This window comes from Tiliqua scincoides, chromosome 5 (genome assembly GCF_035046505.1).
Source record: "Tiliqua scincoides isolate rTilSci1 chromosome 5, rTilSci1.hap2, whole genome shotgun sequence".
NCBI lineage: Eukaryota > Metazoa > Chordata > Lepidosauria > Squamata > Scincidae > Tiliqua > Tiliqua scincoides.
The window spans coordinates 118092172-118162086 of record NC_089825.1 but is presented as its reverse complement, the minus strand read 5'-3'; the positions used below and the strand labels follow the sequence as shown (position 1 = coordinate 118162086).

Sequence of the window (69915 nt, the reverse complement as noted above, 5' to 3'; positions counted from 1 at the left end):
GTGTGATTAAAGCCCCTGTTGCCTCAGTCCCTATCTTAATCTCCTCCCATCCTTACACCTGACATGCTATTTATAGGAGTAAAAAAAAAAAAAAAAAGGAATTATGTCTATATTGGCCCTCACTCATAAGATTGATTGACTTGGTGTTTTTTTACACTGATTAATGCACTCTAGGGATTCAGAGAAGGATCTTTGTTAGCCCCACCTGGAGATGCCTATTGAACCTATGACTTTTTGCATGCAAAGCATGTACCCTATCACTGAATTATGACCCTTCCTTGGAAGGGGAAATGTTCAAAGGTTTCATTGGGAGATGAACTCAAGATGCCTTGATTTCCCTCCCATTTAGGAGTGCCGGAGTACCTGAGCACTGAGATCTGCACCTCCAAACAGAAGCAGTTCCCTCTGGTCACCTTCCTTGACACACCAGGCTTGGTGGACGGTGACATGAAGTACCCTTTTGATGTGGAAGGGGCACTTATCTGGTTTGGTGAGTGTACAGCATGGTTTATAGGGTTCCTGTTGGTTCCTGTAAAGGATTCTGCTAAAATGATATCATGGGGACACAGAAAGCCCAACAAAAAACCAAGCTTTTGTTCTAGAACAGGGGTCTATAAACTTTTCGACCAAAGGGCCTCATCAAATATCTGGCACAGTGTCAAGGACCGGAAAAAAAATTTAAATATAAAATTTAAATAAATACATTAGAGCTGGAACTTGAATGAATGAATGGGCTCAACTTTGGTACACTCCCACCTCATCCTCTTTCCCCACTATCCTGCTGCAGGCCAACTCTGTGACCTCATCCTAGTCTTCTTTGATCCCATGGGGCAGGCCCTTTGCAAACGCACCCTCAACATTGTGGAGAAGCTGAATGAGGGGCATGGAGACAAGCTGCGTTTCTACCTCAGCAAGGCTGATGAGGCAGGCGCTGAGGGTGACAGACAGGTACCTGCAAGGCACAAGGTCCCTTGGAAGGACAATTGGCTACAACTAGGAGGTGGAGCACTTGCTTCAGTGGGAAGGAAGCAATTGATGGCTGGGTTTTCCTTGACACTGGTCTCTGCTTCCCTTTGGCAGAGGGTCCTGATGCAGATTGTCCAGGAGCTCTGCAAGCGCCCAGGACTCAACAAGTGTGGGTTTGACATGCCCACAATCTATATCCCCAACTCTAATAAGGTGAGTAGCAGCTTTTACAATTTAGAGGCAGTGTGATCCAGGCAGGCTTCTGGATGCAGAGTTAGTAAAAGGGAGAGGAGGAGAAATGAAAACAGCCCAATGTGGTGGTGTAATGGTTGGAGTACTGGCTCAAATTTCTATTAAGCCATAAAAGCTCACTTGAGTCAGTCACTATCTCCCAACCTGACCTAATTCACAGGGCAATTGTGAAGATGAAATGAGGAGGGGGGTTCTTTGAAAATAAATACATGCCAAGCACTGCCGCATTTTGGTTTGTGAAAAAGTTGAGTGTCGAACATCTGGAGGTGATGGGTAACCAGTCTTTCTCCTTCAGCCAAGTCGCTGTGTTAATCAGATTGAGGAGGTCTGCCGAAGCATCGAGAAGACAATCAGTCAGACGGTACAGCACACTCTCAATGCCCTAGAGCGGGACTGCCACCTCATTAATGAGGCCACACAGCGACTGCTAGAGGAGGATAGGTAACAGCATGGCATTCTGGGAGGTGGTGGTGGGGGTTCATTGTCTGAGGCAAATGGTAGTGTTCGTTGAACCAGAGGTTCATTTTCTGGGAAGTGGATAGAAGCTGGAGAAGACTGTGAGGAACAATTGGCAGGAAGGTGGCAGTTCATATCATGCAGAAAAACAGAATTTTTTGTGGTATGGCAAAGCATGGAAGGATTGAGTGGTGCTGACCATTCTGAGGTGAAGTATGATCTAAGAAAAAATGTGAAAAAAGTTGACTAAAGGAAAATCAAGCTACAAATCAAACATTGGAAGGAAGATTGATATTTGTGAGCAAATTACTACCTCTTGGCCTTGTCTACTTCACAGTACAGGTACAGCCTATTTATCCGCGTTAGTTCCATGTGACTCGGCGTGATTAACAAAAAATGTGTTGTGCTGAATCCCATAGAGCTACGCAAATACAGCCTGCAGCCTGACACTTCCGAATGGAAGGAAACTAAGAGCTGTTCTCAATCCCCTCCCCCCCTCCTTCCCCTTTCACAGGTGGGATCCTGAGCTTGCTTGGGAGTCCTCTGCCCCAGGCAGCCTCCCGACAGCACTGCAGGTTCTCCTCCTCCTCTTCACTGCTGCCGCTCCTGCAGCCCTCCCTGGCCGCAGCCATCATGGAAACTCCTCTGCCCCAGAGCATTCTGGGACTTGTAGTCCGGCTCTCTGCTCACCCTCACCTGTCTCTCCAAGGCTTGGCAAACACTCCAAGCTTTTTTAAAACACTCTGGGGTTTTTTAAAGCAATCCCCCCTGTTGCTACTGCACCTGCCCGTGTGTGCGTGTGTGTGTGAGAGAGAGCGCGCTCCACCTTGCTGTACGTGTTCTGGCTACAGAGGTTTTTGGTCCCCTCTTCCCCTCTTCAGCCTTGGCTGGCTCAGGGGCTCCAGGAATGTTACTGTTCCTTTGCAAGGGGAGCCTCTTCCATGACTCCAGGGCTATTTCCCTGCCTGGGCGAGGCGGAGCCTTTTTGCAGTGTTTTGGGCTGCCTGGAAACGGATGGAGATGCCATCTCAGAGCAAAGGAAGCAAAGGTGTGACTTTAAGTACCCCCACCCCATTTGCGTTGAGACAAATCCGCAGATTCCATGGATAAATAGGCTGCACCTGTATTGTTGTGTAACTAAAATTAACTCTGAGTTTTTGGAAGACTCTGAGGTGGGATACAAGTGTAGTAACGAACTGTACTGTTTGAGGGCAGAATTGCTTTGGGGTGTTTATCTTCCTTACAAATGGTGAAAGAAACTGAGATCAGAAAGGAACTGAATACAAATGTTAGGAAATAGCCATTTCTGGAGGCTGGGAGTAATGGGATGTGTGTGCCCTGGGGCATTGTGGGACATAATTGTGGTCAGTAGAACTTCCCTCTCATTCCCATGTGTTTGTGTTCTTTACTCTTTTCCACATGCAGTGAGACCAGAAGCAGGAACTTCCGGGCTCGCTTTCGGGGGACATTGTTGGGGCTGGCTGGCTGCCTGCTGCCCATCTTTCTCCTACTGACCTTACTTTTTGGTACCTCATTTGCTCGACAGCTATGGACTCTGGTGCTTGGAGAGGAGCAGAGCCAGGCATTAGAGCTATATGTGGTGAGTCCTTTTTTCCAGGCCTTCAGCTCACTACTCTGCCAAGCCCCCAAAGCATCCTTTCCCAACTTTCTCACTGCTCCTGTCAATTCTCATTCCATTACATGCCTTATGGTTAGAGCTGGGGTTGTGTGTGTGTGTGGTTTTTTTTCTGCCATTCCACAGTTCTGTGCCAGCCCAGAAAAAATGCCTAGTTAATAAAGTAGTAATAAAATATGATGATCTTTGTTCTAATTAAAGTATTTATCTATTTATGTATGTTTGTTTTGCATATTTTATATAAATGCATATTTTTTACAAACCGTATGTATGTATATCTTATGCATACACGTAATTCAACTTTTGTTGACTTGTTTCAGCATGAAATGCTGTTTTTATTTATTTTTAAAACACGGCTTTCATTTTAATGCCAACTATTTCTCCTTACCTACAACCCTATTTTTTAGCGCCCAGTTGCCTCAATCTGGAGTCTTGTACCTGAAGAGCAGACCATTACAGTATTCTTTGGCCTTCTCTGCCTCTCTGTCCTTCTCCTCGTCTTGGCCAGCTATACTTTCAGGTAAGAAGCTTTCCTGGCTTACCACTAAGGACACGCTGTGCAGAGAGAACACCTGCCATGCTTCTAGTAGCACTCTTCCTTCCTTGATTTTGTTCTTTTCTGACCCCCCAGGACAAAGCCCACTCTTTCAAAAAAACAGAAGCGGCAGTTGGAAGACCGGCGAGATTATGTGTTGGATGTTGTGCTGGAAAAAAAGGTTGATGGCTATAGGGAATTGTGGGAAAATTGGATATGGTGGTATGGGATTAAAGCACAAAGTTTGGCATTCGTACCAAAGGATCACAGGTAGCAAGAACATAGTGCTTGTCAGTATTCCTCAGGGATTGTGGATAATGGGTTGGTCACTGCCAAGCATTACAAATAATTCTGTTTTTCTACAGAGGCAGCTATACGAGGAATACTTACGTCAAAGCATCGGTGAGCAGGACCTGAGCTGAAGTTCCGTCCCAGTGTTTGCTAAGAGACTGCCAGTCCCCCTATCAACATACCACATTACAATTCCCCTGTCCCTCTTCCTTGCCCCAGAAAGGGATTGTTGTGTAACTGTGAACTACCTAAGGGGCCAGTTCTTCACCCAGCTTCAGTGCCGTCTCAGTTGGCAACTTTTTTCAAATTGTTCAACTCTTTTTGCAGTTGAGTGGATTGCAGTGGCAACCTGTGATCTCTTCTATAATGTGATTAACCATTCCTGTGGTGCCATGCACCTGACAAGACAGTAATGTATCTGTTGTATATCCTGCTAGTTTGCTATACTCCTGACTGGATGGTGCTTCTGGCTATTTGTTACCTTGTGAAGGGACAACAGCAACACTACCTTGTACTTGCAATCTGATTGGGTTGCCACTCTCTCTATCCTATGTTATTGTACTGCCATGCACAGAAGTGGGTTGCCACTCTCTCTATCCTATGTTATTGTACTGCCATGCACAGAAGTAACACTCCAGGCTAAAAATGTTCTTTCATGGCAACTGCCATGAGGACTTTGGCCACCTTCAATAAGATGGTGGCCCGTGTTGTCAAGACTATGACTGGTATGTACACCTTACGTTGGGTGATGTATCACCTCTGCAAGCACTGCCAAACCCCATATAGCCTGAAGCTGGCCTGTTCACACTCTGATGAAAGCCCTGAGTGTCCAGGCCTTGGCCCACCCAATAGGACAAGCTCTTGTCAATTTTGATGCCTTAGCTCTTTCAACTGTAAGGTTTGGTATCTTCATCTACCATTTAGAAAGCAGTATTTCATATTCCAAACCTCTCTGGATCCTGTACTATGGCATCCTTCATCTCCCACTAGCAAGTGCCTTTCATAACTGATACCAACTCCTAGGTGGAAGATAGGACCCTTTTGCTGAAGCCACTGCCTCTTCCACCATTCCACTTACAGCCCTACCCATGCTGTTACTTAACACTGTGAAATCTTCCTGTACTCATGAGTTCTATAAGCTGTAATTTACTCAGCATCTTGTGCTGGATGCTGTGAGTCTGCTCCTACCCCTGCTGCAGGAGTGGGAAGTGGTTACTGTAGCAAGAAACTGCCTTGGAAATTCTCACTCCATTGGTTCCTTTTCATTGCATTTTTAATTACTGGAGTACCTCCATTATATTTTCTGTATTTGTGGCATGGTGATGGGGAATGTCTAACGATGATGATATGAAGTGTCATCTTTGCACTTGTTTGATATATCCCTTATAATGGGCTAAGGGCCATAAGCAGTAGTTACTGATCATGCTTTGAGGAACAAAAACTGTTCTACAGTCAAGTGAACCATTCTCTCCAAACCATAACCCTGAAGACTTTGACAACCATTTGACTTGGGTGGAACTCCGAAGAGTGACCTGAGAGCAGCTTAATGTGTCTAAGTAATGGTTGCAGCTCCCTAAAGTGAAATTATTTGGATTATAGTTCCTCAGGGCCCATCCCCAACGAGCAAGCAACTGTGTCACCCCATTCCCTACCTCACATAAATTGGATATAGCCAACACTGGTGGCTGGAAATGATATAGACACTAGGTACTCTGTTTCAGGAGGTGAAAAGAGCCAGAAATGATGGGGAGGGGGTGTCATTACTAGTCAGCTTACTTCCCCCCTTCCTCAAATAAAGCACGTGTCAGAGGCATTTGTTAGCTGGCATGAACTACTGATACGTTAGGGGATGGAATGCAACCTGAAATAAGTCTTAACTTGCATTTTTAAACCTCAGTGGTAAGCCTCATCCTCCTCAGTTACCATGACTGACTAGTGAATCATCTCCGTCTGCAGCTTCAGTAAAAACAGACCTGAAAGGACCCTCTTTCTCCGATGTCCCAGAAATGGGGGAGGGGGAGAATGTTGGAGCATTTAATAAAGCTCACTATAGACTCTGCATTGGTGCTCCTTTCTGTCCAGAAGCTATTTTTCAGTCCTGAGATATAGCTCCTTCCTTACCTACTGCCTGGCTGTACTGTTTACAGGGGCTCACAGCCCAGGTCTGGTCAAAATGAAGGTTACAAGGAAACTGTTAAGCATCTTTATTCAGCAGTGAAAATACATTGACATTGGGGTGTTGACCATATTGCCTTTGTATCAGAAGGTGCTCTCCCTCGACCCCCCCCCTTGCCTGCCTGACCTACACAGCTGAAATCTTGCTATTGATCCATCCTACCCATAATCTAGTTCTACCCTATGAGGACTGGGCAAAGGCTTTATCGGCATAAAAAGTGAAAATTTTCCCACAAGGGCCAGATACTAAAAATGGTAGGCTTAAGAAGGATATTTTCATTCCTAGCCAATGAATGCAGCACCGTCCCACTGGCCTGTGCAAGACCTGAGCAGTGACCACTGCAATACTCTTCCCCTTATTGTGGGGTGAGCTGCAGCCATCTCGACAGTCTTCAACTTCGCTCAGTTGACTGGAGTGGTAGACGTCATTCCTCCCTCCTTAACAGACGAAACCACCATGTTGCATGGTGTCCATCTTTCTCCGTATATCCGCATAGACATTGCCGTGGTGTCCAGAACCTGAGTAACATGAGGAGACTCAGAGCTGAAGGGGAAAGGAAATAAACAAAAGGACTGTGAGCAGTGTGCCTTGGCCATGACTTCCTGGCAGCGGTTCCCAAACTGTGGGTCCCAACCCAATTTTTGGTGGGTCACAAAATGAACAATTAGACTAGACCAGGGGTGTCCAAACCCCAGTCCTGGGGCCACTTGCGGCCCTCGAGGCCTCTCAATGTGGCCCTCAGGGAACCCCCAGTCTCCAATGAGCCTCTGACCCTCCAGAGATTTGTTGGAGTCCACACTGGCCCAATGCAACTGCTCCCAGCGTGAGGGTGACTGTTTGACCTCGTGTGAGGTATGGGATGAGGGCTCCCTCCACTGCTTGTTTCATGTCTCTGATGCAGTAGCAGCAGCAAAGGAAAGGCCAGCCTTGCTTTTTGCAAGGCCTTGAGCTATTGCAAGACCTGTATTCATTCATACAAGTTCATCTTTAATGTATTCATTTATGTAAACTTATGTAAATTTATTCAAATTTTAAATGTAAATTAATTCTTCCCCCCCCCCCGGCCCCCGACACAATGTCAGAGAGACGATGTGGCCCTCCTGCCAAAAACTTTGGACATCCCCAGACTAGACTATGGCAAGACAATTAGATTGTATTCATCACGGTTAAATAATCTGTTACTTGGGGTTGGGAGCACTATGGCCAAAGAACCTTTATAGCTGCTGAGCAGTTGGCAACGCTTTGTTTTTTAGGTGGGTCCTGATGCTAAGACGTTTGGGAACCTCAGTTTGTAGCAGCCATTTTGTGTGAAGGCTGAACTGAACCAAATGGTTAATTTGAGGATTTAAGCCATTTCTGCCCAACGGTGCATATACACAACGGGAACCAAATGTGTATACCTGGGGGCCAGGCAAAAATGGGTTAAAGAACAAAACCAAACATGTACATGCGCCAGGGTCGTCCAGTGGGTGGGCAGGCAGGTGCATGTGGGTTGTGGGTGCTTGGGTGCCTCACATGGCAGCAGTGCTTTTTGAAGGACTCCAGTGGGGAGGCTCTGCCTCACTTGCTCCCCCCCACGCACTGCATGTCCCTGATATGCACACATCTCTTGCTCTCTGCTTTTACAATTTTGATTATTTCCTTTCCCTTCCATGAGGACGCCCCCCACACAAGGATGGGTGGTGGCCATCTTTCAGGAGTGTTCACATAAGCAGCAGCTGTTTGGGATGCTGCCTTTCCACTGCTGTGCCTGGCAGCCATTTTACCAAGAGGCCTCTCACCTGCTTTTTCATTTCTTGGATGCTGCCACCTTGCGCTTCTGCTCGGTGCGTTGCAGCTTCAGGGCAATCTTGCGTTCATGGCCACCAGGACTGGGGCGATTGGTGTGATCCTCTGCCTCTTTCTTAGACCGACCTTTGCGGGAGGAGCCACCTGGTGTGATTCAAGCACGGGACAGTTCATGACATCATTTGAGGGCCCGGGCTCAAGATTGCTTCCTACAGAAGCATCCCTAACTATCCCTGGCTCAGCCTTGCAAGTTATTGGGGTGGGGTGGGGTGGGGGTGTGTGTGTGGCCTTCCTTCTTAAGGTTGCTACTCCACCCTCACTGGCTGAGCACTAATGTGTCATGTGTGTCAGTGCAGCCTCAACTGTAGGAGGACAAGGTGCGGGAGCCAGAATCTATGGTTCTCCATTGCTACTACTTTGAACTTGCTTTCTTGGGGCAACTGTAATTTGCCTTTAGTTACAATATGGGCTTAATGTACTCTGACTGCCTTGCTAATTGGGCAGAGAAAGGATGGATTTCTCCTTATTCCTTGGGGGGGGGAGCCTGCTGCTCCCATTGCTCAATGTCGCCATTTGATCTGTCACAGCTTGGACAAATTAACATAAGAACATCCCCACTGGATCAGGCCATAGGCCCATCTAGTCCAACTTCCTGTATCTCACAGCGGCCCACCAAATGCCCCAGGGAGCACACCAGATAACAAGAGACCTCATCCTGGTGCCCTCCCTTGCATCTGGCATTCTGATATAACCCATTTCTAAAATCAGGAGGTTGTGCATACACATCATGGCTTGTACTCCGTAATGGATTTTTCCTTCAGAAACTTGTCCAATCCCCTTTTAAAGGCATCCAGGCTAGACGCCGTCACCACATCCTGTGGCAAGGAGTTCCTCATTCGTGGCATATCTAGTCAGCAGATCTCAGAAGATGCCCCCTCCAACCCCTTAACAGCTCTCACAACACATGCCTTTTCTTTGCTGTGTCACTTGTTTTTGAGAGCTGGGGTCAATTAGTGGCCCATCTTGAGTTGTATACTACTTCCAAACTCCCCAATCTCACGTGCTGGTTTTACGTGCACTCAGCATGCCAAGGCACTGGCTTGCGCAATATCTGGCTCAGAGCAGGGAGATGCCATAACTTGCCCTGGGCCACATGCATATGGGAAAACTGATTCTATAGGTACAGTGCAGTCTTGTGAAAGTCTGTCTTTCCCCTGATTTTTTTCAAACCAGGAACAGCCTTGTGGGATCATAGAAGAACGGTGCAGGGTGGGGAGGAGAAAAGCACTGCCTTTTGCCCTTCAGTCATTTTTCTGTTGAAGTTCACATGTACCCCACAGCTACTTTTCTGCATACAGGGAAAACATGTGTGGACATGTCTGTCTGGATGCAACAGTGACTTTCCCACATGGCACCAGTACCTTTCCCAACACCACTTTGGGAATCAGAACAGCAGTACCTGTGAAGTTGAACCATACTGGGTGACTAGCCCAACCTATCTAAAAACGCTTTGATACAATCACTTGATGCAGATTAGTTACCCTGCAACATTCTTTCCTGTTCTCCCCATAGCAATACCACAGGAGCTTTGTGACTCTTTATAATGTGGACGAGTATCTTGATTGATTTATTCATCTGTTATCCATCCAGCATGCACTGCTGGGAGTGGTTAAAGAACAGTAAAGGCCTGGCTTGTCTTAATACACGTTACATGGGAGGGAAGCAGAGGTCATCAAGAAGGGTGATGGATACAGCATAATGCAGCATACTGCATTTGAAAAATATGCAATTTTGCATATGGGATCCACCACACCCTGCAGCTTATCATAGCATCATTTTCTACTTCATCAGACTGCTCCCTTTCTCACATAGTCACAGTTTACCCCCATGAAACAGAAAGACCCTCTTTACAACAATCCTAGTGCATCTAAAACTAGGAAAGATCACAGCTTCTGTCCCAGCTATACAAACCCCTTTCTTGCATGCAATGCCCCCCACCTTGGGGCATCTCTACTACCACACTTACTGCTGTATTTGTCCGTCAGACTGTAAAAATCATACTGGTCAAAGTATTCCACCTCAAAAGGGGTCGGACGCAGCTTCTCAGCTTGGACAAAAGATGTTGACATGATGGAGGCAAACCTTTTGTTGCAGCTGGCAAAGAAATAACAGGAGCCGTTAGTTAGCCTGCTCTGTGTGCCTGTTTGTCTGGGGTAGGTTGTTTGGGAGGCTATATATACTGTAGCTCACTCTCTCCAACAACACCCACAATTGCATCATTCCCTTCCACCCCTTAAAGCTACAGTCAACAGATCCCAGAATATGATGCAACTGGCCAAAACAGATTGTGCCAACCCCCTTGGCACTAACATTCTTCCTCCTTTCCCCAAACCTGGTGACTCTCCCACCCCCACAGCACCTTTGTCCTATGCCTACCAGCTTGCCAAATAACTCTTGATGCAAACCAGTTTCAAAAGATTTTATTTGCAAAAGGCATATGGGAAAAATAATTTCCTCTGTTAGGGATGTTGATTGATTGAATCTATTGTGCCCTGTACTCTCTTTGGCAGAAAGAACCAACCTTTGCTCCAACCTGCATCTGGTGAAATTTCTCATTGCCTTTTGAACATGCGTGCAAAGTTACTTGATGCAGATGTGCTGGACTAATGTGCCAATGTGGTCTCATTCCAGGGGAGTCACTTAACTGTGTGTCTTTGTCAGTATCATCAAACTCAAAGAGACTTGTGACAGAATTCAGGTGAAGATGAGGCTTTTTCTTGCCCTCAAGGTATTGTCAAACAAATTCTTTGTGTTCTTGCTGGTTGACATATTATACATGCCATATAGGGGCCACCTTAAATTGTTCTACGTGGTCAGAGACATGAGAACTAGTTGTTTACAATGTCTCACCACTCTGATTGGGCAATTTTTGCCACACCACTGCAAACTGCAGCTAATGGGTTTTGCAATGCCACCATGAAAAACCACCTGATCAAAGCACTGCACACAAACAACTCACAATGCCTATTGTAGCCACCACAAACTATATTCTTGTCCTTAATCCATGCTAAGCCATATCTGCTTAGGGGCTTCTCATCCCCCCACCCCACCCTATACGTTCATACCCATCACCAGAAGTACAGACAGCTCTGCCCAGTGTGGCAGCTACCCACATGTACCCCAAGGCTCCTTACATCTGCTGAGTGGACACACAGGCAATCCCTGTGCCCTGTGCATGGGTGCCATAAGTCTGTCAGGGTTTGGATGTGCATTGTCAAGGCACCCACAGTTTGTCCTTGAAACATTCATGTAGGCATATAATTAGGAATTATATCTTTATTTCTAAATTTATACCCTGTGTGGTAGCTATTTCAGATTCCTTTATTACAATTTTGTCCCAATGCCCCCCCCCCCAAGGAGCACAACACTATATACATAGTCCTCAACTCCCTTTCTATCTTCACACCAAGCCTGTGAAGTGTGCTATGTCTCAAGAGAGAGCTAGTCCAGTGGGGCTTGGAACCGTGATATAGCCCTCGGTGCTTGCCATCTTCGAAAATTGGGGAACCCCCCCCTTTTTTTGTTACTGCTGTTATATCTGCAGCTGTGAGCAGAAACTGGAGGAATTTCTGATTTTAGGGTATTTTCCCTTCCATCCCTCATTTTGGGTGGCCAGTTTTGCGATTCTGAGTCTGATACACTGCCCTGTGCATCTGAGTCTGACACACTACCCCATGCCCGGAGCCACTGAGTGGTGGCTCATGTTTTCCCTAGATAGGCCCCCTTGCCTGTATATTTTCAACATGCTGAGTTGCTGTGGTTTGGCTTTCACCCAAGACACACAAACAGACCTAATCACAATCACGAGGAGAGTTTGACTCAATGTTATTCTTCTTATCCAAGGTGACTTATCCTGTATGTTTTTTTCTGCCATTGAAACACTCCCCTTTCCCAGGTGTTAATTTGCTCCTATCAGAAGCCAGAGTGGTTTTAAAAGATAAACAGGTAAGGTGGGGGATGCCAGCTTCGGATTCAGCAGTTGCAACCTGAAACATTTTTCTCAGGGACAAAACAGAGGTGGAGCAGGACATGTGAGATCAAATATTCTGACATCATGGTTTAACTTTAATTTGGTGGGGGGATGTATATAGCGCACTGCCCCAGTGTACTGTTCCAGTCAAAACAGAGCTCCCTGTAGGATTTGACTGGAACAGTGGCACTGGGGCAGGACATTAAATACACCAAATCTCACACACAGACACACAGACACACACAGACACACCCGCCATGGATAACTTGCAGTAGAAAAAAATATGGGCACTATACAAGTACTTACTGTTGGGTGTGTGTGTGTCCCACTGCAGTGGTAGCAGTTAGGAGAGGAAATTTCAGATTGGGAAAGTGGCATGGGAAGAAATGGTGAAGGGCCCAATCCTATCCAATTTTCCAGTGCCGGTGCAGCTGTGCCAATGGGGCATGCACTGCACCTTGTGGTGCAGTAGCAGTCACAGAGGCCTCCTCAAGGAATGGGAACATTTGTTCCCTTTCCTTGGGGCTGCATTGTGTCTGTACCAGTGCTAGAAAGTTGAATAGGATTGGGCCCTAAACTCCCCTGCACTGCTTTCCCACCCACCCCCCTCTACTCACTGTTGGTGTAAGGTAGCAATTTTCTACATTTTTCATCTCACAGCACACTGACAAGGCACTAAAATTGGTACTAAAATTGTCAAGGCACACCACCACTTTCTTGACATTTGACACGGTACACCATGCTGCTGGTGTGAGGCTCACATTTCCCTGTGTCTCTACTAATAACAACCCTCCACCAAATTCACGCGGCACACCTGTGGACTATTTGGGGCACACCAATGCGCCGTGGCACACAATTTGAAAATCACCATGTTAAATAAAAAGCAGCAGGTGATCCCATCTCTGGCATTTGTAGGAAAAAACTTTGCAACAACCAACACTAGAAATTGTTTTAAAACAAATAGAGGTTTCTGAAACTCTGTACTTTTTATTAGGCCTAGAGCTGTTCATGACAAAGTATGTGGACCTTCTAGTTTTTGATCATTCGATCAGAAGATCATACAAGAAGATAAAAATGAATAGGCTGCTTTGGCATGTATCAGGGGTGCCCAAACCCTGGCCCTGGGGCCACTTGCGGCCCTCAAGGACTCCCAATGCGGCCCTCAGGGAGACCCCAGCTTCCAATGAGCCTCTGGCCCTCCAGAAACTTGCTGGAGCCCACACTGGCCCGATGCAACTGCTCTCAGCGTGTGGGCGACGGTTTGACCTCACGCTTTAGCTGTGGGATGAGGGCTCCCTCCACCGCCTGCTGTTTCATGTCTGTGATGCAAAGAAAAGGCCACCCTTCCTTTGTGCAAGGCCTTTTATAGGCCTTGAGCTATTGCAAGACCTTCATTCATTCATATAAGTTCCACCTCTAGTATATTAATTTATGTAAACATGTAAATTTATTCAAATTTTAATGTAAATTAATTCTTTTTTCCCCCCCTGGCCCCCGACACAGTGTCAGAGAGATGATATGGCCCTCCTGCCGAAAACTTTGGACACTCCTGGCATGTATGAATAACTCGAAGATGAAGTAAGTCGACAAAATGAGGCTTTTGCAGTATTTTGCTTTTTCAGTATTTTGCAAGAAATGACCTGATCATTTTCTCCCTGCTGCTCAGACCAGACCAGTGAAGAGTACTACAGAATAGGGCAGCCTCTTATAGAATCCATTTCTTCGTGAGAAAAAATACTGGAGACATGACATCAGTGGCATTGCCAAATTTGTAAATCAACAGATATCACAACATGTCATACTGGCACAGCCAGGAGCAGCATAGCCTGGAGCGTTGGCATCGTGATGTCATTTGTGGATTTGGAAGAAATGTGTCTGCCACTGCCTCCTGTTCCTTCTCCAGCAGCTTCCCAGCTGACTTTGTGCTTCCGCTGAGCCACTGCAAGTCTCAGAGGTCTACAGCAGCTCGGCAGAAGCTGAAACTCAGCTGGGAAGCTGCTGGAGAAGGAAGGGGGGCAGCAGCCACATCATGAAGCCAGTGCCACCCTCCTCCGAACCTGGTAGTGACATCACAACATTGCAACGTGACATCACGTTGTGGGATGTCATGACGTCACATGACATCACAGTGTCATAGCCCCAAGCAGCACTGCAGTCCCAGGCTACACAAATGCATGACATATGGTGATATCTGTTGATTTACAAACCTACAAGCTGAACTTGGGGAGCAGTGACATCTGTTCACCACATGCAGCAGCACATTCTTGGAGCTCCTCAAGCTTCTTTATCGGCTTGCTAGTCAACTGCAAAAGTCTTCAGCCCGCTTCACTGCCCGCATTCCAAATTCTATGTTTTTTCTTCTCCAGCTCCACAGCCAAGCAGGTGGTGCAATATATAACTCTATTTTCAACCTTTTTTGTCTCGCAGCACACTGTCAAGGTACTAACATTGTCAAGACTCACCATCAGTCTTTTGACGATTGACAAGGCACACTGTACTGCCAGCAGGGGGCTCACATCCCCCCAGAGGCCCTACTAATAAATGACTGTCCCCCAAACTCCCGCGGCACACCTGCAGACCATTCACGACACACCAGTGTGCCACAGCACAGTGGTTGAAAATGGCTGATTGATAACTACTAGCCACCAGCCATCAATGGCCATCAAAGCAAACATCGTTGAGCCACCACCCCTTTTTACTCCACAATCGGTTAAAGAAAAGCTCACTTCACTCTGCACAGCCCTAACAATACTGAAAGTGGGGGTGGGGAAACACCCCCATCTCATGATCAGTGGCCACAGTAATTATTGGTCATAATGAGTTTTGTTTCATTTTCCTGTAGATAAGGACCTAATCAGAAAGCCTGAGTCACCTTCTTCCATGTTTACCTTTTATTCTGCGTATTCTGAAAGTTTCAAGCAGTTTCCCCCATGTGTATATTTATGGTGAACTTGCCAGAAAGCAGTACAATATACGTTCTTTCTTCCCCAAGTGAAATGAGGCAGCATATTTTCATTTAGTTTTTATTCCCCATTTAATTTTCATTTCCCCATTCTTCTTTCTTGAAGCAACCAGTGGGGGGGGCACATGTTGTTGTTGGCAACCTTCAGTCTTGAAGGACTCTGGTATCGCGCTCTGAAAGGTGGTTCTGGAACAGCGTCTAGTGTGGCTGAAAAGGCCAATCCGGGAGTGACAATCCCTTCCACACCAGGAGCAAGTGCAGTCTGTCCCTGGTCTGTCACCCTGGCTATGGGCCTTCCTTCTTTGCCTCTTTGCCTCAGACTGTTGGCCAAGTGTCTCTTCAAACTGGGAAAGGCCATGCTGCACTGCCTGCCTCCAAGCGGGCCGCTCAGAGGCCAGGGTTTCCCACTTGTTGAGGTCCACTCCTAAGGCCTTCAGATCCCTCTTGCAGATGTCCTTGTATCGCAGCTGTGGTCTACCTGTAGGGCGCTTTCCTTGGGGGTGGGCACATGAAGGGCTCCATAAGCAGCTGTCACCACCAACAGCCTTTCTGCATGACCACCTCGGGGTCTCTTTTGTGCCATAAATGCATGGTACTTGTGCATGTCTACCTCTCTCTTCCCTCAAGATTGCAATTGGTCTTGATCAAATTCTTCTTGATCAATCAGTGTGAGGAAGTTTTGTGTAACTCTCAAGTTTGCCTCGTTGAGAATAATAGCTGTTCCTATTGTTTTACTGATTCTGCATTTTATTTTAATGAAACAAGACAGCTTGTTCATTTTGATCTCTTTGGACTCCTTCTGAATTCCCTTTCACATCCAACCGTTGCTCTGTCAGTGCTGAACAGTCTTATCTAGGATCAAAAGTGCTGGGTCAGTTTGTTCCCTCCAGCTACAAGTTGAGCAATGACTAACTGAAGTCTGGAAACAACACGCAGTGCACTGAGGAGTGTTCTTGGATGGCCAAGGACAGCCACAATCTACGTATGAGAGATGTCCCAGAAGAGGCCATTCACAGTAAAAGGAACACCTAATCTATTTCTTCTCATATGCCCTTTTAAGACACAATTTCCTGCATAACTTCCCACCTGGGGCTTCCCATTCTTTTAACACATGCACATCCTACAGAAATGATACTATAACCTCGCTTTTTGCAATTATTTTCCACATTTTTTTAAAGGGGCCCCTTCTGTGAAAACTGGAAGTGCCTTTCTAAGGCCTCCAGGAGGCCTTCTGAGGCTTGGGAAGCTGTGCATGGCCTCCATGGGCCTCAGAAGGCCACTTTTTCACCTTGGGTTTACCATTGGGGGTGTGGGTTGGCGTGGTACATGGGGCAATGTACCTCCCTTCCCCCTTAGCTCAGCCACTGAAAGGGGGTATCTGAATTCTTAAACTCCACATTGACAAGTCCAGTCAGTGCTCCCTTATTGGTGCCAAGAATATGGGTCCTTTTCACACTGTACAATCAGAGGATGTGGACATGATCCTTTGGAGCATGAGACTTTCCTCTTGCTAGTTTGACCCATGTCCATTTTGGCTCATTATATCTGCCCAGGAAGGGGAGACTGGCTGAGTGAAACAAAATTCCACAACCTAGACACCACACTAAGAAAGTTCTGTCTCGTCTCTCTACCGACTGCGCCATCACCAATGGCAGGGTACATAGCAAGGCCTCTGAAGCCACATATAATGCTGGGAGAGGTTCACACAGGAGACGTATCCAAGCCCCAAACCATTTAGGACTTTACAGGACTTGAATTGGGCCTGGAAACATATTGGCAGCCAGTGACACTGGTAAAGCACCAACTTGATGTGGTCAGAGGAACAGGTCCCAAAAGAGCAGCTTCATGTACAGCGCATGATATTCATATCACCGCATAAGTAGGGTATGAATAACTGTAGTCAGTAGCTGCTGCTCTAACTGAAGTGATGTGAATGCATTCCTAGCTACAGCAGCAATCTGGTCTTCCAGAAACACCCCCAAACTGCAGTTATGATCTTTGAAGGAGAGTGCAACCTTGTTCAACACAGACTGCAAACCCAATGCTGAATCAGAGGGCTGGAGCACCTTCCTTATGAGGAAAAGTTACAAATATTTGAGGCTTAAGAGTCTGGAAAACAGACAAATAAGGGGATAGCATCGTAGAAATTCATAAAATTTTGCATGGTGTGGAGGTAATGGAGAGACTTGTTCCTCTCTCTTTCACAATACTAGAACCAGAGGTCATCCAATGAACATAACGTAAGAAGAGCCCTGCTGGATCAGGTCAAAGGCCCATCTAGTCCAGCTTCCTGTATCTCACAGTGGCCCACCAGATGCCTCAGGGAGTACACAAGACCATGAGAGGCCTGCATCCTGGTGCCCTCCCTTGCATCTGGCATTCTGAGGTAGCCTAAAACCAGGACATTGCACATACTCATCATGGCTTGGAACCTGTGATGGAGTCTTCTTCCATAAATTTGTCCAATCCCCTTTTAAAGGCATCCAGGTCAGACGCCATCACCACATCCTGTGGCAAGGAGTTCCACAGACTAATCACACGCTGGGTAAAGAAAAAAATTTTCTTTTGTCTGTCCTAGACTGCAGAGGCCCAAACACTGTAGCCTTCCTCGTAAGGGAGGTGCCCCAGTCCAGTAATCATTTCAGTCACTCTCTTCTGCACTTTTTCCATTTCCACTATGTCCTTTTTGAGATGTGGTGACCAGAACTGGACGCAATAATAATAATAATAATAATAATAATAATAATAATAAAGGTATTTATATACCGCCTTTCTTTTCATCTGAACACCAGTTGCAGGAGAACAATGGTGGGAGAAAAGTATGCCTTCCTCTCTTGCTTGTGGGCTGCCCCAAAGCCATCATCCTTTGACATTCTGGTAGCAAATTAGAACGACCAGCAGGTGGCGCTGTGGAACAGCTGTACTACGCATGAGCAGAAAACAAGGCCACGTTGGCTTTTCTGTCAGGCTCACAATGGGAAGCCGGCCTAGCTGACTGCGCATGCGCTAAAACAAGTTATGGTTTGCGCATGCGCGTAGGGCTTCTGCGGCCTTCGGCATCTTCGCGCATGCGCGTTACTACTTTATCCCTCTCCGAGTTGTGGCTGCATCGAGGTCGTGTTGCTGCTACAGTTCCGGGCTGTGAACGGTACGGGAGGGCGGGGAGGAGGGAAGAAGCCGCCTGCTGTCGAGATGGGAGCTCTCGGGGAAGAAAAACGTTGGTGCTCGTTGTGCGCATGCGCGGCCGGCCCTGGACCTTGAGCATGAGGCGTCCCGCCCGCTGTCAACTCCCGTTGCATGCTGGGAAGGTGGTTTCTGTGCCTAGTGTGGAGCCGCGGTGCATGCTGGGAGTCTGGTTCTCTTGTCATTTAACCCTTAGAGTCCGAAAGGTAAACAAAACCAATGAGGTTGTTTGTGCTGTTCCTTGGAGACAGCAGGAGATATCTCCTTGGAGATAGCCTCTGAGGGCAGGGGGCTGTCTGGCAACTGCAGCATTACCCCTCCCCCCCTCCCGAAGCCATGTCTGGTTTGCACCAGGGCTTAATCTGTGGAACTCCTTGCCACAGGATGTGGACATGTGATCTGGACTGGATGCCTTGAAAAAGTGGATTGGACAGATTTCTGGAGGAAAAGCCCATCACGGGTTGCAAGCCATGCTGGGCATGTGCAACCAACTTCTTTTACCTCAGAACAGACTAAAGAAAATATTTCTTTACCCAGTGTGTAATTAGTCTGTGGAATGCCCTGCCACAGGAAGTGGTGATGGCAGCTCGCCTAGATGTCTTTAAGAGGGGATTAGACAAATTTCTGGAGGAAAAGTCCATTGCATGTCACAAATCATGATAGGCATGTGCAAGCTCCTGATAGGCTGCCTCAGAACGCAGGGGAGGGCACTAGGATGCAGGTTGCTGTCTTGTGTGCTCCCTGAGGCATCTGGTGGGCCACTGTGAGATACAGGAAACTGGACTAGATGGGCCTTTGGCCTGACCCAGCAGGGCTCTTCTGATGTTCTTGTAGCAAGCTAGGCACTGTCTCTGGGGTAGAAGTCAGCAATGTCCATCTCTGCGGTTGTACATTATTCTTCCCCAGGTAATGAGAACAGACAGACATCCATATACAAACTCTTGCCTTTCGTTCTGGATTTGTTAACCTGGAGTTACTCTAAATATCTATTTTACACTGTAGTGTAGACCAGAGTTCGTTCTTTGGCCAGAAGTGCATATAGCACAAGAAATGATTATTTTACCACTCTGGTTATATATACAAAAGATAATTTACGTTTGTTAAGGGTAACTGTTCAGTTTTATCTTCCATAGGTGCTTTAAGTTAATTCTGAATATCCTGCAGGGCACAGTCCTATGAATATCTACTCAGAAGTAAGTCCAATTGTGTTCAATGTGGCTTACTCCCAGGAAAGTGTATAGCCTTAATGCATCTGCTCTTCATTCTCCTGGCAAACAGATATATGTACCTCCATTACAATCCTGAAGCAGCATATCACATTTGTTTTTGGTAACAAGCCTAGTTGTGGACCTTTCTATAAAGGTGTTGTTATTGCTGTGTATTGAGAAGTTGGGTTTCCATAGAGTGAAGTAATACACTCAACCTGTAATCATAGGAATTCAGTTTTTGAGTGTGGTTTTTTTTTCCTCTGCAGTTCCTTCAGTTCCATGGCTTTGGTATCAGCCGATTCCCGCATTGCTGAGCTCCTAGGGGAGTTGCATCAGCTTATCAAACAGACACAGGTAATGAGGTAGCCTTTCCAGAGCAGTTAAAGTGAAAGGGACTGGGTTGTCAAAGAATAGTCTCATCTTCTGGTTGTCTAGGATGGAAATATCTCAGACAGCCTATATAGTTATCATTTGCTGTGGGAGGAACAAGGAGTTGGTCTGGGGATGACAGGTTGGGAGCACCCAAACTGTGAGTTGTATTGCCAGTAAAGTTACCCAGAAGCCCTTTCCTCACCAGGAAGAACGACTGAGGAGTGAACACAACCTGGTGAACATCCAGAAAACGCATGAGAGAATGCAGACAGAAAACAAAAGTGAGTGGGACTTTTTGAACATATGTAGCTGCCTTATGCCTTTAATCCTTCTTGCCCACCCCTTTCTGGACATGCCAGAGATCTTCTGCATGCCTAGCATATGCTCCACCACTGAACTACAGACCCAGATTCATCCCCCATTGTAAAGTATGACACTGCCTTATCCTTTTCAAGGTTTAAAGTCTTCCCCAGCTTGAAATCCCTTTAAGATGTCTCAAGAGACTTGATGGGGGGTTGAAAGTTAGGATAGCCTCATCTTTCTCCATTTCAGTATCTCCATATTATCGGACCAAGTTACGTGGCCTCTACACAACAGCCAAGGCTGATGCAGAAGCTGAATGCAAGTGAGTGTACCCAAACACCAAGTTCCCATAAGGAGATCTTGACTTGTAGAAAACTTCCATGTACTTTTTCTCCCCACTATCCAGCATCCTACGTAAGGACCTTGACAAGATTGCTGAGATTAAGTCCCTTCTTGAAGAACGTCGTATTGGTGAGTGCCACAGAGTTCTGAAGAGACTGCATCAAATGAGACAAGACTTACCTTAAAGCACTGGGGCAAGTGGTGTAAACTCCAGCTTAGTCCAAGCTAACAGTGTTTCAGTCACCTGGGGACTCTGAAAGGGTCTCTGAAAAGGCTATTTGTTTGTTCCCTGGGCAAACTGTGCATTGAGCTTGACTTCCCTTAGCATTGGGGACCTGGCTGACAGAAAAAGATAATTTAGGTCCTGACTTTCCTTTAGGAAAGACCCATAGGGGTAAGGGCGCCTTTCCTGGAGGTAAGGGGAAAAGTTTCCCCTTGCCTCTGGCTGAGTCGCCTTGGGCCCCTATCCTGCACTGGATACAGCACAAGCCTTTGGGCTCGCCTGTTCCAGCGCAAGGTAGGATTGCACCTATAGTTTCATAATTCCATGTGATTAAGGCATTGCAAGACTGATATTTCAGCTCATCACATACATGCAAAGAAAAACACAGAACAAACAGAAACTAAGCAAAGAAAAATTAAGGTCATCGAGTTGATCTGAAATATTGGAAATTGACTAAAAACTCTACTCGGAGGACCAGAACAAATGCTTTGTAATCTTAAATGGTAGAGGAAGTTTCACATTTCTAGAGTGATGTTTTTATTGGGCATTTTTCGGTGATGGGTTTTCAAGAGGATTTCTCTTGAAATCAGCAGATCAGATCAACTTCTGATCTGTTTCCCTTTCTCCCCACAGCTGCCAAGATTGCTGGACTCTACAATGATTCAGAGCCACCGCGGAAAACCATGCGTCGTGGTGTGCTAATGACGCTTCTCCAGCAGTCGGCCATGACGCTTCCTCTGTGGATTGGGAAACCTGGAGAGAAGTGATTATTGGAGGGGGGAGGGGGAATGGTGTGCCTTGATAATCTGTTAAGGTATTTAGCCTTTAACCATGCCTAAAATCCCATGTCCTCTCTTCTTTCCATAGGCCTCCCCCACTGTGTGGCGCCATTCCTGCCTCAAGCGATTATGTGGCCAAACCAGGGGACAAGGTGGCAGCCCGCGTCAAAGCTGTTGATGGGGATGAGCAGTGGATCTTGGCTGAGGCTGTGAGCTACAATCATGCCACCAACAAGTGAGTGTGTCTGGTGTATGAAGCTATAGGGGGGCATTCAAGGGTTTTCCTTGCTACGATTGATGAGATTTTGTCTGTGGAGAGCTGTGATTGCACAGATATCTTGGTCTAGGAATGTTTGTTTGTCCCTGAAAAGTTCCTCATTTAGATTAGTGCTCGTGGAGATTTGGAACTGAATTCTGACCTTATTTTGGTGGTGACTTGGTAGCTACTGGTTTGCTCTAGCTTCAGGTCCACCTTGTGGCTAGCAACTCAAGCCCTTACTGCCAAAAGTGATGGGTTCTTTGCTGCCCTTGTGCACCAGACCTGCAATATACCAGCAGACTATGGTATGACAATATCGTGGCAAGCTGCAGGCCAAATAGAAAAGGCTGTTTTTCAGGGTGGAAGCCTCACTACAATTGTGCTTTCAGATGCTTGTGTATAGAAATCTGCATGCCCAATGTTTATGCTCTCTGGTTAACCAGTGCACCCAGACATTGCTCTTCCCATCCAAAAACAGAAGCTGTTATTGTTATGATTAAGAATATTTATATGCTGCTTTTAAACAAAAAACATTCATGAAACTGTTTACATAGCAAAATAAATGCTTCCTGGTCATCAAAGTGCTGACAATCTAAAAATATGCAGGAGAAGCATCAGCAAACAGCCCCTAAGAAATGTGCTATGTTGTCTTGTCATTGTGACATGTGAGTGATAGCTCAGGTTCATACAAAAATAGATGCACAGAAATTGTTGTCTAGGGCTACATGTGAGAGGGCTAGAGAAGACTTCTACATGTATGTGATTCCTAACATTTGCTAGAGTAATGATGGATCTCAGCTTTCCCGTGGACCCAGATCTTTTTCTGTGATCCTGTGGTTTTGATTGCCTTGTGTTCTTACCTGGTGTCTTCTTTCCCCCAGGTATGAGGTGGATGATATTGATGAAGAAGGAAAAGAGTAAGTTGTGAAGTGATTGTAAAAGAGGGCTGCTGTGGGGAATCACAGAATGTTAGAGTTGGAAGGAATCCTGGAGGGGGTGATCGTCCAGTGGTCTTCAACCTTTTGCATGCAACAACCCCAATATATTAATAAATAAAGTATGAGACTGGGGACCCCACTGTCGATCCTGACCCCCCTCCCAGAACCCTATCCACTCACCCCCACCCATGTCCCCGCCCACTCCCTGCCTCTGTAATGCTCTCCCAGCACTGTTCACTGTGGCCAAAAATTTTTATTAGAGAGAACAGGAAAAAGTTACCGTGAAGCCTGGTGCTAGTGAAAGCTATTTTAACACAATTGCTAAGAATCTGAGCAAGACTGGAAAACAGTCTCTTGGTACCTGAAGGGGTACACCAGATGCCTCCCCCTTGGTGATCTAGTCCAGTGGTCTTCAACCTTTTTCATTCCTGTAGGTTGCCACGACCCCACAACTGAGGCTTTGCAACCCCATTGGGGTCCTGACCTCAAGACTGAAGAACACTAGTCTAGTCCAACACTCCTGAACAGTGCAGCATCTCAGCATCTCTGATAGCTGGCCATCCAGCCTCTGCTTGAAAACCACTAATGAAGCAAAGCCCACACCTGCATGAGGCAGACTATTTCAGTGCCAGAGAACTCTTATAGTTAGGTAGTTCTTCCTCATGTTTAGCCTAAATCTGTCTCCCTGTAGTTTCAACCCATTGGTTCTAGTCCTGCCCTCAGGAGCCACAGAGAGTGTCCTCCTTTCTTCTGCATGACAGCTTTTCAGATACTTGAAGATGGCTGTCGCATCTCCCCTTAGTGTCCTCTTTCCCAAGCTAAAAGTATCAAGTTCTTTAGCTGTTCATCATAGGACATGGTTTCCAGCACCATCCTGGTTGCCCTTCACTGCATTTATTCCAGCTTATCAATGTCTTTTAAGATATGGTTCCCCACACAGGATGCAGTATTCCAAGTGCAGCCTGACTAGTACGGAGCTGAGTGGGATTGTAACTTCTTGCGGCTTGTCTCTGTTAACACAGTCCTGCACTGCAGTCACGTTTTTGCAGCTACTCCACACTTCAGCTTGTGGTCCACAGACACCTAGATTGTTTTCATCCATGCTGCTGCCAAACCAGATGTCCCCTATCCTCTACTTGTGTCTCTGATTCTTTGTACCTATGTGCAGGACTGTAATCTTTTCTGGCTTTCATCTTGTTGGTACGGGCTCAATGAGACATGAGTTGTTTGGGTTACCATGTTAATGTCTACCTCCTCTCCCTAGGCGCCACACCCTGAGCCGCCGCCGTATTATCCCCTTGCCCCAGTGGAAGGCTAACCCAGAAACAGACCCCGAAGCCTTGTTCCAGAAAGACCAGCTGGTCCTGGCCTTGTATCCACAGACCACCTGCTTTTACCGAGCGCTGATCCACACCCCACCACAGCGGGTAAGGAAGAAGCCAAGAGGCAGTGATTAGTCCACCCTGTGGCTGCCAAGCTGTTGTCTCCTCTTCCCCATTGGCCTTGTACTAGTTCCTGAAATTGAGTGAGTTCAGCTGTGATGGGAAACTACTTTCTGCCACAGCAAGGAGCTTGGGAGAGCCATGGGCTCTCCTTCTCCCCCTTTCTTCCTTTACATATGAGAGGAAAGGGAAAGAACATAAGAACAGCCCCACTGGATCAGGCCATAGCCCCATCTAGTCCAGCTTCCTGTATCTCACAGCGGCCCACCAAATGCCCCAGGGAGCACACCAGATAACAAGAGACCTCATCCTGGTGCCCTCCCTTGCATCCGGCCTTCTGACATAGCCCATTTCTAAAATCAGGAGGTTCCGCATACATATCATGGCTTGTACCCCGTAATGAATTTTTCCTCCAGAAACTTGTCCAATCCCCTTCTAAAGGCATCTAGGCCAGATGCTATCACCACATCCTGTTTTCAAGTAAATCAGATATGTGTTATGTTCAGAGACAGGGAACTGTGTACATATTGTGGAACTGTAACTTCCTTTAGGTATCAAAGCAAAATCTGAAGCTGGTTTGATCCTGGTTTATCAGTGTGAACAAACCACAGTCCCCCAAGTTCGTACATTATAAAGAGCAGTGTTCTATTTCAAACCCAAAGTGCAAGCCTTCACTATTCTTTCCTTGTGTGCAAAAGCAGAGGGGTGGGAGAGCACATAAGAGCATAGATCTCTGAGCTCAATCCTTTATGTGTCTACTCAGAAGTAAGTCCCAGTGTAGTTAGCCTAGGCTTACTCCTAGGTGTGGATAGGATTGCAGGCTCAGGCTTCTCCTTGTAGTAGGAAACTGATTTCCCGTGATATCTAAATCCACCTATAGTAGTCTCATCTAACATAAGAACTGCCTTGCTGCCTTGAGACAAAATTCCATCTAACCCTGTATTCTGTCAGCATTCATGCAACCCACAACTAGTTTATGTCCTGGTTGTTTGTCCTCTGTATTCATCTCCTGAACACAAAGTTTTCACCTCTGTTTGTCATGGCTGATTGCCACCATCCTTCGTGTATTTGTTTAATCACTTTGTAAAGCCATCTAAGCTCGTTACCCTTCCTACATCTCTTGTTCCAGCATGTATTGTCTTTGATGTGTCCTGGGCCTGCTGCAGCAGATTCTTTTCACTGAGTAGCCCAGCAGGTTTCCTTGTGATTTTGTGCATGAAGGTGCTGTCAGCCGCTATTGAACATCAGGTGCATGGGATAAGTGCTCAGAATGGATCCTGCTGGCCAAGTTGGCAGCAGGTCAGGGGTGTGAGTTGGCCCATCCCACAACTTAATTGAGTAATGTTGCTGTAAGGGGAATTGACTCTGAACTAAAACTGCCTGGTTCAAGAGAACATGAAGTAATGAACCAGGGGTTTTTTCCCCTCTGTAAGGTAATGGGTAACTTGTCTTTCTCCCAGCCTCAGGACGATTACTCAGTGCTGTTTGAAGACACCAGCTATGCTGATGGCTACTCTCCACCCCTCAATGTGGCTCAGCGCTATGTCGTGGCCTGCAAAGAAACCAAGAAGAAGTGACCATGCCCTCTAGTGGGAGTTGGATGGTGTGGCATGGTAAGAAACCAGATCTGTGGAACAGATGGACTTTTGCGGTGGCAGATTTGATAAAACAGAAACAAGCAAAAATCCAACAAGAGCAAGAGACAAGTTTATTAATTCAGTCAGCATAAATCTGAGCACTCATCTTTTCTTCAGAAGAATTGGTTGCAACTTTTCGATGGCTAGCTTCAAAAGTTAGCTACTGTGATACACGTCAGTAGCTCCTCTTGAAGCTGATTATCAAAGAAATTGCAAACAGTTCCTCTGATAAAGCACTTGTTGCACAAGATGGTTTGGGATATCTACTGCTTGGATTAATAGACATGTCCTTTGGATCTGCTGGATGTCTCTTTGTGGTGCTTGGTATGTTCCAATTTAATAAAACACTATGTGTTTAATCTTGTTCTGCATGCTTTTTTTTTCTACCAGAAGGACTTCATAAATCAAGGTGGGGAATGAAAGCTTCAGGTCCCCCTGGTTTGCCACAGAACAAAGCAAATGCACGAGATTATATGGCAACAAGTTAGTGTAGGCTTGTGACTTCTCATTTCAGGAGTGGCGAGAATCCCTTAGTTTTTGATAAGGAAGGGTGGCTGGGTTGTTTAAACTACTTTAGGGGGTAATTTTCTGTATAATATCTGTGGCGCATTCAGTGCCTTGTCTCATTCAGTCCCCCCAGCAGGCTTGCAAGACAAGAGAGGTGGTTTCTGTTCTAATTATTCTCTTAAGGTTTTTCTCTGAATCCCTTCTATATAATTGAGAACTTTTGGAGAAGTTATAACGGTTGAGTAATGAGTAGGGGTAGGGCTTGGGGTGAGAAGCAGTGAATAATCCGATAACACCACACACTGTCTACATCTGCTTAAAGATAAAGCAAATTGGATGGGAGACCATGGAGTGTTCCAAGTAAGAGCAGAATATACACATTTTATTTAAAAACAATAAATAAAGAGTGATTAGGATGTGCAAGGCCTTCTTTAGAGTTGCATCAGGGCTTTAGAAACTCAATCAAAAAGAACAAGGGAGGCACTCTTGCTGTAAAAGCCTTTTTGCTTCTGCAGACCTTTGGAAGTGAAATCACTGGGGTAAGTCCTGATGTTGATATTGAGGGTGTTGTTTAAGTGATTGCTACCTTTCTGTGTTGACTTATATTTTATATATTGACATTTTTGTACACCACCTCAAGCAATAGGAAAGGTAGGGTGGCAATGTGTTAAATTTTATAGTTGCAGAGAGAGGAGGTTGTGTGGTTTGGCATCAAGGGTTCATGGCCGAGCCTGGACTGAAACCAAGCTGAGCTACAATGGGGTTGTGGTTGGAGCACTAGATTACAGCTGGGGGAAATGGGGTTCAGATCCCTCCTTAGCCATCGAGCTACCTGGATGACTTTGGCCATTTGGTACATATCAAACGGCTTTGTGGATACAGTCGTTGTGAAGACAGGGACAGGAAGAGTCATGTATGCCCCTCCGAGGTCTTTAGAGAAAAGGCAGGATATGTAGTGATGCTGATAGTGTCTTGTAAGCTCCGCATCACCACTGGTTTCAGAGCTGGTGCTGGAAAAATCACAGTGATTTTCCTCTTTGTGTTCCAGGGGAACAGCAACAATTTCATGCCTGCAATTTTTATTTTATCAAGTTCCCAGCTTTGGTCTCTTGTTCTGACCTGTCCTCTTCCATCCCTGGACACCTCAGAAACACCCATCCTCTGTCTCAGCTCTGGCTTCTCCTCTGTGCCAGTGAACTTTAGCCAGTGGTGTTTTTTTTTATGCTTGTTAAAAACAACATGAAACCTTTACGGAGTTTGCTGGTTAACTGCCCTGCCCAACCAACAGGATCTGGGTGGGGCCCTAGTATTAGGGGTGATTGGTAGCTTCCTTTCCTTAAGCCAGGTTTAGGATTGCTAAACTGCAGGTGAGAGATGCTCAATTTAATCTCAGTAACAGGTGGCATTTTGTTAACAAACCAGTGTAGCATACTGGTTTAAAGACTGAGCTGTGAATTGGGCCTTTTCTGGTCTGAATCTCAGCTCTGCCATGAACGCACTAGGTAGGCTTAGGCAATTCACTCCGTAGCCTCAGCTATGTTATGATTATAATACTTCCCTTAAAAAAACATTTATCTGGAGTGTGTAGGATTCCCCCCCCCCTTCTTTTGAACCCACCACCTGATTCACAGAGCTCACCAGCCCAAACTCCATCAGTCTGAGAAGCTCAAATGTGTCAGACTCCACCCTCCTGACCCATGAGAAACTCACCAGGTTCAGCCTCCTGAGCAGGTGTTCTTAAAACTATAAGTTGACAACTTCAGGTGTTGATGCAAGCTTTGGATGATCCACATTCTGAATGGCAGACTGTTGGCTCTCATGTGCATCTTAGCAAGAAGGCAAATTCTGTGCAAAGGCAGAATTGGGTACTGGGTTCGGATTTCAGCACAGTATTCTGAAAATGTGACCTTAAACCAGCCATTTTCAACCACTGTGCCGTGGCACACTGGCGTGCCGTGAATGGTCTGCAGGTGTACCACGAGAGTTTGGGCTTCTTGGCTCCCTTTCCCTCCCGTTGAGTCACAAAAGCAAAATGAATTATTCAGTTTAAGCCAGTGTGCAGTAGGTCACAAAATTCTTGGCACAGAATTTAACACTAGTGTGTTAAAAAAATAAATGCACCCAGAGCCTTGGCCATAGTTTTGCATGTTTCACTCATACAGGCCTGTACTCAATTGTACCAGATATTTATTCTCACTAAGGTTCATGTAGTCTCTTTTGGAACCCGTTGTGACCATATCAAAGGCTGGTGGCACAAAAGAAAATAACCACTGCACTGAAATGACTCATTGAGCAAGAACTCAGTGTGAAACATGGCCAGTTGCAAAAATCTAGAGAGCTCTCCAGTAAAAGCAAATATGCCATCTTACACAGCAAAACGTTTGACAGCCTTTCAACTATTATGCAACAAAAAAAAACAAGGGAGGAGAACGTGATCTTGTGTTGAAACCTCCTTCGACTCTTGTAGGAGAAAATCCAATAACCCTCCAAGGGCATGTTCTTTGCACAAATGTGTGGAAGTAACATACGCATCCAGCACAATTCCAGTCCTGCGGAATGCACCGATCCAGTTTCACCTCAGAGCAGGAGTTCTATAAAACATTGACTCTTATAAAAACTTCCACTCTCAGCAGTAAAGGTGAAACACCGTTCATTGACACTAGGCCAATAAACAATAAAAACAAACAGTGTGGATTTCCTACCCTCTTTTTCACATTATAGCACAGGCAGAAGTGCTCATCCACTTGTGGAAGGCATCTTTAGATACAATCCAGTGGATATCAGTTTCAACAGAATAGTGATCTTCGGTGATCAGCAGTTCTTCGTATTCCTCTTCTATGTTACTATGGGATTGGCTTAGCCTGCATTGTCTTGTTTGAACTGAGCATGGATGAATGGAGGTGATGCTATGCCACCATTCACACAATGCTCCATCAGGTTGGCATCTGAAGGAAAAAAAAGGGTAGTTGAGCTTTGAGTGGTTCCCATGGTTCTTCTCTCGAGTTAAACCTTACATCATATACTGTTTCAGTTCATGAGAGTTCACAGTCTTGGCCTTCTGTGGCTGCCTCACCTTTGACCTCCCCAGTAGGAGCCTCAGGAAAAGAAGCTTTTAGGCTGCACTCTACAAAGGTGAGAACAAAAACTTGACACATATTTGAAAGCCCTGCCAGACCGATGCCATGTATTCCATTTCCATTCATTAAGAAAGCTTGTGGTACAGCACCCTGAGGTTGCATCCCTTTGGGATGAAGATTGAAGGATCACATGTTCTAACCCTATCCCAAATTTGCCAAAAGGCAGAAAGGCCCCTGCACACAGAAAACCAGAACATCAAGGCAGAGATGAGGCTAAAACCCATTTTATTGGAAGTGCTAGCTTTACACAGCAGGGAGATATGCAAGTGCTCCATCACGTAACTCTCTTCCTTACATAGGTATGTACCACTGCAGACTGAGAGGTCCACCCCAGAGTTTTTCACCTAGTGATACTGCCCAGTAGGGAGCTGGCACTTGGCTCCACTGCCATGGTGACCACATGGCACTGCCTGGACAGGGTGGAGTCTGTTGGAAGTGGCTGGGATGATGGGTGTGCCACAGGTAAAGCCACAGCTGCGCAGCTGCCTGGCCATTCAGAAGAGGTACAGTTTGGGGAAGGAAGCTGCAGAGTGAAGCCTCAACTGGATAGGACTGGGCCGTAACTCATCACATGGGAACCCGCATGGGTGGATTTAGTCCTCAGCTGAACCTATCACCAACTTGTTGTTTTAATTTTTAAAAAAGGAATATAATTTCTCAAATGTTGAAGGGAATAGGCTTTGCTGAAAGAGGGCTTCCTTCTCAAGGGAAGCAAGAGCCATCAGATCTCGGTCCGGAACTTGAGGGTGGTTCCTTCCATTTGCCTCTTGTAATCTTCGTCAAAGTGCTCGTTTTGAGCCACTGTGAATAGGTTCTTCCAGTCACCGGTGATTCCTGGGTTGGGGAAAGAGACAGCAGTCAGATTACTGATGACTGATGGGGGATGAAGCCTATCAGATTTGATGGGTGGGAAAGGAACAGAATTGCAGTTCCTTCCCCACCCAGGCCCCCTATTTCTCTTTCACTCATTAATGGAAGCTATTAATGGGGCAAGACTCAGCCTTTTTTGTTTGTTTCAAAATTCTAAAGCTTCCTCCCCCTTTGTTTCTCCAAATTCTAGACCCTGAGGAGGGTGGCAAAGGATGTTGTCCTCACTCCCCATTTGAACAGCATGTTCCATTCTTATTCTGAGCAAACAGAGATCCATAGCCTTCCGTTGTCGGGCCAACTCACCTTTCCTCATGAACGGGGAAACTGTGTGGTCCATGATGGAGGTGGGAATGCTTGTGTAATTGGCCATTTTGTTCTGTTGCATCTCTTTAAAGGAAGTGAGGTGCGCAATCTTCTCCACCAGGTGAGGATCAGGGGTCCTTCCAAGGAATTCTATTACTTTTTGGATCTCCCGCTGAGGATCCTAGAGGAGAAGCAGTGTTTGGGGACTGTTCTCATGGGTTGGAGAGGGGTGGCAGAGAAGGAGCAAGAAGGCTGGGATACTAAAAAAAACACAGCCCATCACCCACTTGGTGCTCCAGTGCACCTGCTGCTGCTACTCCACTTCTGAACACTCATGTTCAAATCATAAGGAGATTTTGCAAGCACACATGTGCCCAGATGTCTCTTAGCCATGATCACAAAATGGAACTCAGAAGACAGAGTCTCTGGGATGCTAGGGACAAACCATGATTTGTGTATGGATGAGTGGGTGTGGGTGTAAGGCAGTGCTGCGCTTCCGGAAATATCTGGCTACTGTTGGAAACAAAAAAAGACTAGGCCAAACCGCAGCTCATGAGCCTTGTGTGGCTCTTTGGCCTATAATGTGAGGCTCATGGAAATACGTTGGCTGAGCTCCTTTTTGCATCACAATTAATATAAAAGGTTCATAAAATTTTCAAGCTTTATGATTAGTTACCAGGTATAAACTGAGAGTACACTGGATTAAAAAGTAAACTGAATGTTCATGTTGAGTAAATATGTTCAAGAATCTAAATACTTCTTAAATATTGCAGCTCTCGGCATCTGAAGTTTACCAAATGTAAGCAAGTTAAGCAAGTTTGGCCATCCCTGGACTAGAGAAATGGATGTTTTGTCTGATCCACTGTGATGGCTAGAGGGGCGGAAGGGTAGAGAAAGAAGAGGTCAAGGAGGGCTGGTTGCAGAGGCTGGGGCTGATTGGGGGAAGCAGAGCCGGCGTTAAGAGAGTTAGGGTGCAATCCTAACCAACTTTCCAGCACTGACATAGCTATGCCAATGTGGTGTGCACTGCATCCTGCAGTGGGGAGGTAGTCAAGGGGGTCTCCTCAAGCTTAGGGCGTGTTTGTTGCCTTACCTTGGGGGCTGCATTGCGGCTAAGTCAGTACTAGAAAGTTGGTTAGGATTGCGCCCTTAGTCTGGGAAGAAATAAAGTATGACACTTCCAGAGGGAGTGGAGGAAATGCTGGAGGAACAGAAAAGCTATTACCTCTTTCATGTCTTCGTAGAACAGGTAGAGCATCCGTTGTTCTTTTCTCTTGTCCCACCAGCCTTTGACATGCTCGTACCAGGATCCAAAGGAGACTACAGAGAGACATGTGCCTTAGTGAGAACCTTCTCCAAAATGGAAGCCCCAGGCCTGCCACTTTGGGGAGAGGACATAGCTCAGTGATGTGGCCTGTCCAAGATTCTTCTAAGCTTAATATCTAGATAAAAGTTCTTGGGTAGCAGGATTAGGGGGGAAACCTCTGGCTGAGACTTTTGAAGAGGAAGAGTGGAGGACAACAGTGGTGGGCTAGAGCATCAGATGCTCCATACTTACTCTTCTGCTCTTCCCCCTCTTCCTTTTCCAGTGAGTGGGAAGAGCACTGGAGATAAGTGAGCAGACAAACGTGGATGCCTACCTTGTGCCTGATGCAACAGCCTCAATTGGTCTCATGTATTGTGCAAGTGCCCAACCAACATGTAAAGGGAAGGCAGATTGTGTTGCCTGGCCTCACCACTCGGCAGCTGCAATTCGGCAACCACTGCCCAGTGTGTAGCATAAGGTGGGAGAATGGGGTTTCTACATGACCAAAGCCAGATGCACATAGACCCTTCCCTAGGTCTATGGGGAAGCAGTCAGGTACTCTGATGGATGAGGTCCCTAATTGCATGGAAGGGTTTTTTCCCACAGGTCCAGATTTGAAGCAATGTCTTCCTCGTCTTTGCAGTCAAGGCTGGGCTTGTGGGTGTGAGTGTGGGTGGGCAAAGTGCCCACCGACACAATTCTTCCCCTGTACGCATTGCTTAAGCCCCTAGAGTGGAACTTGAGTCTAGCTCTCATGCAGCTATATGTGTCTATGGGATCCTATCCCTGAAGCCCCTATCATGAAAAAGGCAACTAGGGCTACCATCCTATACACACGTACCTGGGAGTAAGACCCACTGAACTCAGTGAGGCTTATTTCTGAGCAGAAATGCCTAGGATTGTGCTGTAGGTAAAAATCTGACCCTGGAGTCAACAGAGCTCTAAACCAGGTAGGGTGGGAGATGGTTCACTATCACAGGGGAGCAAGCAGGTTCCAGACTGTACATCATTTGGGCCACGAAACATCTTCCTGAAGTCCTACAGGGTCAGTATCCAAGGGGTTCATTTCCCATTCCACAGTCCTTACCATCTCCAGCCATAAACTTCTCCAGGAATTCATTCCATGTACCAGGTTCAGGATGGACTTTGGCCATTTGATAGAAGTAGTAGTATGAAACAGCTACATCTTTGGCATTCCTGGCTACATAGATCATCTGCTGGGCGAGAGATGAGCATGCAAATTAAGCAGGCCTGCATTGTCTGTTGGGCTCCTGCAAATCACATGTGCAGAAACCTGCTTTTCTGAAGAACATGAAATCTGAGATTTTTGAGATGCACCTTAACCCAACACCCAGTTCCAATATTTCTGCAGGAAATAAGCAACTGTAGGCCCTCTCTCTCCATTCCACCCCTCCACTCTGTGACTTTGATGGCCCCTCGAAGATTCCCCACTTGGTAGATTCAGGCACTGCACCTTCTCACCTTGCACTTCTTTTCCCAGAAGGATTCGGGGAGCAACTGGACAGGGAGGTGGGTTTTGATCAGGCGTGGAGGGGGGAGCACTTTGAGCAGCTCGATGCCTGGAAGACAGAAGCAGTGAAGTGGCTTCTCTCACCCTCTACCCATCCCTCACTAACAACACTACAGTGCCCCCTAGAGAAGAGGCGAGCAAAAGGTCAGAATCTACTGGTAGATCTCCAGGGAATGCAGCTGATCAGCAATTTTGCAACTCCCAAATCGAACTTTCTGCAAACTCCCAAACTCTAGCAAAAAGGTCTTTCTTTTCACTCCAAGGACAAGGGGAAGTGATGGAAGCAAGCATGCAAACTGAGATAGATGCCCTCTGCCAGTTCACCAACAGAGGCCTCCTTCACCTTAGTTGGCCTCCTAGATGGGGCAGCACCAATTGGAGAGCCAGTGAGGTTTTTTTTACCTGCGGGAACGCCAGGAGCAGCAAATTCAAGGAAGGGGACTCGCAGGTAGATGGGATCTTCCCTGCATTTCTGGGGGTCTCCCTCTTTACAGATCAAGTCGATGACCTCGCTGACCCAGGTTGTTCCTGATAGGACATGATAAATAAAGTTGGGTGAAGCAGATCAGGAGTGTAGTACAAGGGGAAAAAAACCCACAGAGCTGAATTTCACACAAACAGTTATTTCAGCTTAACACTTGCTCACTCTATTGAACTTTGGTATCAGTTTCACTTAGGAAGAGAGAATGTCAGGAGCATGGACAGGAAAAGTTACTGCTACTCCTGAACTGAGGGGCTGCGTGAATGTTACAAGGGTTCCATTTCCATGTTGCATTTCCATGTTCCAGGTCTCTCAGTTCAGACCTGATTTGTGATGGGTTCCTTGACTGCAAAGAAAATTCAAGTTCCAATCATTTAGTTTGTACTGGACCCATTCACCTTTAATAGTTATGCTGATGTCGGCAGGTATAGCCATCCAGGGCCAGCCCACCCATGAGGCTGTCCTCAGGAAGCCAATTACGAGGGTTACCCACCCTTTTCTGCCCACTTGCCTCCAGGATGCAAGAGAAGAGGGGAATGGGGTGCAACAGGAAGTGCACTAAACAGAAGAGTTGTGGGCTAGAGTGTCTCACATCTTGGTCTAGTCCACCACTCTCCTGCCCTACACCTGTTGTCCTGTCTAGTTTTTTTTCATACTGCCCCTCCTCCCTTTTCCAAGTCAGGAAGCAGGAGAAGTAGAAGCTGACACATCAGTAGGTAAAAGTGGCATGCTGCCTCTGGTGCTAGGAACTGGCCCTGTTGCTATTCTACTTTAAGCACAGCCAAATCCATGCCAAATCTATCCATACCCCCTCTCCCTGTGCGCCACAACAATGTCAATCCAAATTAGACCCACCCCAGACACACCCAGCTGCTTCTTTGAGAAATCAGCAGTTTCCACCACAGAATTCTCATTTGACCCTCAGTTAGGCCCTCAGAAGCTAGTGGGTTACAGGTGACTGCAACTGTAGAAATAAAACAGGCAGAAGTGACGTGGTGACGTAGCCATGTGTAACGGTGGGTGTGGCAAAGGGGGACTGAGGTCTGTGGTTCTTGGTAGGTGGAATTATGCTCTACGGATGTTCACATGTCCCTCTTGTCACCTGTAAATCTTGCAAGGTGTGCTGCCTTGCTTTCTCCCTGCTTATAGTTGCCTGTCCATGCATCTCCATCACCCTCACTTCCTCAAGACCAGGATTCACTGACAAGCTGCCCCCCTGAACTTTCTTGCTATCAGGATGACCAGATGTCCTATTTTTCCAGGATGTGTCCTCTTTTTTAGCCTTATGTCCTGGAAAAGAACTTCAGTGTCCTCCTTTTCCCTGTGAGCAGGCAGCGCATAGCCTTCTTGGAGTTAATAAATTATGTGTAATATAGATTTAAATTTAATAATAAGTAATATAGTGTTTAAATCAACCATGTGAAAGCAATATACGAGTGTTTTTAGCTTTTATGTTGCCGTGTCCTACATTTTTCTGGGATGTCCTACATTTGGGGGTGTCTTGTCCTCTTTTGCAGTTATGACTTCTGGTCACCCTGCAAAGCCGCTTTGAGGACGGTGGAGGAAGCCACAGTTCCAAGTGCCCCCTTCCCCCTTGGTCTGTGGGGATCCAGCCCACAAGGCGTCACTCACCAGACTTGGGGTACGTGGAGATCAGCAAGTCGTCCGGGTGTGCTTGGAAGCCGTCCACCTCCTCCATCATCTCGGCAAAGTACTTAATCAGGGGGACCCCCCGGATGGAAACCAACGGGGGGCGCACCTCTTCTTCGTCGGTCTTCATCCTGGCAGGAAAGGGGTTAATCGGTGGGCAAGCGCACATCCCACCGGTGAAGCCCCTGGACTGGAGTCCGCTGATGTGGCTCGGAGCCCAGAGCCTGGGCAACAGAGCCTTGCGGAACAGGTTGGCTGGGGAGGGACAACTTTTCTTGTGCGTGGAATTAGAGGAATTCCTGGGGGGGGGCCCGCTGGAGTTGTGGATTTGTGGGGGGGGGGGGTGATTGAAGCCGCAGGAGTGGGAAAGCAAATTGAGAGTGGGGAAAAAGAGAGGACCCTGGAATCCTGGCTCACAGCCCCCCCCCACCCCTTCTAAGCTACAAGCCAGCCCCCCTGCGCCTGGCTCACAGCCCCCCCCGCCTTCTAGCCCCCTCCCCATGCTTTGCAGGACAGACCCCCCACCCCCCCAGCAGCTCCGCCAAAGGGTCATGTACCTTGAGCTGGAGATGCAAGCCGGAGCTGAGCTGAAGCTGAACTGGGCAGGGTGACTGGATCTGCCCCAGGAATGGGTGGAGGAGAAATGAATTTCTCACCCAGTTGAAATTCATTGGCAGGGGGAGGGCCCGGGAGTGTTTGCCAACTTGCCTCTGAGAGCATTTCCAAGCCCTTCTGATTGAGCCGGGCCTCCCATTGCGAAAGAGTTTTGGCTTAGCTCCTCAAGGCAATCATTGATACCAGGGCAGAGTTTTGGCTTAGCTGCTCAAGGCAATCTTTGATACCAGGGCAGGGCAGGTCTTGACTCTGCAAGAGGTGCCAGTGTAGCTTTCCAACTTTCCAGGCACTTGGACCTTGGAGCCCTGCCCTTAGCTGCTACTGTTGCCCAGGACTGACTGCCATTCCTCATTCTGACTGGAAATGCACTCCAGACATGCTCAGAGGACTCCTTGCTGCACGACTGCCTCACACATTTCGGGTTGGGATGAAGCATTGCAAACAGGTTTCTGGGCTGGACTTTGATTCAGATGGAGACCTGTCAAATCCAAATCTAGGGAGGTCCAGTGGGAGGAGGACAGCCCTCTTTCCCTTTTGGCTGGCCCCCTTAGTGTCTGTGGAGCAGCAGGATGAGCTATCAGTGGGAGGGAGGGAGCTGGATTTCATTAAGGTCCATCTTCCCCACGTAGTCAGAGGGCTTCCTTGGGTCTGAGATCCTTCTCCAGTTCAAAATCCCCTTTGGAAAAACTGGTGTGGACCCCAAGGCTTGTCCGGCTTTGGATCCTGTCTCAACATCCTTTGATTCTTATCACCCGAAATGGCTCCGAAGGGGAAGGGAAGGGGCCATTTGCTCCATGCGGTGAGGTGCCCTGAAAAACTGAGTTCTTTGCACCCCCTCTAGCTACGCCACTACTCACAGCCTATCCAACTTTCCTGCACCAGTGCAGCTGCAATGCATTTAGAACAGTGTTTCTCAAACTGTGGGTTGGGAGCCACTAGGCTGGTCACGAACCAATTTCATTTCAACATTTTATTTTTAATATATTAAATGATGCTACCATGGTATGTGACTGCATTTGGGGAAATGTTACAGATCTGTTTTTTTGTAACAGGCTTTTGTGTATATGATAGTAAATGGGACTTACTCCTGGGTAGGAATGGGTAGAATTGCAGCCTAGGATTGTCAAAATTTTTTCCTGCTTAATGATGTCACTTCCGGTCATGACATCACTTCCGGTGGGTCCTGACAGATTCTCATTCTAAAAAGTGGGTCCCTGTGCTAAAAGTGTGAGAACCACTGAGAGGGTAGCTGAACAAATATTCTCTTACCTTAAGGAGGCTTTCATGACAGCCCCCCCCCCCCACTGCAGGATGCAGTGTACACTCTGTTGGCACACCTGCATCAGTGCTGGAAAGTTGGATAGGATTGGGCCCTCAGTCTCCCCTTTCCATCATGACTGTCAGTCTCCCACTTAAATCTCTTCTTAAGTGGTGTGTGCTTATCTCCTGAGCCCATTTGTCCAATCAGCTTCTTCCACTTGAAGCCAGCTTCCTCTTCCTTTCCGGAAACTGCAAGGAGAGAAGGACATTATTGTTGCTGCTGGGCACTTACCCAACCTGCAAGGATAATCAGAGCTCCCACTAGAACAAGACCATCATTATTATGCACTTTGTCTTTTTTTGTTAACTGCCACCGGCTACAGTACATATCTGGAGGCAGCACAAACCTCTCTGGCACGTCTCCAGGGCTGGCCCATCCATGAGGTTGATTGAGCCAGTCGCCTCAGGCAGCAGGTTGGTAGTGATGGGTTGCGCATCTCTGTTGACAGACTTGCCACCACTACTCCTCCTCCCCTTGTTCCCTGGATTGGAAAAAGGGATGGAGTGGAAAAAGTATAGCGGAGAGGAGAATGGTTTCTAATGCTCTAGTCACCACTTTCCTGCTTCCCACTTCCTTTTCCACTCCATACCTCTGGACATATCACCAGGTTGGGGGAGCAACTTTTGGCATGGCTTCTTGGGTGGCAGGAGGTCTTGGATCAGCCCTGCAGTCCAGTGCAATGGGAGATATCATGTTCATCCATAATCCTAGTCTATGGCATGCTTAGGACTCTGCGGGAAGTGCAAAGATAAGAAGACAGTACAGTATGGGGGGGATGGTCTCTGTGCAAATGAAGAGTGCACCAGAGAGTACTTTGCAACCCACCCACCTCAACCCTGTAGTGGAGCCACAACAGTCCCATCTAGATACCTGGAACTAGTTTAGATAGAAGGGGAGTATTCACATTCATTGAGGATGGGTCTTTCAATGGTTATGAGCCATGATGTTGATGTTGATGAATCAGTGGGAGACTATCTCTGATTACCAGTGCCAGGGGGGGGGGGGGAGCAGCAGGGGGCTGTTCATTCTTCCAGTTTATGGGCTCCTTGAAGGCACCTAGTTTGCTGCTCTGTAGATACCAGCCTAGATGGACCTTTGATCTGATCCAGCAAATGCATTCCTTTCATCTCATGCCCAGGACTCCCTAAACTAGTTCGTGCAGTTTGAATGAGAAAGGCTTTCCAACTTTGTGATTTGCGAAGCAGCTTGGGGAGGGGGCTGTTGCTTTGTGGAGAGTGGGGGGGTGGAAGGCTGTATTGCCCCCTCCTCAGCCTGTAGATCTGCATGCAAACCCATATTGCTAAGACACCACCATAAGTGTCCCTTGCATTATCCTTCCTACCAGTGAACTAGAATTTCCATCTCCATGGAGGGGACTGAACAAGATGCTCAATTCTTAATGTGTGCCTATTTTGAACACATTGCAAACAGTGTGTGACACTTATGACCAGGCATCTTCAACCAAGTGTCTGGTCTGGGTTCAGACCCAAAGTTACACCTGATTGACTGCAGTTCCCCGGGGCCTGAACCCCTTTTTGATTTAAGGATAGGGACCAACCAGTTAGGGCAAGGTTGAGTAAACAGCCACAAGACACGTAATTTGCCCAGATTGTAACTTTTGTTGCATTTATAGTAACACATAAAATTGTGACAAGTGTTTATGGGAAGGGGGAAAAGAGGAACATGCTTTTCTCCATTCCTGCCACGTTGCTTAAGCAGATGGAGGATTGAACAGACTCTGGCCTGAAAGGCTGGGACTCAGATTCTTTCACAGATAATTCCAGAAGACCCTCACCAATTCAAAGCATCCCCAAGGCTACATCAGGACACAAATGGTCATTATTCCCTCCCCCTTATCTTTTACATCAGGGGTCTCCAAACTGTTCGGCACAAGGGATGCATCGTATATCTGACATGGTGTTGAGGGCCAAAAAATAAATAAATCCATAAATAATACATATTTACATATCAGAGAACCGATGTACTGTACTGATGTACAATAAGTGGGTGGGGGTGGAAGGGGGAGGGGAGCAGAGGGCAAAATTGATTTGTACAGGATGAGAGGGGAATGGATTTTGAAAAAGGATTGGGGGAGCAGGGGGCAAAATTGATTTGCACAGGAAGAGCGAGAATGGATTTTGAAAAAGCATCAGGCAACCCATGACGCAAATCACAACCTTTTTTATTTGTCTCTGTTTCTGCTCCGTGTGAGTTTAACGTAGATGTTAATTTAAATTTATTTTTATGTTCCAGGTCTCCCAGAATCGGTATATATCTCATTCAGCCACTAGAGGTGCTGAATGTAATGCAGTGTAATGGAATAATTTCTTTCAATTACAGGTACATTGCATTCAGCAGCTCTAGTGACTGAGTGCAGTATATACCCATGCTGGGAAACCCGGAATTGCTTCCTTTGAGTTATTTTTAGCTCTGAGATGCTGGGGAATCTCATGGGCCAGATAAAATCCTCTGGAGGGCCAGATGTGGCCCCTAGGCCGGAGTTTAGACACCCTGTTTTAGGTAAAATACGATTAATGAATGGATGAAGCTGCCTTCTGCAGAGTCAGAGCTTTACTCCAGCTAGGTCAGTACTGTCGACCCTGACTGGAAGCAGCTCTCCATGGTTCAGACAGGGGTCTTTCTAACCTGACCTTCACTTACCAGAGATGAAGCCCAGCACCTTGTGTCCTGCTCCTGATCTATTACCATTTCTAATGGTCATATCCTTACAACAAGCCTGGAGGATAAGAAAATATCATCATCTCCATATTGCAACTGGGGAGTTCAAAGAGAGAGTGGCTTACCAAGGCTACCTGGTCTGGGATCTTGTGTAGGTGCATTCCAACGTAGCCTTGATCCCCTAGATCCCATTACCACCTCTCAGCTGTGCGGCAATGCGAGACTTCCCCAGGACTCACCCCCCTGCAAGATCTCTTGGGGGATCTCTGGAAGTGGAGATATTGACAACTCCCTGGAAAGTGTCTCAGTTGTGTTTCATTCATTCAAGCAAAGCAGGCAAATAGCCAAGCAATGTATGTGTTGGTTATAATGTCCATGTTCTCTAGATGCCACCCTGCTGCTTCATTCAAGTGTGATATCGAACAAACTTGTTTCCAGGGCTGGCCCAAGACCACCTGACCCTGAGGGCATCTGCCAAATTCTGCCCCCCTTACCTGATGATGAGTCACCCTCTGCTCTGGAAAAGGGAGAAGGAGCCAGAGCGGAAGTGTGGAGGAGAGGGTACTCTGGCCCACAAATTCCTTTCTTCCACATTCCTCTTCTGCTTTACCCCCTCTTCCTTTTCCCATTCAGGGAGTGGGAGGAGGAAGAGGAGGAGCAGTGGAGGCAATTGGGGAGATGGAGATGGGCACTCCCCCCCCCCTGCCAAGCTACTGCTGGAAGCAACCATCTCATTCAGCCCTCATAGTTTCCTTCTTTAACGCCAATTTGTCTGTCTATTTAAAGCAGGCCTCACCGAAAATACTCTGATTCTCATCACAACCAGTTGTCCTGTAGCCTGGAACCCAGGGCAATGTAATCTCAAATGGTAGTGATGTGCTCCTTCAAAATGTGAAATCAACAGCCACAATATGATCCAAATCTCCACCAAAAGGAGACTCTCTGTCTCAGTCCAGTTGGAGGGCTGGCTGGCTTTCCTATGGAACACCCCATAGCTTTATGCCCACAGTTCTGATTGGTCCTTGAGGCTGGATTACCCATCTGCCTTTGCCAGATAAAACTGAACATTCCAACATAGCCCACCCTAAACCATGTATGTGCCCTAGATAACAATTATCTTCAAAACAAGCCCAAATGTGTTCTGTGGATCTTGCCTCATAACACTTCTGTACTGGTAATCCTAACAACACAGGGGCCTTTGTGACCTTCCAGTCAGTGAGATTATTTTTTTGCCAACAGCCGTCTCATTACTCCAAAACAGCACCCTGTGTAGCAGTTAGAGCTGATGTGGCACAATGACTGATCCAAGACCTCCTGATGCATGATGTGGCATGTTAGATGCTGCCCTCCTTACTCCATGATGTGCCATCTTCTGGTCCTCCCGCTCTCCAATGTTCTAGCTCAGCACTTCCCTCTCTTCCACATTTCCTCTTCCTCTCTGTCCTTTCTTCCTTTACCAATCCAAGGAGGAGGAGTGGGGGCGAGTAGACAGACAAAGATGGGCCAGCTCTGGGCTGTGTCAGACTGGGGAGGGGGGGAATCTTCTCCCATGAAGTTGCTGGAGAATCTGGAGCCTGTCACATGTCCCTCCACCTAACTGATCTCAGAGGATTGCAGTGAGGATAAAGGAAGAGGTGATGAATGCCAAGCAGAGCTTCTTGGAAGATGTGAGGGATGAAAATTGAATAAATGAGTGAATTAAGTGAAAACCATTGTGCAGTGCCATAAATGCGCATGGCCCTTTACCATATAGAAGAGAATATTCTGAGGGGCTCACAATCCAAAACAGATACAGGAGAGACAACAGAGGAATGGAAGGGGAGATGGTGCCAGGGGATATGGGGAAGAATATGTGCACATGGGCAACGTTGAAGCTGAGAAAAGGGACACATTTATTGAAGGGAGCAGGGGAGTTTTTGCAAGCTATGGGTGGTGGAGCTGGAGAAACAAAGGTCCCAGGCAAAGGTATAGTCTGCTCCCACAAACATAGACTCTAATGCAATGCAGACCTTCTCAAGAGGCAGCAGGATTCTGGGTGCCAACATGGCATTTTTCAAAGACTGGAAGGGAGAGTGAGTCAATGAAGTTTTTGCCTTGGAATGGAAGGGGTAAGGCAAAGTACAGCTACTTGTAGAGGGGGATTCCTGGCATTCCTCCAGACATGCAAAACCATGCAAGATGTCAGGGAGAGTGTTAGCCTGTTAATTATTAGCCCATTAATCAGGATTGCTTCTCAAGAGACAGCCAAAAACCCCTTTGGGGGGAGAATTTCCCATACACCTGCCTTAAAATTCAGACCTCTGTACTTTGTGCTACCCAGTGTGGGGGGTCAGGGTGTTGGAGGCCTTGGCCCCTAGTAATGGCCCCCACCCCAGCTTGCCAGTGGAAGCAACTAGCAGCTGCTCCTCCACATAGGTCAATGGAAGCATTCCCTATGATAAGGGACCCTATGATGATAGGATAGGCTCTGAGGGATACCCGTATTGGTATAGTGGGTGCCAGGTTCCCTTGTGTCAGCCATTCATATGGGGGTGGGCCTTGTGTCAGCCATTCATATGGGGGTGGGTGGGTTTCAGGGACTCAGCCTGACTAGCTGGGCCCTCTGATGATTGTGACCTTGAGCTAGGGCCCAACCTCTGCTCCTAACCTCTCAGGCTTCCTTTCAATCAATATTTAGCTGGTTCAGATGATTCCTCATGCTGATAAACCTACTTTTAAAGTCGCATGCCTTGAAACCCATGGGGCCAGCGTCGGCAAGGAAAATATCACACAAACCAGATACTCCTTTTTTTAATCATTTGAAGATCCCAATTTCTCCTTACATTATTGCAACTGAAGTTTTCAATCTTTTCAGATCCAGAACCCACTTTTAACCCAAACTGCAGACCAGACTCCTTAACAATAGTACGTATATAGAAGGGGGAATTTTAACAGGTTTCATTTCGCATACAGGGTTAAAAAAAAAGTCATGTCTACCAAAATGTATTTTCTACCTGGGGTAGGCAGACTTTATGCATGTTTGGGTTTCTCCTAGAACTTCAAGGTCCACCAACTGGAGCAAGATAGGTACACAATAGTGACTCAACAGACGCTCTAGCTTGCCACTCTACTCCACACCTCTCCTGATCTGCCCCCCCCTTCCTTTTCCAATCCAGTGGATGGGCGAAACAGGGTGGACGCATTACCAGGTTAGCGGGATCAGTATTTGGCACACTACCTCAGGTGCCTGAAGGTCTAGTGCTGGCCTTGAGGGTTGCCAAACCACCAGGATTGGTCTGGAGGAGTCTCCAGGATCCAGCACCAAGCTCCAGGTGTTGAACTGAAAGCAATCCTGGAGATTTTAACAGAGCCCCCAACATTACATCGGGTTGCGGGGCGACAGACCCCCCTGGGAATAGCTTCAGTCAGAGTTGGCAACCTTACACAGGATGCAGGCCAGAGCCAAAAACCACAGCTGTTTAGCACAGAATATATAAAGCTGAAACAGCTTCCTTAGCCTGGTATTTTGAGGCTGAGGTATTTAGAGGTTGAAGGCTCCTTATATACAGTTTGGGTTTCCAGCTATTTATGTGTGGTATGTTTCATAGCAAGTTTTATGTCACTTGATCTCCAACTCTACTGTGTTTTTATGATAGTTTGGACAGTTGTTCTGCCTCTGGAAGGAAAAGCAGATTAGAAATGTTCAAATATAAAGCACATTAAAATTTCTTTTTCTGGACTTGCAAAACAGTCACATTACACAAGATTTTAAGCCAGGGGCTCCCCCTAGTGGTCTCGTTCTTCACAAACTTTTGCATAGTAAAAGTATATTTTGAGACACTTAAGAGCCCATCAGCATGTCAATTCAGAAGTAAGTTCCATTATAGTCAATGGAGCTTAGTCCCAGGTAAGTGTGGATAGGAGTGCAGCCTAGGTTAAGCAAGCATCCATACCTGCAAATAAGTGACGTAAGATTTTGAGTTGACATCAAATTGAAGAAATCTGGCAGCCCCCTATCCCCTGCCAGCCCATAGCTATGGCCAGAGCACATGCTTTGTGCTATGGTGGGATGGGTGGGTCACCAGACACCCAGGAAACACTTTTTTACTTGCCTTCCCATAGGCCACCTGGCCTCAACACGTCCTCGGGGGCATGTTGGGCCGCGACCATTTCCACATCTTGAGTGGTCTTTCCCAGTCGTACTGGGCAATGCCAAGGACTGAATCTAGAATCTTCTATAGGCAGAAACTCAACCATTGAGATACAGTCCTCCAGGCCAATCCTGATTGCAGACCTTTTAGTTATTTCCCACTGAGATAGGCTGAGAAAGGTTCTGCTTCAAATCCCCTTCTGTCAAGAGATCAAGGGCCTCGGTGGTTGTGCTGACAAAATCTCTGCTAAGGGAGAACCCCTTGCCCACCCCTTGCCTTTTCACAAGCAAGGGAAGACCTGGCTGTTTTAGTAGGCTTTTACATCTGTCCTAAGCAGGGGTGGACACCTTCTTGTACGCTAATTGAGAATTGTTTGCTCTGTTCCTTTTTTAAAAAACATACCATCCTTATTTCATCAGCATTTGTTTTTAGAGTAGCTCTGCAAATCATTGAGCAGAGAAAAATTTTCAGAATTTTAGTAACTGTAGTTTGCTCCCCTCTGTGTGAATCCCTTTGCAGCAGGTTTTCTGTTCCAATTAGGTCAGAATGATTTGGGCACAGTTGTCTGAATAAAGCGGGTCATTACCATTAGAACTGCACCCTTTATTTGTGTAGGAACAGGCACCCCCTCCACCCAGTGAAACAACCCTGCTCAGTCCTGCAGTGACTTGAATATTTGACCAGTATGAGGTCCCTGGCAACTTTTGGAGACCTCCCCCTTCCCAACCCTGCATTAGGATAGAAGGTGAATATTGATATATCCTATCTGTTGAACATGCAGCATCTGGGTACAACAACCATCACTATAGCACAACTACATTACCTCTTAGAACTGACGCCAGGTTGGCCCATTCAGTTTAAACTCAAGGTTAAACTCTGTAATTGCACATATAGTTCTCCACGGCACCTACGTAAGAGCACTGCTCAATCATGTTTACAGGGTGATGGCAGGCTAGCTACTTTCCCTCTCAGCTTGTCCTACCTCACATGATTGTTTTGAGCATAAAAGGAAAGATGTAAACTGCCTTGGGCTTTTTTGGAGGGTCAGAATAACAATGTAAATCATCCTCTGGCCTGCCTCCTTTCACGCCCCCCCCTTTGACATTTTTTTCTTGGCAGGTCCTCGGTGGCACAACAGGCATTTCTAGAATGCCCTAACCCCTGGCTGTTTGAACATTTTATCAGCTCCGCTTTGCAATGAAAAATGTGTGTGTTCTTGTTGCTGCCACCACTCATTCTACTAAGGAATGTGAATAATGATGCTGAGTGTTTTGTATGATGGATCTGACAGGCCAACCAGTGGCTGACAACTCCTTTTCCAAAAGGGAGCAAGACAATTCTTGCTCCCCAGCAGAGTTCCAGATGGAGAGTTCAGCTTTCCCAGAAAAACTTATATGGGATTCTCCATCAACCAAAAACCTGGCATGGGAGACAATCAGGGTTCTATCTTCCCCCCCAAAAACACAGGGCACTGGGAAACCCCTGTTGTTCCCCAGACCTGGAAGAACAGGGTCAGTTTTGAGTTCTCATGTCTGAGAGACTTTTTTCTTTCTGTCCCGTGGCCACTCACTGTGAAGGGTTTGTGATTTTAGAAATTGCACCCCTCTTACCTTTTGATCCACTTTTGTCATGACTGCAAATCTGGGTTCTGGCAGGGAGCAAATGCCTGACACTGATCCAACCCCAACAAGAGAGCAAAACACGTACAAGGAACAGTTTGTAAAAAGCTGTTTATTGGAAGTCATGTCCAAAAACTGAGTTCATTCTTGCTTCTTTAGGAGGTTCAGATCTCAAATGTGACTCCAACAGGAAAAGGAAAAAAAAGCAGATAAAAGACACTCACGGGGGAAAATATTACTGTTTTCTCTCCCCATCACCATGGATTGGGGAAAGCGAATACAAATGGGAGCCTTAGAATAGGGGATGCCGCTAAGTGCCATTGTGCCCCTCAGTTTCAACCCTCCTGGGGCTATCTGTAAGGCTGCACCTAAGTCAACTCCCTTTCCCACTTCAGATTGGGCTGGGACTGCTCTCTTGCTTGGTCACAAGCAAGTTTCTAGTACACAACCTTTATGAATTGTCACCGAATAAACAGCCTGCAGTTATAAATGTCCTAGCCCCCTCAGAAAGGAAGAAGAAAATCCTGTGCAGAGGGAAAGAAGGAAATCCCACCCCTTGATTTTCCAAGATAAGGAGAAAGGGGAAAGAGAAGTGTCCATCACAAAGTGCTCTGGAGAGTGACAATAAGACTGATGACAAAGAAGGATATTCCTGCTTTGTGCTTTTAAAAAAAAAATTAGGCTTATTAATTGGATTTTTTTTAATGGAGGAGAGAAGAAAATAGAAAGTTAGCTACTGGAGAAATAGATTTAACCCAGAACCAGGCTTTTGTCCAGAACAGAAAAAAACAAAAACAAAAACAAAATCACAGGAGATAAAGCTTCTCTCACTGCTGCAGGACTATGAAGGGAGAAGGGGCATCTGACCCAATTCTCCCTTCGACAATTTAAAGGCAAAGGTGCCCAGCATAGGGCCCAGCAATTGTGCCGTCCACGTAATGGGAGGCACAGGTGCTGACCAGTCACCCCCTGCAGTCCTTTTGTCGCGTGGGATCTGCTGATTCAACCCACTCTGCTGTACAGTAGAAAACCAGAGAACAGAACTAGCTTGAGAGGTGGGAAGCATGACTTCTGGGCCCCTCATCATCACATGTTCCAGGGAACAGACAGTGTTACTAATTGCTGAGGGAAGAAACACCCTCTGGGTTCTGAAGTGTTTCCCTCTCCCTGTAAATGCCACACAGGAGCAAAATCTAGGTAAGTCTGTAGGGCTAACCTGGTTGCACAAGCAATCCAAGCAATTGCTTGGAACAGCCACGTTTTTTTCGAGCATCAAGGAAGCAACATGTGGTCAGAGAGGAGTTTATGCACCCCTGAACCAGAATCCTTTGCAACGTGTGCACTACCCAATTGTGATGTGCTGGTGTCACCTTCCACGAGGCAAAGGATCCCAAGGTGAGCACCCCCAAATCACACAGTGCAACCATCAATGGGGCAAAGTATCTGGGGCCTGCTCTACAGGGCGAGGAGGGCCTTTGCCAGACTTTGTGATGATCAATCCCCACTCTTGCTCACTCCCCATTCCTTCTAATTATTTCAAGTTTCAGATTGTGACATGGATGGGGCTCTGCAGATGGTCGGCAAGGTTTTCCATGCTGCCAAGGTTCTGCATGTCTGGTCCCACAGTAGACTCTCTCAAGTGGATCCTCTGGTGGTAAATCATGCTGTGTCTCCGCCGGAACCTTACCCCACACTCCCCACACTGATACGGTTTCTCTCCGGTGTGGATTCTCAGGTGGCGGGTTAGGTGAGATTGCCGGCCGAACCTCTTCCCACACTCGATACAAGGGTACGGTCTCTCCCCGGTGTGGGTGATCCGGTGCCGAGTCAGATGAGATTGCCGGCTAAATGTTTTCCCACACTCAGCACAGGGGTAGACCTTGTTTCCCAGGTGGGTTTTCTGGTGCCTTGTAAGCCCGTAGAGGTCATGAAATACTTTCCCACACTCCATGCACTGATAGGATTGCTTCTCAGTGTGTGTTCTCTGATGTGCAGCAAGCTCCGAGGGCCAGATGAATCCTTTCCCGCATTCTGTGCAGAAGTAACGTTTCTCTCCCGTGTGGATCCTCTGATGCGTGGCAAGTTCTGACGGCCACCGGAACGCCTTGCCGCACACTCCGCAAAGATGGCGCTTCTCAGCTGCATTTGCTCCCAAGTATGCAGTGAGATGAGGGGGCTGGCTGCTATTATTCGCGCAATCTGCAACGAGAGGCGAGTCCTCCCCCGTGTGGATTCTCTGGTGCGCGGCAAGCTCCGAGGGCCACTGGAATCCTTTGCCACACTCCGCGCAGAGGTAGTGTTTGTTTTTGTTGTGGGTTCTCTGGTGTGTAGCAACCTCTGATGGCCACCGGAAACCTTTCCCACACTCCGGGCAATGATGGGGCTTCTTGACAGTGGGGGGCTTTGCACAGTCAACAGCCAGAGGTGTTTTCTCACCTGCAAAAACATTCTGAGGCAGGGTGATATCCAGCGGCCACTGGAACAACATCTCGGAATCCATAGTATAGTGCGGCTGTTCACCCATGTGGATCCTCTGGTGGATAGCAAGCTCTGTGGGCCACCGGAACCTCTTGCCACACTCTGTACAAAGATGGCATTCCTCACCCATGTGGGTTTTCTGGTGCCTGGTGAGGTGCGAAGACCGGCCAAACTGTTTCCCGCACTCAGCACAGTGATAGGTTTTGGGCCGAGCATGAACCTTCTGGTGCAGCAGGAGTTCCGACTGACACCGGAATCGTTTTCCACATTCAATGCAGGGGTGGCGTTTCTCTCTTATGCGGATTCTCTTTTGGTTCAAGTGTTGCATTGCTCCGTTGAGCTTTTCTCCAAATCCAAAATGGGTGTCTGCTCTGATTGGGGTCCTGGCACCTGCTTTGGTGGTGGGGCAGGAGAGAAGTCACACGTTTCATAGGTATGGATTCTAGAGCCATCATCCAATTAAAGAAACAAGAGACTGTGTTGAGTTCTAAACAATTACTGGTAATTATGGGTGCAATCCTAACCAACTTTCCAGTACTGGCATAGCTGTGCCAGTGGGGCATGTGCTGCATCCTGCATTTGGGGGGCAGTAATGGAGGCCTGCTCAAGATAAGGCAATGTTTGTTCCTTTACCTCGGAGTTGCATTGTCCTTATGTCAGTGCTGGAAAGTGGGTTAGGACTGCAGTCTAAATTAATTAAATTGACTGAATTGCATACATGGAAAAAAGATAGTTCTACATGAACAGCATACTAAAAAAAAAAAAAAAGGTTTTACACAGGTATATTACAGCAGACATGATCCCAAAAGAGGCATTCCCCATTCTATTCAATTATGCAAGCTCCATTCAATCCTATGCATGCCTACCCAGAAATAAGTCCCATTATGCTGAATGGGGCCTATTACCAGGAAAGTGTAAACAGAACTGCAGACAAAATAAATCTAATTACATAAGAACTTAAGAACAGCCCCACTGGATCAGGCCATAGACCCATCTAGTCCAGCTTCCTGTATCTCACAGCGGCCCACCAAATGCCCCAGGGAGCACACCAGATAACAAGAGACCTCATCCTGGTGCCCTCCCTTGCATCTGGCATTCTGAGGTAGCCTACTTCTAAAATCAGGAGGTTGCGCATACACATCATGGCTTGTACCCCGTAATGGATTTTTCCTCCAGAAACTTGTCCAATCCCCTTTTAAAGGCGTCTAGGCTAGACGCCAGCACCACATCCTGTGGCAAGGAGTTAAATGGTTAAATGGTGGAGCCCTAATGAATTTATTAAAGGAGCTGTACCCCTTGCAAGCAGGATTCCAAATTTAGCTTTGGGGAAACAAGTGTCTGAGCCAGGAACTCCACTGCTACCCAGAATGATCTTTCTCTCTTTCTTCAGAGAAAGTCCAAGACATTTTGGTGCCTAAAAGCTCAATCCTATGCATGTCTGAAATAAGTCCCATTATAATCAATGGAGCTTACTCCCAGGAAAGTGTGGATAGGATTGCAGCCTAAGGCAGACGTCCAAGTGGAGTTCCCTCTTGGTGGTTAAACGTGACTTTTATTAAAATTAAATTATTTTAGTTTAATTATTATTTAAAACTAAATAATTGACCATTTGCTATTCTTTAATGATGTCTCAGAATCCATTGCTTAAGGGAGGTTGCCTCATCTGATCCAAGAGTAGAGCTGGCCCTGTGATGTCTCCCTAAGTGCCCACACAGAAAATGCCCTTGACTTTTGGACCCACCTGAGCCTCCTTCGTCTGCTGAAGAATCCCAGGTTGCCTCAGTGTCGGAAGAACCTGCAGAGAGAGAGAGAGAGGGAGAAAGAAGCCAGATTTGACTGATCACTGTGGACACATTAACTACGTGTGCCGCCCCCCACTGTGAATTGAGATATGTTGTGAGGAAAGGGGGAATGTTCTCATTTGGATAACTTTATCCTCATCACAGTAATAAAACTGAGTTATGTTGTTTCAATCACTAATGTAAAACTGCTCTGGGAGAGAGTGTACAAGTGGGTCACTGAGGGCTCAGTCTGATGCTCTGAGGCGAGATCGGAGAGAACATTAACAGGAAGCAGGAAGCTTCCTGCTTCATGTTAGTATTCTAGCTGTCTCCTTCCTCCAGCATTCCAGGTGGCTGCTTCTCGCATTCCTCTTCTAGCGTTCCATAAAAGGCTGCAAATGAAAAGGTAGGAGTGTTTGGTACCACAGAAAAGGAAAATAGATAAGTAATGGACATGGGAGTGGGGTGAAAACCACAGATAAGTGAATTCACAGATACAGGATCCACAGATACTGGCGGAGGGGGCATGCCTGTATATATATTTTCAGAGGAAGCTGCCTGATATGGAACCAGACCATTGCTCCATCTATTTAGTGACTCTCTAGGGTTTGGGAGACAGGTCTTTTCCAAACCCTACCTAGGAATGTCAAGGATCAAAGCTGGGATTTCTGCAGGTAATAGATGCACTGAATCACCCTACTTCTCCAGAAACGGGAGCAGGGAATCAGAGCAGATGTAGGGGCGAGGCTGCAAGCTGAATGCTGAGCCTTCAAATCAAGGTTTGCAGAATCATCTGGATCACCCCGGAATGTGCTGTTGCTGCCTCTTGTATATGCTTGCATTGTTCTATATCAGGGGTGTCCAAACTTTTTGGCAGGAGGACCACGTCATCTCTCTGACACTGTGTCGGGGGCCGGGAAAAAGAAGAGTTAATTAAATTTGAATACATTCACATAAATGAATACATTAGAGATAGAACTTATATGAATGAATGAAGGTCTTGCAATAGCTCAGGGCTTATAAAAGGCCTTGCACAAAGCTATGCCGGCCTTTCCTTTGCTGCCACTGCTGCATCACAGACGTGAAAGAGCAAGCGGTAGAGGGAGCCCTCATCCCACAGCTCATGCAAGAGGTCGAACAGTTGGCCGTCACACTGAGAGCAGTTGCGTTGGGCCAGCGTGGGCTCCAGCAAGTCTCTGGCGGGCCAGGGCTCATTGGAGACTGGGGACTCTTGGGGGGCCAGATTGGGAGCCCTCGAGGGCCACAAGTGGCCCCAGGGGCGGGGTTTGGGCACCCCTGTTCTATATCATGGAAGACCCCCAAGTATAGGATGGGAATAGATGTATATATTTATACATAATTGGTGGGAAAAATTTCAAAGGCCTTTGGGCACCAAACAAGAAGCCACTCAAGGAACTACAGCAAGAGGACAAAAGGTTCTTACCCAGTAAACAGATATCCACATCCTCCCGCTGCTCAGCATCCATACTGATGTCGCCCTGCTCAGTCTCCGACAGAGCCTGTTCCTCATCAGGAAAGGTCACCACCACCTCTTCAAATAGTTCCGAATCCTAAAACAATAAGCAAGAACCGCATTCCACCAAGGGGCCAATGAGTTAATGTTTAACTCAGAACAGGTCTCCAGGGAGATTCTGCAAGGATTCATTCTTGGTCCTGCAACTCTTCCCCATTCAATGTCAGTGGGCTGGGCTGTGCAAGTGGGGCATAAGAACATAAGAACAGCCCCACTGGATCAGGCCATAGGCCCAACTAGTCCAGCTTCCTGTATCTCAGAGTGGCCCACCAAATGCCCCAGGGAGCACACCAGATAACAAGAGACCTCATCCTGGGGCCCTCCCTTGCATCTGGCATCCTGACATAACCCATTTCTAAAATCAGGAGGTTGCGCATACACATCACGGTTTGTACCCTGTAATGGATTTTTCCTGAGCCATCTGAGCCCTGAGTTCACATTCCTTCCTCCCCCTCACGCACTCCTATTCCCTTCCTGGTTTAAGCAATTTACATTTGTGTCTGAATGGACAATGACAGACTCCAAACCAAAACTGGGTCTCCAATTTTGGTTTTTTGGACAACAAACTCCAGTTTGCCAATTTAGATATAGTGGCAAATGATGGTTTGGCTGCACTGAGCAGGAGGTTGGACTAGATGACCTCCAAGGTCCCTTCCAACTCTAACTCTAAAGCCACCCTGGGTCTCTTTGGGGAGAAGGGCGGGATAAAAATTAAGTTTATTATTATTATTAACATTCTATGATTTTATGAAAAAGGCAGTCAGGGATAGAACTGAGGTGGCTCCAGGGGCAGAGGAATATGTAAACCGAAGGCTTGGACTTGATAGACAAACCATGGTTTGGCTGTTATGTCTGAACCAGCCTGATACAGCAACTTGGAGACAGAAATGGAGTTTGACCTGCTGAAACCTGCAGATGGCACCACACAGGAAGGAGATGCAAATATTTTACAGAAAAGGATTAAAATATTCAAGATGTTTTTGATCATTTGATGAACTTAAAGTTAGGTGTAAAGTTAGATAGAAAAGATAACCTAAATACAATGTGGATACTTTTGTAACTAGAGCATTTTGGGAGAAGGGGATAGAATGTCATCTAAGGCTCCACATTCAGTATTTACAACTGTTTTCATTTATTTTAGTTGGACTGGGTGTATTTTATTTTATTTTTGGAGTTTGTAATTCACTTGTGTGAATATGTACCATTACGTTATCTCAATGAATTTTTCTTACAGTGCAATCCTAAGCATATCTCTTCAGAAGTAAGTCCCACTATGTTAAATAGGGTTTATTCCCAGGAAAATGTCTATAGCAGTGTTTCTCAAACTGTGGGTCGAGACCCACTAGGCGGCCGCAAGCCAATTTCAGGTGCATCCCCACTCCAATATTTTATTTTTAACATATTAGACTTCATGCTAACAATGTATGTGACTGCATTTGTGGAAATGTTACAGATCTGTACTTTTAACAGGTTACTCTGTATACGCTTTTAACCATGATAGTAAATGGGACTTAAGTGTGGGTAGGATTTCAGCCTAGGATTGTTAAAAATTTTCCTGCTTGATGACGTCACACCTGGTCATGACATCACTTCCGGTGGGTCTTGACAGATTCTCATTCTAAAAAGTGGGTCCCGGTGCTAAGTGTTTGAGAACCACTGCAAAGGGATTAGATATCGGCAATATATCTTTGGCAGAGAACAATTCAGGGCTGGCTACTGACAAGTTGAAGACAGGAGGGAGGGAAAAACAGGAAGAGGAGACCTCAATGGTGCAGAATGTTCAGAGGAATCCTGGGGTAGTGGAGCATTTGTAATGTAAGACTAGGCACAGGGAGACCCGAGTTCAAATCCCTTCTCCTAGTCTTGAAGCTCAACAACCAGCCCAAGGATGTCCTCACTACAACCTGCTGTTGTTGTAAGGGGAAAAGGAAGGAGGGAGGAGGATAACTTTCACTTGGTGAAAGGACGTGATCGTATTACAAATTGATGCATTCTGAGTCAAGGAGCTCTTACTGAGGGGTAATTTAAAAACACCAATCTGCTTAGCAGATTGTACAAAAACCAATTTTAAGGGCAGACATACTAAAATATCTTGTTATAGGACAATGCCAGCTTGGGGCTGGAGGATAACTGAAGGTTGCTATTGCATCACCTGGAATAAAAATCTCATGTCAAAACAGAGATGTCCTTTTCTTGGACATTATGCAAGGCAAATATGCAAGGTAAAGTACTTATCTGTTTTGTTGAGATGTATCTGCTGACCCAGAATGAGGTGAATTGTATGAAACTGGTTCCTGTGCACCTTTCAGGACTCCTCTTTGTTTACTGACACATGGAAGCCCCACCTTCATAAGTTTGCCAGATTAGCACCTGGAGATTTCCCCCCATATCTTTACATTCACTGCTGGCTCAGGAGACAAAAACACAGCTGCATCTCCTCTTTCCCAGTTCTCCTCCAGGCCTTCTGGCTGCCCCCTTCCCCCAGGTTCTGAAGTCAGCTTGCTTCAAAATGTGCCACACAGCAGGTAAGAATGGGGAGGAAGGGGGAAGCGGATGAAAGGACTGGAAAAAATGGGAAAGAAAAAAAGCAATTGCCTCATCTCTCCTTTCAGCAACAAATTTAAAGATACAAGTGGAATCTCTGGGTGGCAACTGAGCAAACTCACACTTCTGACTTCCTTCTTTCCATAAGGAAAATGTCCCCCTGCTTTCAAACTAGCAGTGTAGTCATAGGGACTATAAATTTGCCCTTAAATAGACAACCCAGTGGCATTGCTAGGGGATGTGAGCTGCATTGGGACACATGCACAGGGGGTGAAACCCCTATTGGCCAAAATTTTCAAAATCTTTTGTATTTTTGAATAATAGCATCATGGTATATAACATTAGATGCGTATTTCATGCGCAATGCAATGAAACAAACTGCATTGAAATATCTCTATTCTATCAAAACTTATAGCCAAAAAACCAGCAGGGGGGCAGGGTGATGGTATATCACCATGCCTACCACCCAGGCCCCACGGCATGGGAGGAGATCCATCGTGGGGTGACACACTGGCCTCATGCACCTGGTGATACAAACCCTAGTGATGCCACTAAGGCAGCCCCTTCAAACCCACTCCCCCAAAAAAGAACAAGCAAGAACTGAGATGTTGCCAATTTTTCTACTGCTAACAGATATCATGTTAAAATTAAAATTTATCTTCCAGCCTGGAAGCTGAAAGCAAAACTCCATTTATGACCCTTTTTCCCTCCCCTTCTTTATTCTCTATTAGAAACCCCCCCCCCCCAATAGTCCCATTTATGTTCTTCTGGCATGTTGTGAAAATGAGAGGTGCAAACACTTTAATCTACCCAGTTCCTAATAGCAAATTCAGTTTTTTCCAGGGACATCTCAGCAAAAGCTGGTCTTGACATAGGACACTTTAGTGTTACAAGCTGAGAGAGTGGACATTTTGTCCAGAGCTTATGGAGAATGCCAGATGGCCAGCTGCTGGGGGGAGAAACCCTTTGTTTCCAGGCAGCAGGACTACAACTCCCAGAAGCCTTTGTGGCAGCCCTCCACAAACCCACTGCAAGCAGCAGGCGCAAAGCCCCCACCTTGGGGTTTGGAGGCAGCTGTAGCCTTCTTTATGGAAGGCCAGCAGGAAAGCGCTGGGAAGGAGACCAGAAATAAGCACCCACAGCAGGTCAGGGGTATGGATGAAGCTCAGGTGCAGTACCTGCTTTGCATGCTTCAGCCTTCAGTACCTCCAATTCCTGCCTGAGCCATTGGAAAGTGATTGCCTATCAGGAAAGTTAATGCACCAGTGTAAGAGGTGCAACACTGCAACGCGATGTGCGTGCAGAGCCTGCCACTGAGGCCTCCACAGGCGCACAAGGATGAAAAGGAAGAACTCAAAGAGATGAGCCAAGACATTTGGGCGCCTCAGGCACAAAATCCATGTGGTGGCTCCCATAATGGTAAAAAAGAATGAGCTAAAATTATGGATCATTTGTGGCCTTTTAATGGTATCCCCTAAACCTCTGCTACTTGATTCTGGCTATTTTGCCCTACAGGATATGGAGGTTGGAGAATAGATGCTAGCTGCTAGTACAAACATGACCCAACCACTCCTGAAGCAGCGCATACCCCTTGAACTGAAACCCCACTAATATGATGGAGATGCACAGCTGCTGCGGAAAATGCCAGCGGTGCATGCTGTTTTTCCTCCTGTACCTGGGAATGTCCAGTAATACACAACACACATAATCATTGAAATCTGAGTTTCCCTACTTCTGTTCCACTTCGCTTCTTGTGACTTGCAGGGACAGGGAAGCTCAGAGCATGACAGGTTAGATGTTTTGAATTACGAGATGCTGCCAGGCAGAGGGAGAATGAACCGCAGGGCTGCTGCAGCCATGGATCCTCCATGATGTTTGTTCAACAGAGACATGCAAGTTTCTTTAACTACTGACATTATTTAACAAACAGCCCAAGCACTGAAATCAGATTCTGAGGCTGCCTCAATTAATTCCTGATCCTAAATATGGAAAAGATGCACATGTTCTAGCAACAGGTGATAGTTACTCCTACTAGGCCAGCTAACCGCTCGATCCTAACTAGCACTGGCACAGCGGGGCTGCAGAGCCCATGCTGTATGCAGCATTGAGAAGGAGCAAGCTGGAGGTCTGCTTGGAGTAAGGAAACATTTGTTCCCTGACCCTGCGTTGAGCTCCAGCCAGAGCAATGGGGCTACTCGGATCTGCGCCAGCGAAAACACTGGCGCAAGTCTGAGAAGCCCCATGTTGGGCTTTCGGGACTGGGAGCGGGTCTAGGATTGGTATAGGCCGGCGCCACCAATCCCACCCCCCTCCTGGGCCTCCCTTAGTCCTTCCTCCCCCTGTTCTGTTACACCCCTTCTCTGCCCTCTGCCTTCCCCTGCACTGCCCTGTGGTAGCTGACCTCTTCCATCTAGCGTGCTTTTGGATGCACAGCCAAGTGAGACAGTGCAAGCCTTCCTGCCAGCAGTCTTCTGGCTGGGTACTACAAATGTGCTTTACAGCAGATTTGTGACACCCTAGGCCAGCGCAGCTGCCAATATGCCAGGTGAGGATTGAGCCATGAGTAATTCAAATAAGTGCCTGGGTCCTAAGCATCTCATACCATCTAGATCAGTATTCTCAATGTTCTTGGAGGCAGCTCTCCAGCCTTGCCTAGGGAACCGGCAGATTGAAGCCGAAACCTTCTGTGGGCGAATTCTAAGTGACGATACCCTCATGCTGTCTCCTGCGTGAACCTCCTTGACATTTAAGACTTCTGACTTTTCTGAAGCCATTCAGAGCACCCATCTATGGGTCATTTCACTCCCTCCCTTGCAGTGTCCTGAAAGAAGGGAGGACAATTTGATTTTGCAGTGTTTGGGGGAGCTAGCCCTAACTACATAATTATGCTCTGCCACTACTTTGTTTTAGGTAAGCTTTACATTTCCTTGTGGTGTCACTTTTATTCTGATTGAGAGCTTAATGCGTCTATGAGATTGCTTCTATAACACTTTGGGAGCATTTGCTGAAGAACAGTGTGTACATTTTCATTACTGTTAACACTTCCATCACAAAAGGCAGCTATGCAAAGGGCTGCCCCAAGGGTCAAATGCACTCCCCCCCACCAGCACCCCACTGTCCTTTCCTTCCCCTCACTGTTGCAGTCATGGGGCTCTGCTAAGCATTTGTCTCATCACATTCAAACCAAGGCAGGCAGCCAGGATTGTGTCACAAAGACACCCACACCATCGATGGCACTCAAGATTATTTGCGGGGGGCAAGTGGGCAGGAAGGGGTTTGAAATCATCTCACCTCCTCCTCCTCTGGTCTCTCCGCCTCCCGTTGCTTTGCCAAGAACTCTTCAGCCAGGGCCACCGCCCGCGCACACGTATCAGGGCTGCATTCCCACACTCGGCTCCGAATCCCAGGAGGGAGAACAGCGAGGAACTGCTCAAGAATCAGCACATCCAGAATCTGTTCCTTGGTGCGATTTTTTGGCTTCAGCCAGTGATTGCAAAGCTCCCAAAGCTGACCACAAGCTTTCCGTGGCCCCTCGGCCTCTTGGTAACAGTACTGTCGGAAGCGCCGACGGGCCGTCTCCAAGGTGAAGCCACACCCTCCTGATATCGACGCCCGTGTCTTTGCACCACTCCCTCTGTCTGTACCGGGTGTGCTGGTGCGGGTCTCTCGGTGGCCCTCTTCAGTGAATGACATTCCCCATGTGGACAGAGTGGTGTTTGGCACTTTCTCCAAGGCAGTTGGGAGGGCCTCCGATTCTACATCTATTGGCTCCACCTCAGGCACTGAAGGAACCTCTGGTGGTCGAGGTGAGGGTGGAACCACTTCAGTGGGTGGAGGTTGTGGTGCTTGTGACACCTCCTCCCACTGGACTTCCCAGCGCTGGGGTTGTGGCACTTCTGCTGGCTCCCCCTGCTCAGTAGAGGATGGTGGCACCAACCCCAGAAGCTCTTCAACTGTGCCAGTGCACACCACAAGCAAGGAGTCATCTCCTTCTTCTGATCCCACCACTGCTCGTTCACGGCCTGGTGGACTTTCCTCTTCCTCATCATCTTCCTCGTCTTCTTCCTCGTCCTCCCCTCCTTCCTCCTCCTCCTCCTCTTCTTCCTCCTCCTCTTCCTCCTCTCCCACCACCACCTCCTCCTCCTCTTCTTCCTCCTCATCGTCATCTCCTCCTACCACTACTTCTGCCTCATCTTCTGCCACCTCCTCCTCCTCCTCTTCAATTGTGATTTCTGGATACATCTCTTGCTCCAGCAGTACCTTGAAGTGGAGATCCAGCTCCCCAGATCCCTGTTCGGGTTCCATTTTGTCTTCCAAGAGGTAGACAGCCTTGTCCCAGTTATAGACTGACGTCTGCCCACCAAGGTTCCAAGTCTCACAGGCAAACATGGTGGAAAAGCGTCTTTAGCCCCAGACGTTGATCTGAAGGTTAAGCAAGGGCAGCCAACCAATTCCAGGGGACAGAGAGAGCTCTGTCAGTGAGGCAACTGCGTATCAAGATCCCTGCGTACTCCGGGCAGGTGTGCCTTCCCACAAGCGTCTATAGAGGTGGTTTACTCCGAGGGAGAAAAGTAGCTCTCTCACCCTATTAAAGGCATCTGCGTCAATCAATCGATTAAAACTCATTTGCTTCTTTAATTGGTTAAATCTGTGCAAACAGAAACAAATGCCTTGAGGAAAAGAAAACACACACTTTGTTCTCAGATCATGGATGAATGGGCCATAGCCAGCACCATCTTAGATAAGGCATTTCCTCCCATGCAAGAGAGGAGGAATGTCTTTTTTTAAAAGAGATGGTGCCAGTTACATTTAAACACACACTACCAACACCGCCACCAATTTAAAAACATTAAAATCTGCTGCCTCATTAACTGGGGGTGCTTTTATAATTGATCAACAGGTTTTTAATTGATTACTTATCAGTTAAGCATTTCAACTCAAGATCTTATGGATCTAATGGGGGGGGGAGTAAAAAAACAACAACCAAACAGCTAGGAAAATCTCCCCCACAGCAGCCAACCATTTCTCAACAGAGGGCTGGGGGTGGCAGAGTGAGCACCAGTATGGCAGTTATCTGTATCATCTCTTTCCCAGCTTGATGCCAGGAGAGGAAGAGAGAGAACACATAACTACTGTTATCAAGGCCTTACTTCGGCTCTCTCCCTCCCTACATGCTCAGAATAATCGTGTAAGAAGCATTCCAAGGACTGTACCACTTCAAAATACAGGTGGGATATGATTGAGTGACCTCCCCTCCTGGTCAAAAATGTCTCCAAAAACTATCATGCTAAGCAAGCACACAGCCTAAACTTCTTTCTGATACATTAATTTCAGTGTGCAGGACCATGATTAGAGGGAGCATTCAAACATGAAACCCACTCCCATGCAAACCTTAACAGTTGTGGAATTTTGCCCCAAGCAGGGTTTGGGGGGGACAGGGACAGCAGCACTTTCTTTAATTATATTTAGGCACCAAGTAAAATCTTCCTTACTTAACAAGACTTTTTAAAACACATTTTCGGCTCTTTCATTATTTTAATGGTTTTTGGCTTTTCTATCTGCTGTTTTATCAATTTTTGGTGCAGCTTGCTTTTTGTAACTTATTTTAGCATTTTAAACGTTTGATTTTTTGTTTCTTTGTATGCGTGTTGGGCTTTTTACGGCTGCAAATCACTTCAGACATGCTGACAAAAAAGCAACGCATCAATTGCTTAAATGAATAAATCTGACACGGACATGGTACCGTCCAAGCAGGACTGTACCACATATTTTTTCTGAAAATGTCTTCTGTCTAAATGACAGAGAGATGCTAGACTAGCCACCACAGTGTGGGGTTTGTACATTTTCCCCATATCCGTTTGGGTTTTCCCTAGTCCGGAAAGTTCACATTTATTTAAATGTGTACACATGTGGGCTGGGCAGAAATGGGTTAATATTAGAAGTGTTTTGGGTCTTTATTTAGACGTTTGGTGATGTTTTGTGATCAGAAATATGCTGTAGGAACTTAGCTTCTATTTACATATATCAATTAGACTATGGTAAAAGTGGTTTTGATATAAATTGTTTTACTTAAAGCTGCAGTTTCCAAGATCCTATTGACAACTAAGTGAGGACTTACTGTTCCACACATGTTGATAAAACAATCTTAATAATAATCAAGCAAGCACTTACCCAATCTATATATTAAGCCTACATAGCACTGAGATTAAAATGATTGCCTTGGATTGCCATCATGTTTCAAAATTCTGGATTCGATTTTGTTAATTTTGCTGATTTTCAACTCTGTGCAAAATTTCTTTTCAGTTCCATTTAAACATTAAAATTCATTCCTTTGGTGCTTCCAATCGCAGGGTCAAACTGACCTCCCTTGCTCCCATGCCCTCAGGATTGATATCAACCATTGGCATTAGATAGCCACTTCAAATGCAGAGGTCACTGTTGCCCTGGAGGGCCAAAGACATGCACTAATATCAATGGCCCCCCCATACCATTGGCTCCACATGTGACTGAACACATGGTTCAATCATAATGAACCAGGCAATTGTAAGTTGCAATGAAAAGCAGAATAGAAAGCTAAAACTTTTGTACAGAAGCAATTTGTGCCTCATATTTGCAAATGGCTATATCAAATTCTTCCACAAAAGTCAAGACAGACAGAAATTTTCCACACTTGCATTTAGTGGACAATTAGGAATTTTTCTATTTTGAAAAATACAACAGCCTCCCCAGCCACCACCCATTTTGGAAAAAAAAAAATGTCTCCATCAAACATCACACTGTCAACTTCAGTTAATATTAACAAAAGGGCATTTTTCCCTTTCTGGAAGCTTAAGGAAGACAGTGTATAGCCTTCTAAATCAAATTACTTTTTTAAAATATAGATTTCTACCAAAATTCACACTGTACCTTTTCATCACCACCAAAAAGAATCACCAAGATATTTGAATTTCCAAAAATTGGGGATACTCGTCCCTTGAAAATCTCAAACTTTGAGGAAAACATGAATGGAAGCAAGGTTATGAAGAGTAAGAAAAATGAACATAACTCCCCACCACGACCACCAGGAGCACATTTCAAAGTGCACATTCTTTCAGACATACAAATGTACAGATAAAGGGAACATAAAATTGCAAAATCAGAACTGGTCAACTTTTCAATCTAATCACGCTTCAAGTGACTACCAGCTTCAGATTCACAGTTTTATCAGGGACCTGAAAATTTAGCGGAAACAATTAGGGAAATATAATTAATGGCTCTGAGGTGCATCAATGTTTAATCAATGTTTACGAAAGCTACAGCAGATCCAAATTATCCCAAAATCTCATTGCAAGAACACACCACAGGCATCCAAGGGAGACACATAACTGGGTCATATAACTTTGAATATTGGTTGCATCGTTGAGATTGCCATAAAAACCACCAGGGAGGGTTGGTGGGTGGGAGGAATATGGGGGGAAAAAACTGACAAACTTACTAATCATAAGAAATGCAGCACATCACTTATGGAGTGTCAAGTTTACCTGCAAATAGTCACCTATGAGCAACGGAACCAAAAATCCCATTCTGTGTTTAGTGGTCGGACGCAGCAGTAGATTGATCCGCTAATTAACCAATGAATGGATTATTAGCTCAGGATAGGGAGGAGGGGGAAGAGGTTGAGTTGGGGGTTGAACCCATGTGTCATTTTTAATTTCCCGTTAACACATGCAGGAGGAACATCAGCTTTCCCACAGCGGGCTGGGCCGCAACCTCTGTGCAAGGCATAAGAAACCGTGCATGAAACACACATTTTCCCCAACCACCCCCAGCCATTAGACTGGCCCCCTTCCCCCTCAGTCTTTCTGAGTCTTAAACTCAGCTTCTGGTTCTCCCCCAGCACAGATGCCCCCCTCCTCATCTCAGCTCCTTATCCCTGCTCTCAGCAGGGAAAAAAAAAAAACCCCTCTTTGCAGTCCATCCTCCCCCAGCACAGAGATCTCCCCCCCATCCCACCCCCCTGAACTGGGATTCCAGCTCCAAATCACCACCACCTCCCACAAGGTCTTTAGCCATTTTCCAGCTCCAGCCTTCACCTTAAGCCCACCTCCTACCCCAAAGGATCAGCTCCCTGTCCCCCTTCCCAGCCACAACAGAGAGGCCCTTATGTCTTCCCAGCCCCCTCCCATTCTCCCCCCCCCCATTTGACACTAAGACAAGGGAATTCAGCCATTTTGCCTCTTTGATGTGGCTGGGGGTAGGAGGGGCAAAGAAATGGCCAATGTCTCTCTCCCTCTGTGTGTGTTCCCCTTTCCTTCCTCCCCCCAACTCCGATCTCTGACATTCCCCACCTCAAATATGGGGGGGGGGGAATCAAGGTGCGCCCCCCCACCAGCAAATAAAACTGCTAGACCTCCTCCCAGGCATGCACGTGGCTTTGCAAAATGGGCAAGCCCGACCCTATTAACTCACCCTTTGCGGGGCGAGCCAGCCCTCCCGCCCCCTTGCACCAGATGCAGCAGCTTGGGGGTGTTGCAACCCCAAACTGCTCTTCTCCCCCCACCAGAGGCGGAGCAGGAAGGTGCCTCCTCCTCTTCCTCCCTCCCCACGTGGGCTCCACTGTATTAACCCTTTGTCATCTCCCTGATGACCTTCCTCCTGCGCCCCCCCCAGCCCAGCCCAGCCCAGCCCAGCACTCCAATCAGATTCTTTATAAGCAGGTTCTTCAAATGGCTGAAGCTTTCTTTCTGCAAAAACAGCAACAACATGGATTTAGAAGGCAAAGCAGTGCAAAATGTGCTCAATGGAAATGTGACCCTCCTCCCACACACACACACATAGACACACACAATAGTGTTGGTAACAATGTTTCAAATTCCTAGGCAACAGAATGTAAATCTTAAAAACAAAATCTACATTTTAAAGTGCCTGCCTAGGATCTTCTATATATGCACTTATTTCTTTGAAAAAAACTATATCCATGTAACATATTTCCAGGCTTATAACAATAAAATCTCAAAATAGTCATCAATAATAATAGCAATAAAAATAGGCAAATAACAAAGAATTTAACACCAGCATAATAACACGTGGCATCATTCTGCTTCCATTCGGCATGGAATTTCTTCTTCCTATGAGATCACATTTTATTCTATTTAAAACTAAGCATACAGTTTCATCCTTGCCATTCTGATACCAAAAACTCAGCTCTAAGGAACAAACCATTCAGAAATAAATAGGCCCCAGATGAGGCAACAATAACTCTAAACATGCCATGTGAACCATAAAGATAAAAATAAACAGGATCTGGACATTCAAAGCAAACAGCCTGTCACCAAATTCAATAATGCTAGGTATATTTTTAAATAACATATAAACAATTCGATTTAAGATTGAAAGCAGGTATTGTGCAAAAAATCTAGCAGAATCTGTGGTTCCTCGAAGAAACATTCCCTTCTTGTCCAATTGTAGCCAAGAAGTAAAATTGTGTCAGGAACAACAGCCAGTAGATTTGCAGATTTTGCAAGGCTCTGCCCACACCCCACTCTTGCTCAGCCCCTGTTTTGCCTAATTAAACAGTACTTTGATCCCTCTATTCCAAAATTGGCTCTAGCTTTGCCACTAAATAAACAAATTTTTACAGATTTTATCCCTGGTTCTACAAGTTTCTGCCCTGGCTGCATCCACTAAGTGTGCCTACCCTGGCTTTTCTGCCTTTCCCAGGGGGCTACTATTTTTGAAATAAAAAACCAGCAACCCCACATCTGAACTTGTGTCTACACCAGTGGCATGGGTACCATCAGTGGTACTTGAGGGTACCACTGGGTACCATCTGGTGGTACTCACAGAACCCCTGGATACCTGCCACCTGGCAGCAAGACCAGGAACATGATGCAACAAACAGAGGTAGGAGACAGCTTGGGGGTCAGAGCTCCGAAGCATGCTTTCCCATGCTCAAAATAGCCCCCTTGTCCACCCTGAGACTCTTACTGGTATTTGTTGTGTTGCATCTGGCCTCCCAACCCAGAACTAACTGGCAATGATGTCATTGCCAGTTACTTTCGGTGGTACTTCAAATACGTAGGCCATGTTAACGGCGGAGGACAAACTTTGAGAAACATTGATCTACCCTATACAGTGAGGATCTGGATGGGGGCTAATAAGCTGAAATTAAATCCAGATAAGACAGAGGCTCTCCTGGTTCGGAAATCCTCGATGCAGGTACTGGACTATCGGCTTGCTCTGAATGGGGTTGCACTCCCTCTGAAGGAGCAGGTCTGCAGCTTGGGGGTCCACCTGGATTCGCAGCTGCTCCTGGATTCCCAGGTGGCGGCTGTGGCTAGGGGGGCCTTCGCTCAGCTTCGGCTGGTGCGCCAGCTGCGTCCGTACTTGGATCGTGCAGACCTGGCCACGGTGATCCATGCCACGGTGACATAGAGGTTAGATTATTGTAACGCGCTTTATGTGGGACTGCCCCTGAAGACGGTTCGGAAACTGCAATTAGTGCAGAATGCGGCGGCCCGTGTGGTCACTGGAGCTAGGCGGTTTGACTCTGTCAGCCCGCTTCTCCGGGGGCTGCATTGGCTGCCCATTCGTTTCCGGGCCCAATTCAAGGTGCTGGTTTTGACCTTTAAAGCCCTATACTGCTCTGGGCCAGGCTATCTCAGAGATCGCCTACTTCCGTACAATCCAGCTCGTCCTCTTAGGTCATTAGAGAAGTCCTTTTTACAAGTGCTGCCGCCTAAGGAGGTACGTGGGGCAGCGGCAAGAAATAGGGCCTTCTCAGTAGTGGCACCAACATTATGGAATTCCCTTCCCCTTGACTTGAGAATGGCTCCCTCTCTTGAGACTTTTCGGCGAGGCCTGAAGACATTTTTGTTTAAAGAAGCCTTCTGAGTGCATGGCCTTTGTAAACATCTTTTCTGTATCTTTTTTAGTATTTTTACAGGCCTGATTCCTCTGATTTGCTACGTTTTGCTCTTTTTATCTGACTATGGTTTTTATGGGTATATGATAATGTGTTTTTAATATGTTTTTATTTGTGGTGAAATTATGTTTCTAATCTGTTTTTAATATGTTGTGAGCCGCCCTGGGTCCCTTTGGGGAGAAGGGCGGCATATAAATAAAGTTTAATAATAATAATAATACATTTGAACCAGTTGTATACACACATAACTGGCACAGGGCCCAATCCTATCCAACTTTCCAGTGCTGGTACAGCTGCAATGCAGCCCTGAGAAAAGGGAACAAACATCCCCTTACCTGGAGGAGGCCTCTGTGGCTGCCCCCCTCCCACAAGATGCAACGCATGCCCCATTGGCACTGCTGCACCAGTGCTGGAAAGTTGGATAGGATTTGGCCCGTAGTTCCTAAACAAGTGAAGCAATTGAGAAGGAAGAGGCAAGCATTCAAAAGCCTCTTACAGTTTGTATCAGAAGTGCTGGTCATGAAACTGATTTCAACCCATACATTTTAACAATTTGTGTGGAAAGGACTCCCCCACCCTCGCCTCAAGTTAAAGTAAAGAATCATGTCCAGGGTGCAGCTTGTATGAATCTCAGCATCTCTCAATTTTATCTTCTGTCCCCATCTTAGTTGTCCCTTATGTTGAAATTTAGATTGCAAGCTCTTTGTGGCAGAGACTATGGTATTCTGTAAACCACAATGCATATTGATGGCAATTCATAGCAACGACAGCAACATCGCATGGGAACTGCAATGAAATGTTGCATCCTTCTAACATAACACCCAACTGGCTGAAGTAGGCCAGCTGAAAGGACTCCCCCCTCAACCTTATTCTGCTATTTTTCTGGCTTTTTTCTAGCCAACACCTAAAAGTGTTATGTGTGGGTCCCAGGAGCCCCTACTAAGGATGCTTAGTCCACATCAGGCTGTTGGGGGGGGGGTCCTTTTCTTTTTCTTTTAATTTGCAAATCTTCTGCTTCTGCATACCAGGGATATTTCTCAACTACTGTATGTACAAACCACTCTGGCAGGTAGGTGTCCTGGTTTCAAACTGATTGGTACTCAGCTAATTGATACAAACTGGCATTTTACCACCTGAGTTTGCTATTAGTATATGGATCAGAGAGACCTGCCACAGATTGTTTCATCTCCCCAGCTACCTCGAGCTGTATGCATCTCACAAACCAATTCCTTCTCTCCCCCCCACTCCCCAGCTGTGTTCTTCTGTGTTTTTCCCCAATACCAACATTCTAGTGTTGATTTAATTTTTCTATAAATAATTTTATTAGTGTTATTTTTAAACAATTGTAAGGAAAACTTAAAAACAATTTTAACTAACCATTCATTTTACATGACAAGAGATACAAAAAAACAACATTTATAACACCCTTCCAAAAAACTTTTCCAGCCCCCCCAACTAAAGATGGTAGATTATAAAAATGATACTAAAAATACACTACATCCAGCAGAGTCGGTGCTACAAATTCATTAATTACAATTACATTTTTGAAACAAACAATTCAAAATAGAAGTTTTATATTTTCAACCTGCAACATTAACAAGAAGGCATGCATTCACACAACCGTGAACAGAAAAACCAGACTAATTTTGGAAGAGAGACATCACCTCTAACCTTTGGGAAATAATCTAGAAATGGACTCTCCACCTGGTAAATTTCATTATTTTTTTCTATATTCATTTTCCCCAAATTGCCTGATCTGCTAATTATATTGTCAACATTCTGTGATTCCTGGGGGCCGCTGAACATATTCCAGCTGCTTTTGGGGGGGCTTGACCCAAAATGTATGCACTTTGTCTTAAATTTATGTTGTTCTGTATATCTAGGGAAACTCCCAAATATGCCAAAAGAAACAAAGACATTATTTTGGGTTGGCCGATTTTGCCTGCTATCTGATAGGCAGCACACCATCTTAGTATATATGATCAAAGACAAATAAAAAATAGCAACAACAATTAAAAACAACACAACAGCTCTTATTGCTGCTTCTATTAAAAGCCAACTTGGTGAGACCATCTCTGACAATTAGAAAGGATACCATGCACACACTGCCCAGTTGTCTCCCCCTCTGCCCTCCAGTTTGGTCAGGCCCCCCCCCATGTGGTCCAGCTGCTCCTACTCACAGCAGCACTAAGGATGTGAACTGTGTAAAGGATTTCCATAGTGGTTGTCTGAAAGGACAACCTTGGAAAAGCAAGAGCAACTGAATGCTTGTGCATTTCGTATAGCGATTTTCCATGGCACACTGACAAGGCAATAAAATGGTCAAGGCACACTACCAGGTTTTTGGCAATTGACAAGGCACACCATGCTGCCAGTGGGGGCTCACATCTCCCATTGGCCCTATTAATAAATGACCTTCCCCCAAATTCCTGTGGCGCACCTGTGGACCACTCGCAGCACACCAGTGTGCAATGGCACAGTGGTTGAAAATGACTGGCCTAGAGGGCCATCTTGAAGGTGTTTTTCCTCCAATACTGCTGCAGGAAGGGGCCTGCATCAGTGAAGTTCAGGCTTGAGAATAGCCTCCTTGGGCCAAAATGTGTCCCCAAACTGTTACACAGTCGTGTAGCTACCAGGGGCAGCATGGTAAGTATTGCAGGCACCGCAGTGCGCCACCATTCTGGGCAGCGACAGGGAGGGTGAGGGGCCAGTTACATGGCTCATTGTGGTGCCTGCAATTGTTACTAAGCCACCATCCCCAATAGTTACACTGCTGCTGCCACACCTCCTTTTTTCTCCAAATTTGCCTCCTTGAGTGCTCTTCATGGTTGGGCTGGCCCCGCAGCCTCCAGAGAACACAGCCTTGCTGGACTGAAAATGAACTACCTGGGGGAATTTACAAAAGACAATGGCTCCATGAAATGAATCCACAATTGGCCTGAGATGACAGTCTAACGAGGAGGCAATTAGCCTCCCAGCAGGACCTTTAATTAGCGCATTCTGAAATTCAGCATCTAATAGCAGGTAGGAATCCTAGTGAGAGAGTGAAAAGGGAATCTTCCCAAGGCAATCAGCTGATTTTCACAGAATAAAAAAACAAGTTAGGAGGAGCCTTGGATAGTCTGCTGTGAGGCAAAACTATCAGAATGGTGGGCCAGAATCACCAAATTCCATGTCATGCACAGCATTATGAAAATTAGACCAAGTATTTCTAAATAGGTTTAAGGTGTTTAACATATTCTGAATTACACACACACACACCATCATGGGAATGGACCCACAAAAGGAACTGAGGCTGCAATCCTAACCACACTTTCCTAAGAGTGAGCCCAACAAAATAGGACTTGCTTCTGAGTAGACCTGGTTAGGTCCTGAGTTGTGCCCTGAGTTGCTCACAACAGTTGACACACTTTTTCTTACCCACCGGGCTTCAGCAGCTGTACAAGCTATCCTCCATGGGAAATTAATGTAATTCCATGACCATTTGCAGAGTCTGTTCATTTTGCAAGAATTCTGTAAGTTTGTCATTCTTTGCTGAAAAATGGAAACAGCAAGTTTCTAGCCCTCATGGTTGTGCAAATACAAACAGGTGGGAGAAATCAAGTAAAGACTCAGGGCCAAACCATATGATCACAGAATATGTGATTAGAGACAAATTTTGCAGTCAACTTTTCAGTTTTTTTCAGGGACTTATGAATGGGCCATTGATAATGCAATGCTCTAGAACAGTGGTTCTCAAACTTTTAGCTCTGGGACCCATTATTTAGAATGAGAATCTGTCAGGACCCACCAGAAGTGAAGTCATGATCGGAAATGACATCATCAAGCAGGAAAATTTTTGACAATCCAAGGTTGTAATCCTACCCACCTTTACCCAGGAGTAAGTCCCATTTATTATCATTGTTAAAAGCATATACAGGTGTGTGCCACTTAAGGATGGGGATACATTCTCGGATCCAGTTGTTATGCAGTTCGGTCATTAAGTGAACATTAGTCTAATCTGTTGCCTTTGTTGTATAAACAGACACTCCCTGCCAGGCAGTAGCTGGCTGCACAGGCCACTGGAGATAGATTGTCTCTTATTTGCATTAAGTGCCCCTCTGTTATGTAAACAGACACTCTTCTGCAGGCTATGGGAGACCTGACTGCCTCATTAAGAGCCTCTTTGGTGTGGTTCACCGTGGTCCGTCGTTCAGCGCAAGGTTGTTAAGCAGTGCATGCCTGTATTGATTTCATGTGATTAATTTAAACACTATATTACTTATTATTACATTTAATACTATATTACATATAATGTATTGCATATGATTTCTTAATTACGAGAAGCCTATGCACTGCCTGCAGGAGCCACTCACAGGGAAAAGGAGGATATTTCAGTCCATTCTTCACCCTTTCTGCTGGTCCATGGGGGTAGTGCTCAATCTGTGAGACACTGAAAGTGATCAAAAGTGATTTTTTTTTCTCCCCCTGAGACCACATGGACCACTTCTCAGGGTCTTGCGGACCGTAGGCTGGGAACCAGTGCCAGATAAAATGTTTTCAAAGTGGGCCCTGATGCTAAAATGTTTGGGAACCACTGCAAGTGGGAACCACCACCAAGAGCAAGTTTCTAAATAAGTCACTCCAGCAAGACTGGTAGTAAGTGCTGTTCCTGGGAAGGGACAGTGACTTGAGCAAGGAGAGCAGTAAAAGCTTTTTGATTCTTTTAATTGTATGGAAAGTCAGAGGAGCCCTTGCAGGCATTAGAT

The 69915-nt window shown here is 46.4% G+C and overlaps 4 protein-coding genes across 8 annotated transcripts in view; 2 read left to right on the top strand and 2 right to left on the bottom strand.

Annotated features, from left to right (window-relative positions):
- Positions 1–4708, top strand: part of LOC136652019 (uncharacterized) — an 8325-nt gene extending 3617 nt beyond the window's left edge. Inside the window, exons 5-11 of the mRNA XM_066628834.1 lie at positions 350–490; positions 788–948; positions 1081–1179; positions 1514–1659; positions 3100–3274; positions 3718–3830; positions 3942–4708. Coding sequence (XP_066484931.1) covers positions 350–490; positions 788–948; positions 1081–1179; positions 1514–1659; positions 3100–3274; positions 3718–3830; positions 3942–4119 — 1013 coding nt within the window. The 3' untranslated portion in view covers positions 4120–4708. The remainder of the gene's footprint in view (positions 1–349; positions 491–787; positions 949–1080; positions 1180–1513; positions 1660–3099; positions 3275–3717; positions 3831–3941) is intronic.
- Positions 4709–18152: 13444 nt separating this feature from the next.
- On the top strand, positions 18153–26137 carry SGF29 (SAGA complex associated factor 29). 2 transcript variants are annotated; one of them, XM_066628340.1, is made up of 10 exons: positions 18153–18240; positions 19750–19837; positions 20061–20136; positions 20408–20480; positions 20565–20629; positions 21357–21486; positions 21591–21737; positions 22643–22678; positions 23964–24126; positions 25602–26137. In XM_066628340.1, exons 1-10 carry the CDS (start codon positions 18161–18163, stop codon positions 25716–25718), a joined length of 975 nt encoding a protein of 324 aa, XP_066484437.1. In that variant the 5' UTR covers positions 18153–18160; the 3' UTR covers positions 25719–26137. The 2 variants fall into 2 exon arrangements, with proteins under 2 accessions (XP_066484437.1, XP_066484438.1); XM_066628341.1 differs by lacking the exon at positions 18153–18240 and adding an exon at positions 18278–18481.
- Positions 26138–29630: 3493 nt separating this feature from the next.
- Positions 29631–36325, bottom strand: LOC136651012 (sulfotransferase 1A1-like). The gene is made up of 8 exons (XM_066627045.1): positions 36121–36325; positions 35546–35694; positions 33835–33960; positions 33384–33481; positions 32989–33115; positions 31821–31915; positions 30596–30776; positions 29631–30256 (listed from the first exon to the last, which is right to left on the bottom strand). The coding sequence occupies exons 2-8, from the start codon at positions 35691–35693 to the stop codon at positions 30144–30146; spliced, it is 888 nt and encodes a 295-aa protein (XP_066483142.1). The 5' UTR covers position 35694; positions 36121–36325; the 3' UTR covers positions 29631–30143.
- Positions 36326–46021: 9696 nt separating this feature from the next.
- On the bottom strand, positions 46022–62793 carry LOC136650913 (zinc finger and SCAN domain-containing protein 2-like). 4 transcript variants are annotated; one of them, XM_066626859.1, is made up of 6 exons: positions 62713–62793; positions 61785–62015; positions 57556–58912; positions 51631–51757; positions 50147–50200; positions 46022–48798 (listed from the first exon to the last, which is right to left on the bottom strand). In XM_066626859.1, the coding sequence occupies exons 3-6, from the start codon at positions 58651–58653 to the stop codon at positions 47471–47473; spliced, it is 2607 nt and encodes an 868-aa protein (XP_066482956.1). In that variant the 5' UTR covers positions 58654–58912; positions 61785–62015; positions 62713–62793; the 3' UTR covers positions 46022–47470. The 4 variants fall into 4 exon arrangements, with proteins under 4 accessions (XP_066482956.1, XP_066482957.1, XP_066482955.1 ...); XM_066626860.1 differs by having other exon boundaries at positions 61785–61865; XM_066626858.1 differs by lacking the exon at positions 61785–62015.
- Positions 62794–69915: the final 7122 nt, after the last annotated feature.

Excerpts from the sequence above, each read along its gene's own strand:
- SGF29 (XM_066628340.1), top strand. The coding sequence starts at position 18,161 with ATGCGCGTTACTACTTTATCCCTCTCCGAGTTGTGGCTGCATCGAGGT. Across the intron at positions 19,838-20,060 it reads AGCTTATCAAACAGACACAG|GAAGAACGACTGAGGAGTGA; the intron begins GTAATGAGGTAG and ends TTTCCTCACCAG. Across the intron at positions 21,487-21,590 it reads ATTGGGAAACCTGGAGAGAA|GCCTCCCCCACTGTGTGGCG; the intron begins GTGATTATTGGA and ends TTCTTTCCATAG.
- LOC136651012 (XM_066627045.1), bottom strand. The coding sequence starts at position 35,693 with ATGAAGACCGACGAAGAAGAGGTGCGCCCCCCGTTGGTTTCCATCCGG. Across the intron at positions 33,116-33,383 it reads TCTGGGAAAAGAAGTGCAAG|ATGATCTATGTAGCCAGGAA; the intron begins GTGAGAAGGTGC and ends CTCGCCCAGCAG. Across the intron at positions 30,257-30,595 it reads TTCCCCGTTCATGAGGAAAG|GAATCACCGGTGACTGGAAG; the intron begins GTGAGTTGGCCC and ends TCCCCAACCCAG.
- LOC136650913 (XM_066626859.1), bottom strand. The coding sequence starts at position 58,653 with ATGTTTGCCTGTGAGACTTGGAACCTTGGTGGGCAGACGTCAGTCTAT. Across the intron at positions 51,758-57,555 it reads AGAGACCAGAGGAGGAGGAG|GATTCGGAACTATTTGAAGA; the intron begins GTGAGATGATTT and ends TTATTGTTTTAG. Across the intron at positions 50,201-51,630 it reads TGTGGATATCTGTTTACTGG|GTTCTTCCGACACTGAGGCA; the intron begins GTAAGAACCTTT and ends CTCTCTCTGCAG.